General features: G+C 40.4%; 2 protein-coding genes and 1 long non-coding RNA gene across 4 annotated transcripts; 2 read left to right on the plus strand and 1 right to left on the minus strand.

The window, feature by feature from the left end:
* The first annotated feature begins 3,179 nt into the window (after positions 1-3,179).
* On the plus strand, positions 3,180-8,273 carry LOC134290308 (uncharacterized). The gene has a single exon (XM_062857416.1). It carries the CDS (start codon positions 3,180-3,182, stop codon positions 8,271-8,273), a length of 5,094 nt encoding a protein of 1,697 aa, XP_062713400.1.
* A 5,189-nt stretch (positions 8,274-13,462) lies between these two features.
* LOC115261346 (uncharacterized) lies at positions 13,463-33,079 on the plus strand. 2 transcript variants are annotated; one of them, XM_062856878.1, is made up of 4 exons: positions 13,463-13,813; positions 14,088-14,286; positions 26,628-30,675; positions 30,808-33,079. In XM_062856878.1, exons 1-4 carry the CDS (start codon positions 13,760-13,762, stop codon positions 31,415-31,417), a joined length of 4,911 nt encoding a protein of 1,636 aa, XP_062712862.1. In that variant the 5' UTR covers positions 13,463-13,759; the 3' UTR covers positions 31,418-33,079. The 2 variants fall into 2 exon arrangements, with proteins under 2 accessions (XP_062712862.1, XP_062712861.1); XM_062856877.1 differs by having other exon boundaries at positions 13,464-13,813; positions 26,586-30,675; positions 30,808-33,075.
* Positions 19,922-25,490, minus strand: LOC134289985 (uncharacterized). The gene is made up of 2 exons (XR_009998780.1): positions 20,395-25,490; positions 19,922-20,055 (listed from the first exon to the last, which is right to left on the minus strand). It is a non-coding gene; the product is annotated as an uncharacterized LOC134289985 (long non-coding RNA).
* Positions 33,080-72,089: the final 39,010 nt, after the last annotated feature.

Raw genomic sequence — 72,089 nt, forward strand, 5'->3', positions numbered from 1 at the left:
ACTGGGTTACGTACAAATCCACAGATACAATCACTAGCATAGTTTTTATTTAATCCAAGGCCTTCGTTCTTCCAACAAATGAGGAACCGCATCCCTGTCCGTGTCCCTTTTTATCAGATCAGTTTGAAATCCGCATCCTCGTCGCCAAATGTAGTTGGCGCTGTCCATAAACTACGTCGACTCAATTTTGGCAATCTCAGAACCCCCCTCCCCCCTCGTAGACTTTCGTCCATACAAAATTTTCGAAATTTGTAAGGACAGTAGACTTTGACCAGACCCCCCCGTCCACCCTCAGAGTCTACGTAGTTTATGGACAGGCCCTTATGGAACTGCATTGGTAGGTGGTTGGATTAAGAATGATTTATTTATCTCGTGTTGTCAGTACATTTACTATTACATGGTTGCTTAGATGATACACTAACTACTCTAAAAAAATCAGCTGGATTGGATGCAAAACAGCTGAGAAATTGCGGTGGGCGTAAAGTGAGCGACAGCGTTTGATAAGAGACTCGACTGTATGTTAAATATATTTTTCTCATCCCAATTATGAAGCTGCAATTCAAAAGACTTTTTGAATGGAATTGGTTTTTCTCAAGGCTTCAAATCTTTCGTCGTACTTATAATTTGGTTCACTACCTATTATGTTCTCTGCCTGGTTCTCAAAGTCACAGTTGGTTGCCCGATTTTCAAACGTACGACGAAAGCGTCCAGTTTCTCTTGCGATGTAGGCGCCATTTACCCGAACTTTTGACGTTCGAAGGTCTTAGAAACTCATGGTACAAAATACTCGTCCAGCAGATTCACGTTTATACGATAACGATTGTCAATTGTTCCACTTTAGACTTCAGCCACGTTTGAAACGATTCTCCGTCCATCAGAATCTCCGAACATCATCAGCGTTTAAAACTTGTTTTCGTGACCAACGATGTCCTTCCAAGACATGTAGGCGTCGAACTGCTCTTTCCAATTCTCGCATCGCAGGCCCACAGGGCCTTTCTCATTTTCAACGAATGGAGATATGAGTTGATTGACCTCGATTATATGAGAGAATATTTAATACAAAATCCAATCATTTCAAAACATTTGTAATCTGAAAATCTTTTCCAGATTTTTCTTCAGTTATGTTGCTGGCTTTTGTAAACCTTCTGGGAAAATAAAAACAACTATATGTTTTCTTGGTCCGACGTTTCAGTCTTGAAAGACTACTCTTTCGAATCCTTGAAAAAGGTCCAATAAAGGCCGAAACGCCGGATCAAGAAAACGTAAAATTGTTTTGATTCTCCCATAAGACTGAAAAGTCGGCACATAACTGAAGATATCCTACATACAGTCGATCACCTAAGAAACATCCAAATTTTTCGATAACCCGAGGACTGTTTCTAGATTTCATTTAGCAACTTTTGATCTGGGCATCGCCTCCAGATTTAATTTTATACCCTGAAGATCACTTCCAGGTTTTTCTTTACAAACTGAGGATCGCTGTTCCGAACGACGAGGAATCAGCACTCCGGTGCGAAAGGGTCACCCGATCCACACGCAGCAGAAAACCATAGTGTGTAAGATTGAATAGATATGTCATGCACAGTTGAATTGAATAGAATTTGTTGCTACCTATATACATGCAATACGAAACAAAAACAAACAGAAATGTGCTTATAACTAGAAGGTTGAATTATTAAAACTTATCCTAAAATCAGCTTAAATCTAGTTAAAATAAATACGAATTGTTGGACAGTGGACAAGCTTACAACCGAGGACTAGAAATGTAAGTCATATCTATTTCATGTATTTAATTCGATAATTATTGAGCGAAATATATTGCAGCTAAAAAGCTGACTCACGTACCAGATATAACGAGTCGTGCTACAAGATCGTCCGAAGGATTTTTCCATTGCTGTCCCAACAAAATTTTTTAGATTTCTATCGAGAAATCTTACAAAGATGTCGACTTCCGCGAATATTCCTGGTGCCACGGGACCAAGTACAGAACCGATGGGGCAAAGCTGCCTACAAAGTGCAGAATCGCAGAAGCAAGGCGATCCTAACCTCAATTCGGGCGTACATCGGGAAGGTTTCGGTGCTGTAGCGTCAATCATCGCCAGTTCCAGGAAGAGTCGATCATCTAGAGCGAGTTCCCGAGCATTACGGGCTTCCCTGGAGCTTCAGCGCCTCGAGGAAGAAAAGCGTCTGGAGAAGGAGTTCATCGCCAAGAAATACGCGGTCCTGCAGGCTCAGCTCGACCAAGACGAAGAAGGTAGCAGCAGTAGCGGTAATACACGTAAATCCTCCAGTGCCCGCTCACGAAGAACGCACGATTGGGTACAGAGCCAGTTTGTCCCGACTACGAGTAACACCACCGGACCACAAACGATCCCCGTGGGTTCTCAGTCCCGGACCGGCACCATCCCCAAGGTTGTTCCAGTGACTAGCCGCTTGGACGAGTCGATAGTGTCCCAAATGCGATCGTTATCCATCAATAAGGATCCGGCGCCAGTGGACAAAGTTGCACCGAGCGTACAGCAAACTGCCATATCATCGTTTATTACGACGCGCCGTCGGTTAGCTCACCTGCAAGCTCAAAATGACGTGCACGATACCGTGCAGACCATCGAGACGGACTGCGACGACGGTGCTGTAGGTGGCTTCAAGACGTTTTCGACGGATCATCAGGTGCTGCCGACTGCGGTGAATTTCTCCATTTCTCCTACCACACCGGAGGCGTTGATGGAGCAGCTGAGCGAGGTCCAAAGGTGTGCGGACAGCCTCCAGCAGCAGTTGATGGCCAAGACACCCGGTCATACTCAAGATCCAGAGCGAAACCCGGACGAAGCCCAGCAATTCCTGCCAACGCAATCATCGACGGTGAATGTGCCACGGCCGGCGCGCAAAGTTGCATACGAATTTCCGCCCATCGACGGTAGTATCAGAGCCACCAGCTCGGTAAGTCATACGTGCTCCAATACTATTACAACACTTGCTCCGCAACTGAATATTAAAGCTCGCTCGATTCGTCACCACCGGCACGAGCTGTCGAACAAATAAATAAAACACCCCCTCCGGCCACCGGACCATGCTTACTTCCCCCCATTCTACCATTCGTTCCTGCACATATGAGTACGCCCCAAGCCCACTCTACTCCCCCCTCCGTGCACACAGTTTCCTCTCGATTGACTCCAATCATGTCGCCGATGGTTCCCACATCTTCCCCCATCGCCTCTGCCGTCTCCACCGCCAACGATGTTGCCCGGCGACAGCTATTCAGTGGTCCAAACTCACAACAACTCGCCGCCAGACACGTCGTGCCCAGAGAGCTTCCTGCTTTCACCGGTGATCCAGTCGAGTGGCCGTTGTTCCTGAGCTGCTACCAGAATACGACCGATATGTGTGGCTATTCCGATGGAGAAAACCTGATGCGGCTGCAGCGGTGCCTGAAGGGAAACGCACTGGAAGCGGTTCGAAGCCATCTGATGCATCCTTCATCTGTGCCGCTGATCATCGACACGTTGAAAACGCTGTATGGACGTCCAGAGCAGATCATCAGCTCGCTACTCTCCAAGCTTCGTGCAACGCCAACCCCCAAGTCGGAACACCTGGAGAGTTTGATCGGTTTCGGTTTGGCATGCAAAAACCTTTGTAGCCACCTCCAAGCAGCGGGTCTACATGATCACCTTTCTAATCCATTGTTGCTTCAGGAGTTGGTGAGTAAGTTGCCAGCCACTCTTAAGCTGAACTGGTCACTCTTCAAGCGTCAACATGTGCACGCCGATCTTACTACGTTTGGCAACTACATGGACCAGATTGTGACAGCCGCCAGCGAGGTGACGTTCTTCAGTGAAGCAGATGGACATCGTGGCAAGCAAGAGAAACCGAAGACGAAGGAGAAAATGTTCGTGCACGCCTCTGAGGAGAAGATAGTGGAAAGCGTTGCTGTCAATCGTCAGGAGAACAAGCCGAAACCCTGTGTATCCTGCAAGAAGGACGGACACAGAATCAAGGATTGCCACACCTTCCGCAAGATGCAACTGGCAGACCGCTGGAAGTTAGTGCAAGAGCGATTCCTATGCCGTCGCTGTTTGGGTTCTCACGGAAAGTTCCCATGCAAGGCAAGCAACTGTGGGGAGAATGGTTGTGAGGATCGTCACCACAAACTCCTTCATCCGGGAAATCCCCAATCATCCCGAGCAACCGAACCACCGACAACTACAAGCACAGTTACCGTTCACCGTCAGCTCAAGCAAACCGTACTGTTCCGGATTCTTCCAGTTTCACTACACGGGAATGGTAAGACAATTAGGACCTATGCCTTCCTCGACGACGGCTCATCTAGAACTCTGGTGGAAGCGAAGGTAGCTGCTGAACTCGGAGTGACCGGCAACGTACATCCACTCTGCTTGCAGTGGACCAGTGGAGTTGAGCGGGTGGAAGACGAATCACAGCTGATAAAGTTGCAGATTTCGGGTGCGACAAACACCACAATGCTGGACTTGAAGGAAGTGCATACCGTCAAGAATCTCAACCTTCCGGTTCAGTCGTTGAACTTCAGCGAACTTTCCAAGCAGTTCGCACATCTGCAAGGACTACCCGTCCAAAGCTACGCGGATGCCATTCCTACAATCTTGATTGGTTTGGATAATTCATTCGTGATGGCAACACGTAAAAGCAGAGAAGGACCAAGAGGTAGCCCAATCGCAGCTAAAACTCGGCTTGGCTGGGCAGTCTACGGAAGCACATCCAACGAAGCTGATCGATCAGTTCATCAGCTGTTCCACATTTCTATCCGCTCACCCGATCAGGAGCTTCACGACCTCGTTAAGGAGTTTTTTGCTATGGAAAGTGCGGGTGCAGCAACCTGTACGATGGAAAGCGACGATGATCGACGTGCACGACAAATTCTGGAAGAAACTACAGTGCGAACGGAGTCAGGAAGGTTCCAGACAGGCTTGTTGTGGAAGGACAACCACGTGGAGTTCCCGAACAGCCGGCCCATGGCGGAAAAGCGATTCCGCTGTCTTGAGCGCCGCCTAGCATCAAAGCCCGACCTGTACGACAACGTGAAGACCCAGATCAGTCAATATCAAGCCAAGGGATACGCACATAAGGCGAGTCCGGAGGAATTAGCCAGTTTCGATCCAAAGCGGACTTGGTTTCTTCCACTGAACGTCGTTACGAACCCGAGGAAACCGAACAAGGTGCGATTAGTGTGGGATGCGGCCGCTAAAGTCCAAGGCCAGTCGTTCAATTCTGCTCTCCTTGCTGGACCGGACTTTCTCACCCCGCTTCCTTCGGGTTTGTCATCGTTTCGCCAGTTCGAGGTGGCCATTAGCGCTGATATCTGCGAGATGTTTCATCAGATCTTGATTCGACCTGAGGACCGGTCGGCACAGCTATTCTTGTGGCGGGATGATCCATCTGAGCCCTTCGAGGTCTTTGTCATGGACGTCGCGACGTTTGGCTCCACCTGCTCACCATCTGCAGCCCAGTTTGTAAAGAATCGGAATGCCGAGGAGTTTGCTGAAGAGTTTCCGCAGGCAGTGGAGGCAATTACGAAGCACCATTATGTGGATGATTTTTTGTGCAGCGTGGACACCGAGCAAGAAGCAGTCGAACTGGCAGAGCAGGTGAAATTGGTGCACTCGAAGGCCGGTTTCGTCATTAGAAATTGGCTGTCGAACTCGAGTTACGTTCTAACACGGGTCGGGGAGCAGCCAACAGATTCGGCAAAGAAAATTTGGATCGACAAATCGGCCGCTTACGAACGGGTTCTCGGCATGATCTGGAAGCCTGAACCAGATGTCTTCGTCTTCCAAGGCGTGTTCCGAGAAGAAATTCTGGCTCTCCTCTCGGATAACGTTGTTCCGACCAAAAGAGAAGTTCTGCGGACGGTTATGAGCATCTTCGACCCCCTCGGACTGGTAGCCATTTTCGTCATCCACGGGAAGGTGCTCGTTCAACATATTTGGCGCTCTGGACTCGGTTGGGACGAACGTTTGTCGGCCACTCTGCTAGACCAGTGGAAACGATGGATCAAGTTACTGCAGCAGCTAGACGAAGTTGCAATCCCACGCTGCTACTTTCCTGGCTACTCTTCCGAAGACTACACGTCCGTCGAGCTCCACATCTTTGTGGATGCATCCGAGGAAGCCTTTGCAGCAGTGGCCTATTTCCGAATCGTTGAAGGAACAAGGGTTCGATGTTCATTGGTATCGGCGAAAACGAAGGTAGCCCCTCTGAAGCTTTTGTCGATTCCCAGGCTGGAATTGTCAGCTGCCATTCTCGGGGCTCGGCTTTCAAAGTCCGTTATGGAGAACCACACGATCCCAATCAAGCGGAAAACGTTCTGGAGTGATTCCTGCACCTTTCTCTCCTGGTTGCGGGCAGATCCCAGAAAATATCGGCAGTTCGTTGCATTTAGGCTGACAGAAATCCACGATCTGACGCAGGTCGATGAATGGCAGTGGGTGCCATCACGCATGAATGTCGCTGACGATGCTACAAAGTGGGGCAAAGGACCCGATATCAGCTCAGGCAGTCGTTGGTTCCAAGCGCCTTCATTTCTGTACGAGCATCCAGATTCGTGGCCACAGCAGACGACGAAAGCAGAGGAACTCTTGGAAGAACTTCGACCGGTTCACCTTCACCATGGCGTCGACAGGGAGCAGTTGCTGCATTTTGAACGGTTCTCGAAATGGGAACGCCTAGTTCGTGCTATGGCCTACGTGCGGCGGTTCATAGACAATCTCCGATTCAAGGCAAAGAAGCAGTCACCAAATAACACGAAATGGTTAAGTCGTGATGAACTGCAGCGAGCGGAGACAACCGTTTACCAGCAGATCCAGCACGAGGCCTTCGAAGACGAGCTAGTTATTCTGAAGAGAAACCGAGAACTTCCCATCGCTGAACAACAGAAGTTTGAGAAAACCAGCAAAATCCTCAAACTATCGCCTTTTTTGGACGAGAAAGGTGTCATCCGGATGGACGGTAGGATTGCAGCTGCGCAGCAGGTCTCCTTCGACTTCAAGTTCCCGGTCATCCTTCCCAAGAGACACAGCGGCACGAAACTTCTTGTCGATTGGTACCATCGGCAGCACAAACACTGCAATGCTGAAACGGCTGTGAACGAGATGCGCCAAAAATTCCACGTGTCGGAGATAAGGGTGGCCTTCAAGCAAGCTGGGAAGCAGTGCCAGTGGTGTAAAGTGTACAAGGCGGCTCCAGAGATCCCAAGGATGGCTCCACTTCCACAAGCGAGGACTGCGTCACATGTTCGGCCATTCACCTACGTCGGCGTGGACTATTTCGGGCCGATGTTGGTTAAGCAAGGACGCAGCGAGGTGAAACGTTGGGTCGCGTTATTCACCTGCTTGACCATACGCGCAGTACATCTGGAGGTGGTGCATAACCTGACAACGGAGTCCTGCAAGATGGCGATCAGGCGGTTCATCGCACGGAGGGGGGCCCCGAGGGAAATATTCAGCGATCGGGGAACAAACTTCGTGGGTGCTAGCCGCGACCTCAAAATAGAGTTGCAGCGCATCAACAGCAACCTGGCTGGCACGTTCACCAATACGGACACGCAGTGGCGTTTCAACCCTCCCTGCACACCGCACATGGGGGGATCTTGGGAACGCATGGTCCGGTCGGTTAAAAGCGCGCTGGCATCATTGTCTACCGGTGGCAAGCCGGATGATGAGACTCTCCGTACGGAACTGGTTGAGGCAGAATCCATCGTTAACTCGAGGCCACTCACGTACCTACCAATCTACTCCGAGGAGCAAGAAGCGCTTACCCCGAACTGCTTTTTAATGCTCAGCACCAGTGGTGTCAACCAGCCGGCTAGGGAACCGGTCGAAGCAATAGCGATGGCACGTTGTAATTGGGACCTCTGCAAGCAGCTGTTGGACAGGTTCTGGGCTCGGTGGGTGAAAGAATATCTGCCAACGATCACCAAGCGCACCAAGTGGTTCAAGGACTACAAGTCTGTTCAAGTAGGAGATTTGGTGGTAGTAGTGGAGGACCGGATTCGGAATGGATGGTTGAGAGGACGAGTGCTCCGCGTGTTCCCAGGACGAGACGGCCGTATACGGAATGCGGAAGTAGCGACTGCCAGTGCAGGAGTGCTGGTTCGGTCGGTAGCGAAGCTGGCGGTTCTGGAAGTCGGAGGTACCGCTGAAGTAGACTTCAAGCAATACGGGTCGGGGGATGTTCCGAACGACGAGGAATCAGCACTCCGGTGCGAAAGGGTCACCCGATCCACACGCAGCAGAAAACCATAGTGTGTAAGATTGAATAGATATGTCATGCACAGTTGAATTGAATAGAATTTGTTGCTACCTATATACATGCAATACGAAACAAAAACAAACAGAAATGTGCTTATAACTAGAAGGTTGAATTATTAAAACTTATCCTAAAATCAGCTTAAATCTAGTTAAAATAAATACGAATTGTTGGACAGTGGACAAGCTTACAACCGAGGACTAGAAATGTAAGTCATATCTATTTCATGTATTTAATTCGATAATTATTGAGCGAAATATATTGCAGCTAAAAAGCTGACTCACGTACCAGATATAACGAGTCGTGCTACAAGATCGTCCGAAGGATTTTTCCATTGCTGTCCCAACAATCGCCTTTAGATTTAATTCTATACCCTGAGGATCGCCTCTAGGTTTTTTTTTCTCAAGGCGAAACTGGAAGCATTTCCTCACTTTTTGGATTTTGATTTTTTATTAAATAACAAAGCAATATTTTCAAAATCGGTTTTCGTACACATGTAGAGTATGGATCAAGGTACCTTCTGATTTTTTTTGTGGTGGAAAATGTTTTTCGTTTTTGCAGAAACCATTTTTGAACGAAATTTCACAAAAAAATGGTTTCTGCAAAAACGGAAAACATTTTTCACCTCAAAAAATTCAGAAGATACCTTGATCCATACTCTACATATGTACGAAAACCGATTTTGAAAATATTGCTTTGTTATTTAATAAAAAATCAAAAACCAAAAAAATGAGAAAATGCTTCCAGTTTCGCCTTAAGCTGGGGGTTGCCTCCAGGTTTTATTTACACCCGAGGGATTATTTACACTCCTAGGGATCACCCTATTCAAGAAGCAATCTTGGTTCTATTTGGTTTTATTTATTTTTACGATAATTTTCTCAAAGCATTGTATAATCAAATTGATCTTATAATGGTTTCTGCTGAGCACAACTATTCTTCATCAATCTATGGTTTTAAGAACATCTCCAAGAATACTTGGGATGGCAAACACACTAAGAGCTTTAAAACTTAATGTCAGTTTTAAAACGCTCTCGTAGTTATCTTCCATATTAACAATTCTTGAGCAAAAGCCACTGTTCCCGAGTGAGAAATGTTTGATAAACGAACCAGCCAAGGGCTGAAAGTCTCTATAATATAGCTAAACCAATCAAATCAATCAATGTTTGGTAAAAGAAAAATAAAAAAAAAATCTCAACCATCAAAATTATTACATACCGTCGACTAAGCCATATTCGGTTTTCTCCAACCAGGTATCCACTTCAGATCGGTTCCAGTTGCCGATTCAGGCTTCCACCCCATGCCGCTTTCTTGTTCTGATACAGATTTTTGCTTCCGCTTCTCTCTTCAAACTGCTTGCAGTACTTTCGATTCCTTTCTCCTTTTCAGTTTGATCCGATCAATCTCTTCTTTCCATAGTTGCTGTAATATCGGAATTAATTAACTACGATAAACCTTGTAGCGTAGGCGGCAGGACAAAATGCGTAAATGTTTTCACCTCAAACCTCACTTTCGTCCATTTGAGGTTAATTAATCTATGTTTTATCGTTTCATGATATATATCAGGGTAGTTTTGTGATAAGTTATTTAAAGTTTTATCCATTTTGGCAACTAACTTCCACAAGACGGTAGATAATACTGAAGAGTGAAGAATATCAGTATTTTCGAACCGCTGAAAAGTAAACAGCTCGCCGAATTTCATATCTGATAAAAAGAACAATTTAATTGTCTCTACATTTTCATCATAGTAGGTATGTACTGATTTCATCTGGCGTGTGAAAAAACATGGCTCTGGATTAGTATGGCCTAGTTTTTCATCGCATTATAGTTAAAATATTTACTATATTAATTATTTTGTCTTATGACCATTGGGCGTGCAGTTTATTGATACTCACTTTTCAGACTTACATTATCACATGTTAGAAATAGAACATGTTCATTTTTATTTTGTAGTACTAGAATAAAGACATTGACTAGTACATAAAGTTTGCATTAAAAAATGGAATTTTTTCAGCCATTTTTCATGAAGTTCTTTTCCACTGGAGTGTCATTTTTTTTAATTATCCCCGACTTCAAAACTTGTTTACTACTTCCACTCCAGTTTTCATAACGATATATGCATTAATTGTGAAGTTATTCTAGTAAATGTGAAACAGTGTTGAAAAATTCCGTGTTTTTTTCCAATGATTTTCTACTAAGCACATACAATGCATTGCAGTGCATCTCTGTGCTCCATTGAGAAAAAATCGTTAAAAAAAATGCGAAAATACCTATGCATGGTTGATAAAAATACCTGGAAAGCTTAGATGACTGTGATCATTTCACATAATAATGGCGCTTTGAAGTAGGGCAGCACTGTTAAGAAAATACGGTTAAATCATAACTTTCTTTCGGTATTTCTGTGTGCATTGGAAACGCAAATATCAAATGCGGGAGCACCAAATGCAGTAAGATTTTCTAACAAGTAACCCGATGATATCAGTGGGAGCTTTTGAATCCTAGGTTGGCGGTGATATTAACTATGGTTGCTAAGTTGCCTTTGGTAACATTGGGTTACCGCGGATGAAGCACATTTGGGCACCGTTGCATCGCACACAGCAATAACAAAATTTCCTTCAAAAACTTCATAAACTTTTGTATCAATTGTTGTTCGGAAGGCAGAAGAACCTTTAGAGCGTTTTGATCGTCGAAGCTTAAAGCTAAAAAAGTACCATTTATTAGAAATGTATAATTCATCATATGTGAATAAACTTACGATAGTCTTCTCGTGTGTACAATTTAAACTGTAGTTCCAGAACAATCTTCAGAAATGTTGACAATCTCTTATAACAAACAAAATTAATTTTACTATATTGGTGGCAAATTTAGGTTAAGGTTACCTGTTCTCAGACCCTTTTTACCTACAGATGACTACAGGATAACTCTTATAGAATATGCTGTAAAGTTTTGTGTAAATATATCTGTTAAGCTGAATTCAGTGATATAAATTATAGCGGAACTTACATTCAGCGGCTAACAATCCAAACTAAGAAATACAATAAGGGATCAAATATTAATTATAACGCACTACCGATGTTTTGCATTCGTATCGATATCGCTAGTCATCCACTTGACATGAGCTGCCAATCGGACCTGCCACAATCGCATTGACATCTTGTTTGACATCAACGGCGTGTATACACTCCTGCATTGGAGCAGTGCTGCCGGAACAATTGTACCAAAAGTTCACGGAAGATATCTTAGTTCATTCACAAATATCATGGGGATGATGAGATTCTGCTTTGACATGGGTCTCCAGTTAGCCTAGTGGTTAAGGCTATGGATCGCCAATCCGAAGACGGCGGGTTCGATTCCCGTTCCGGTCGGGAAAATTTTCTCGGCTCCCTGGACATAGTGTATCATTGTGCTTGCCTCACAATATACAAAATTCATGCAATGGCTGGCAAAGAAAGCCCTCCAATTAATAACTGTGCAAGTGCTCAAAAGAACACTAAGTTGGAGAGAGGCAGGCCAAGTCCCAGTTGTAACGTAGAGCCATAAAGAAGAAGAAGAAGAATGATCTACAACGACGATTAGCATGACATAATTATAAGTCGAAATTTGCTGGTTTTTTACACTTCGGGTAACATGGAATCTTTATTTCTTACAAGTTTCTCAATGATTTCGAAGGGTTGGTTAGTAAGGAGAAGTGAAATAAGGAGTATATACAACTTAATATGTACACTGAAAGGAGCCTTGCAGTAATGACAAGCATAAAAATGTTTTTAAATTTACCATGGCAAAACATGATCATCGACCCATTAACGCTTTTTGTGTGCGTTTTGTTTCTTCTCACATCAACTGGTTCGATAGCCGAGTGGTAGCGTGCGAGCCTGGTGATGTCAAGGTTCTTGGTTCGAATCCGGTTGGCAACAGAAACTTTTTTTAATTGAAAATCGAGTCCATGGTAAAATTGAAAACATAATTCTGTTGAATTAAAACGAAACTCAGTCTGCACAAATTTAGCGGTGTTGTGCATTTAAATTGACCCTCAGAATAGTAATTTTCACCGCAAGCCGCCGTTCAGTGTAACAGTTTCCATGTCCGCACGTTCGTTATCAGCTACTGTAACCAACGTACTCACTAGTTTCAATAAAACTGACTTGTGGCTTCGTGGTCGTGCGGCTAGTGTCACCAAGCATTTAGTCGCATCGTGCTAGAAGCGCGGGTTCGATTCCCGCCGCAGCTGTCAGGAAAAGTGTTCGGCTGTGCCACTGGGCGTTGCATGCTAGTCCGTTGTCTAGTGTCGTGCTTCCTTCAAAGAGCGAATAGCTCACTGGAAGTACTAAACGTGTCCGTGGCTTTTAAGTGCCTGTACCAATTTTTCTAGCATTACCAATATAATGCCGTTTGGGAACAAAAATAACTTGTTTATATTTGGCGTATTCATTTTCTAACACATTTTGAAAAAAGTCCATTTTTTTGTAATGCAAACGTTATACTATCATGATGAAATTATCATATAAATCCCATATTTAGCCAGTGATAACGCCCTGAAAATTTAGCATTTTTTCCTGCCGCACCGTGTAAGATCCGCAATTACCTAAATGTATAGATTCTAGGAGAAAACCCCTGGACATCAACAAATGGAACATTAAGAATTATTTGGAGATTATTATAATGTTCAGCAAAGTTATGGAGCAATAAAAATGATACGCAAAATTTAAAATCTGTAATCAACCTGTTCAAAAAAGTTGTGTGTTTAAGTATCAGGAACATTTGCAAAATGCAAGATATAATCGTATAACATCAGTGATTGGCCAATAACTTGAGCAAAAACCAAAACTCCGATGTAAACAAGCCAAACCCCAGAATTGTTTTGCAAGTATTTATAAGTACTTTCAGAAACTGAAGTCCAAATTGAATATACTTTTTATATGTTGCATATGATGTTTGTCAATTGTTGTTTATATTGCCAACTGAGTTTTGTTCAGCCGTTTCACAACCGTCATAACTTATTGATTTCTATCAATTCAATGTGCTATTCATTATCATACCAATAAATTTGCCAAATCCTTACACTGGGGTGCCGTTCCGTTGAAACACCCACAAACGGCCGCGCAAGTTCAATGTTACTGTTTTTGGCCGTCAGGTTTTGCGTTTGTTTTGCACACACCACACCAGATAGTTTTCCTCTAAATTTTCATTTCATTATCACTTTTCCACCCAGAGCACGCACACAACCACCCACTCGGCCGATTCCTTTCCACAGGGCGTCAATAGTTTCAGCTAGTTAGTTAGTTAGTGGCAGCTCTGAGTAGGTACTTACGGGGCCCGCATCATATGGCCACACTTGAGTGAATCCGTGCACACACGGACCCCAGGCCCGATCAAGTCTATATATAAAAGCTAGTGGCCTTGGTCGGTATCCTACCAGTCCGTTTCGATCCGGTCGGTAATCCGGTTGGGCGTTGTTACACAGCAGCAGCCCCTCGATAGTACCAAAATGACGATGAATTACGGTTCCGCCGTACGCGTGGTGCTATTGATAGGCCTAATTGTGAGTGATTGTTTTGGGGGATTTTCTGTGTGCTGGTTTGGTGAACTGAGACAAAAAGTCCTGAAGATCCATTATGGACTGTTGAAGCTGAAGGGTAGATGTTGGTGATTTTGTGATGATGAAACAGTAGAACCCCAAAGGACTTCAAGGACGTGGTGACTGAAAAGTGATCTAAACGAGTATAGCCAAACCAATCAGTGCTTCTTCATCAGTGTTCCAAATAGCCATAGCTCTAACAGTGTGATCATTTCTCCAATTTTTTCATTCTCGAAAGTCCTTGGTGTGTGGAGCAAAACCCGAAAGCAGTAAAAGTAGCAACAGTGGTGGCAGTAGCAGCAGCAGCCACCATAAGCATAGACCCAAAAGGTATGATGAGGACGGGCCTTCAGAACAGGTTTACTATGTTGACCAAATAGCATCTGATTCTGAGATATCTCCCTGGACGTCGAATCGCATAATCGCCAAAACCACCGGTAAGTTCGGAAATTGTGATCTGAAGAAGTATCAGTGATTCCTGGCTTATGATTCAAGGACTGTTGAAGGATTGGACGCCATTCTTTGTTGCAACTGCTTTCAAAGCTTTCGGAAAATCCTTATGCAAGTTTTCAATAGTGCAATTCAAATTATGATAGAGCAGCCGAATGAAGCCATAAGGATTTGCACACTTCATTTAAGAAGAAACTACGATTGAGAGATAATACTCAAGAAGAACAGTGTTTTTAGCTTACACAAAGTGCGGTGAGTTCATTCACCTAACATCGAGAATGCATGCGCCACGTCAATAATCGATGGTATGCTTGGTTGCCATTAGTGAAGTGATACATAGATACTTCTGTGCTAGGTCATATAAAAGCACAGACTCTAAATCAAAGATAGTTGTCACTTATCTACTTTAAATTGTATACGGGGTTTCATTGTTGGAAGTGCCTTGGCAGGTGAGTTAGCTCAGTTTGGAGCATCACATGATTTTCTTCACCCTGAGCCAGCTCTTCCAGTGACAATGTGATGGAATAAGCTACAAATTTACTCTGATGGGAACCGTCACTCAATACAAACCATATTGGAAAAGAATTAGTTTGATATCATGGTGAGAATAAAATTGTGCTGTACTGAGTCATCTCCTGTAGTGGATTATAGAATAAAAAAAATCTTAAGCAGAATAGTTGATTACAAAGTGCAAATTCTATTAAACTTATCCTCGAAAATGTGCAGATGGACTTAAGGATTGTTATATCTAGAAACAATCACAATATACAGCATTTCGTTGATAATTGCTTACGCATTTTTATAGCAATTCCTTTGCAAATAGTTAGACATTTAATTCGGAAATTTATCAGGCAACTTCTTGGGGAGATCCATCGTCAATTCTTTTGTAAATTTAATCTACAATGACTTTCGGAATTCCTTAAAAAATTTCTTTAGAATTCCATCAGCTGGTTTTACGAAAATTTCTTTAGTTTTTTTTTAATCTCTTAATCTTTCCATTGGAAACTCCCACAACAATTGAGAAATCCTCCGGCACTTCCTTTGAAAAGTTCTTTAGCACTGCGTTCGTAAACTTCCTTCATAAGAATTTTAAAGATATTTTTTTGAATTTTTCAACATTGTTTTAAGGAGTTCTGTCAGTAATTTCATCTGAACTTACTGGGAAACGTGTAATTAGAAGGTACAGAAATGTTATTATTTGACAAATTGACAGATGAATTTGTGAAAAAATACGTTGAGGTGGGACTCGAACCCACGACTCCATATTCACTAGACCGACGCTTTAACCAACTAAGCCAGATAATGCTTCTGCGGAATAGAAAGCCAATCTGAGTCCGAACCCACACCATGAATGCTCCCTTGCTCTCTTGCATCTCTCGTTGGGCTTAGATGCCAATCCACAACACACCCACGTATGTGCCTACTAGTGAGAGCAAATTGTTTTTTAACCTTCACGTACCCAACCCCCGACAACTCATTTTCAAAATGCTGGCATTTCGTCAATTTTCATCCGATTTTTTTTGAAATCGCCCTCAATCGATCATAATTTGGGCCAGTTTATTACACTCAAGTGGCCATGTAGTATCAGGAATCATTCCGGAGATATTTCGGATTGTACTTTGGTCAGGGGGTAGAGGAGGGGTCTGTTTCGCTAAATGGCTGGAAGTGATTATTTCGTGTGTCATTGTATTTGAGAGGCCCTCGCGGAACCTATTCCAGGTGTTCCGGAGCGGCTATATCAGTTGATACATACTTAAGTCATTTTTTTCTTCCCCATTATTTCGGAATCACGAAGATTGATACGGCGCTCAGCATGTTTTGACTGCAAACCATAAATGTCCCCGATGACACCCCCATGGAACCTATGGTACATGTTCCGGGGTAGCCATATTAGTTGATACATACTTCAGTCCATCGATTCTGACTCAGTCATTCGAAATCATGAAGATTGATGTGTCGCACGGCATGTTTAGGTTGAAAACCAAAAGTGTCCCCAATGAGACCCCGCGGAACCTGTCACGCGGATCCGGATGGGCCAACTTATTCAAATATGGTTATCGATGTTGTGTTTCACTGTTTTGTTGCAACAAAAATTTTGCTGAAAATCGATGGTTCAAACACAATAACACACGAAATAACTTTTAGGCATTTTGGCATCCCCCTGACCCCAACACAATCCGGAATATCGCCGGAATGGTTGGAATTGAGTTGGATTTAAATATTTCTCAAGAAATGGTTTTTCGAATTATTTTACAAGATTTATTGTTGTGTCATCTGTCCCATTTCAGCTTGCGAATATAGTATCAAGTTAAATTCACATTTGCAGTGCTCTGGCGTAATAGAGCATATCAGTCTCATTTTGATGACCGACATTTGGGTCATTTTGTCATTTTCGGCAATGATAAGATAATCTAGAAGGCATGTGTAGACCCCTACCTAACAGGGACAGCGACGTGTAGACGTCTCATATTAAAACGAGATTCAGAATGCCCCTTTAGGATTAAAAAATCCTAGACAAAACTTAAGCTATGAAAGCAACTAATGCTACGAACAAAAGGCAACCTGCCAGAGAACATTTATGAACCCTCGCCATCCTGTCATCGGAAATTGTTATCCACTAGTATAACAGGGTAAAATGTATGTTCTGTGCAGGGATGCCATATATACAGATTTGCAAGCAGATTTGTCTGTATTATACATATTTTTGAGCATCCGTACAGGTTTCGTTTTATATGAAATACAGATTTTTGAGCTTGAGGACCTTTTTATTTTTGTATGGGATACAGATTTTTCACCCAAATTTTGCATAGGATAGAGATTTTTGGAAATAACCATACAGATTTTTCAAAAAATCATCTGGCATCCCTGGTTCAGTGTTGAATATGTCCGTCCTTATGTGATGGCCTAGATTATTACACATTTGTAGTGTTTCGCTACAAGATGTTATTTTAATATGCATTTGTAGTGCTTTACTATGTATTCATAATGATTCTTTCCGCTGTTCTTTCAGTATATACTTCGGGAATTCTTTCGAAAAAGGTTCACTTATCATGCCAATTCACAAACTGATCAATTTCACCTCGAATGCAGAATTATTGATCTTTCATTTCAAATAGTATTTGTTACATTAAAATTATGAGCAGTAAAAATTTAAACATTTTTGTTTCTTGATACAGTGTTGCCACAGATGATTTTTTTTTTATTAATTTCAAAATTTCATATCAATTTTTCGTCGAATGCAGAAAAGCATCACTCTCCAAGGTGGTTTGGGCCGCTGTAACAGTGTTGCCAGTTCAATAATAACACAGCGTAACAAAAATTAACTTTTGGTCTGTCTCAAGAGCAAACTTATGTGTCTCTGATAAATTTTGGGCCGCTGAATCCGAATCCGGACTCAGATTTGCTCCAACACGTCTCAATTTTGAGCTATACCTCAATATATAGGGCAAAATATGAGATTTTGGGCTTTTTTGACTGCAAGCCATTAAGCATGGACATATTTGTTTAAGCAATCAAAAGGTTAATTGGTTAATTAACATCTAAATAACGAAATTGATAGTTTTAAGCGATTTATGTTAGGTACTATATTTCCCATACAAGTCACCTTCCAAAAGTTGCATGCAAGTTTTCATACTAACATGAAATGATTAAATCTTTCAAATTTGATTAGGTAAAACAAAATATTTTGCATGAGTCGTTAATTTAGATGTTAATTGACCAATTAACCCTTTGATTGCTTAAAAAAATATTTCCATGCTTAATGGCTTGCAGTCATAAAAGCCCAGAAACGCATATTTTGTCCTATACATTGAGGTATAGCTCAAAATTGTGACGTGTTGGAGCAAATCTGAGCCCGAATTCGGATTCAGCGGCTCAAAATCCTTCGGAGATACATAAGTTTGCTCTTGAGACAAAAAAAATGTTGCGCTGTGTAATAGATACATTGAAATAGACAAGAATGAATTATTAAATTGTAAATGTAATAGAATGTATCTATTAGCCTCATTTCCTTTGATGCTCAATACACGGTGCTTCATTTACCGTTATTATCAAAAAAAATATACCATCAAAACCTGAAACGCCATTCTCCTTCTTCATCATTCCTACACCTCTGGACAAATTTATAAAAAAATCGTTAGACGAAATTTTGAGTTACGCCCTTTTAAAGGGCCTAACCCCTAAAAAATCAGGGTTTCTATAGAAAAACATCATATTTCATAACAGAAGCATGTTTCTGCCATCAAAATTTAAAACGCCATTCTCTTTCTTTATCATTTCTACACCTCTGTACAAATTTTGAAAATAATAGTTAGACGAATTTTTGAGTTACGCCCTTTTAAAAGGCCTAACCCCTAAAAAATGAGGGTTTCTATAGAAAAACATCATATTTCATAACAGAAGCATGCTTCTGCCAACAAAATTTGAAACGCCATTCTCTTTCTTTATCATTTCTACACCTCTGGATAAATTTTAAAAATAATCGTTAGGCGAAATTTTGAGTTATGCCCTTTTAAAGGGCCTTACCCCTAAAAAAAAATTGGGGTTTCTATAGGATACCAGCATATTTCATTACAGAAGCTAGTCCCAAATAATGAAAAGTATCATTAATAACAACAAATGATACAATTTGATACTATGCACTAATATTGAATGCATTGTGTATAAAAATTAGCCATAACGCCAGCATAAGGAAAGTATTCTTTAACCTGTAGGATACGGACGTTTTTGGCTTCATTTACTATTATAGCCAGAACAATATACAATGAAAAACATAAACGACAGTTCATTTACTTTCTCATTTAGGCCGGAACAAATCTCATTTTCTTCTTTTGTCACAATACTCGTTGGCTCGCTAAGGGGGAGGACAATAAATAATAAATGTATTTGATGAATAAATACCCAAACAATTCGGCAAAATCTATAAACTCATCGGATTTGTAAAGGAATTTTCTGTGCAACTCAAATTTCACCCTAAAATTTTAAAATTTCTTGAATAATTTGTTGGTGTCCCCCCTCAAAATGTTGAATTTCGACCAAAATTTTCCAGGGGGGCGGTGACATAAGAGAAAATCGAAATTTGTGTCAGCCTTATATAGTTAATTCACACCCATAAACTGAATTTCAAAAATAATGTTGGTAAAATTCTCCAGTTACGCCCATTTGAAGGTCATAAGTACTTATAGTAGAATTATTATAAAACATAGTTTCATTTAATCACGTTTATTCTTCGGGAACGTAGTTTAGCAGTTAAAAATAGAACTATCATTACAATTGATAATCTCAATCCTTAGTTTTGTATGTTTATTAATTGAAAAGAGCATTCACCAATAAATCTAACGAATGAGATAGGCGTATGTCATCGCTTGTTTTGTCTATAAAAAAGCAATACAAAAAACTTACGTCCCACGCTATGAATGGCAATTGATACAAACATGATTGCTTCCTAGATGTTTGAAAATACTTCCCTTATATTAGCGTAATGGCCAATTTGTATACACATATCAATACAAATAGCCAATATTAAAGACAGACACGGACACGTTCTATGCTTCCAGTGAGCTTTTCGCTCTTTGAAGGAAGCACGACACTAGACAACGGATTTTTAGGGTTAGGCCCCTTAAAAGGGCGTAACTCAAAATTTCGTCTAACGATTATTTTTAAAATTTATCCAGAGGTGTAGGAATGATAAAGAAAGAGAATGGCGTTTCAAATTTTGTTGGCAGAAGCATGCTTCTGTTATGAAATATGATGTTTTTCTATAGAAACCCTGATTTTTTAGGGGTTAGGCCCTTTGAAAGGGCGTAACTCAGAATTTCGTCTAACGATTATTTTAAAAATTTGTTCAGAAGTGCAGGAAAGATAAAGAAGGAGCATGGCGTTTCAGGTTTTTATGGCAGAAACATGCTTCTGTTATGAAATATAATGGTATTCTATAGAAACCCCTATTTTTTAGGGGTAAGGCCCTTTAAAAGGGCGTAACTCAAAATTTCGTCTAACGATTATTTTAAAAATTTATCCAGAGGTGTAGGAATGATAAAGAAAGAGAATGGCGTTTCAAAATTTGTTGGCTGAAGCATGCTTCTGTTATGAAATACGTATAGAAACCCTCATTTTTTAGCCTAACCCCTTTAAAGGGCGTAACTCGAAAATTCGTCTAACGATTATTTTCAAAATTTGTCCAGAGGTGTAGAAATGATAAAGGAAGAGAATGGCGTTTCAAATTTTGATGGCAGAAACATGCTTCTGTTATGAAATATGATGTTTTTCTATAGAAACCCTGGTTTTTTAGGGGTTAGGCCCTTTAAAAGGGCGTAACTCAAAATTTCGTCTAACGATTTTTTTTTTAATTTGTCCAAAGGTGTAGGAATGATGAAGAAAGAGAATGGCGTTTCAGATTTTGATGGTATTTTTTTTTATAATAACGGTAAATGAACTACCGTGAATATATTTCTATATTATTATTCATGTAAGTGTTGCCAAATATTTTCATTTTATTGTAAAAATCTAAAGCACATGGAAACACGGAAATTTTTGTAAAAAATACCAAATAATAAGAGAATGAAGTTTTTCTATAATATCAGATGTAGTATATAATTTTTAGAAGTAAACACTCTTCAACGTAATTTAAAAACGTTTTGGTCAGATTTAAGGCATGATAATTTAGGAAAACGTGGGAAAATGTGAGAGTACTACCAATTCATGAATTATGGGTATTGTTGCGAGAAAGTAGAGTAGGAAAGTCGATCAAAATTCGATAATTTACTCCAGTGTGAATATAATTATTAAATTCCTACAAAAAATACAATTCAGGTTACTTATTACTAAATACAAACAATCAATTATATATTCCTACTTCTAGTGATCGATCTTCAATTTTCCACGCAACTATTTCACCGTTGTTTGTTTTGGCACTGTCGAATTACATCCAATTGTACTGCGTGTGCGTAGAAACTTCGTTGTCAGATGCGTTCAACTGATAGCCTTTTATTCGCTAGAGCATCATACAGTGGCGTATAAAGGGGTTCAGATACCGCTGCTTGGGTTATCGTTGTGGCGCACTTAACAGGTATAATTCTCATAAAATAAAGTTAACTACTGCTTTTATTCTAGTTTTCCCCCAGACAATAAGTTTTACACCAAACGAAAACTAACAAGACTCAGAGTTGTCAAATGTGATAGAGTTATCACAAAAACAGAAAATAATAAATTTGGAATGATGACTTGATTAAATATTCATTATTTATTTATACAGATTTATTTATTTATTTATATGATCACAATAAAATCAACATATTTGGCAGTCTTTCGTCGGAAATATTGATGAAGAAAATAAGATATATTTCATACATTTGTAATTAATTCATATCCATAATTTACAAACTGGCAACACTATCACTTTTTTCAAATTTTTTTGTTTATTTTGGTCTGAATCAGCTCAAGTCATTAAAAAATCAAAGAATGTTTGGAAGGAATTTTAAAAATTGCACATCCATTGTCTTGAAAAACGGCCAAAAACACCTCGGGAAATTGGGATTTTCTGAGTGAAAACGTCAGATGAAAAAATACAGAAAAAAATGAGCCTATTCGAGATATTTTAAGATTCCAAGGAACCCTATGTATTGTTCCCAATTACTTTCAAACGAGAGGATAAATATATCACAATACTAATCGCATTTAAAGTTATAGAACAATCATTTCTAGCAACTTGCCAAAAATTTAGAAATATTTTTGAAATGAATTTCTAGTGAAAGTTCAAAATAAATAGAAATTCAATAGCGCTATTTTTAGCTGAAAATTATTGAAGAAATTTTTGTGGGCACCCATGTTTAGGTTCTATTGAAAATTGTGACTGAATGTCTGACTAAATTTTCCCGAGAAAATTCTACACATTTTTTGACAGAATTGGACGAGTACATTTTTACAAGACTTTTTTCAAAACTTTATAGATACTCTCAATAACCAATGCACAATTGGTCCAGAGCCGTATTTACGAAGACAAAAATGTTTGGGTCGAAACCTTAAGTTTTAGATACATAGTGTCTTTGGGAAAGTTTCTTCTTATTTTTCGACTTTTTTTCTCATTATTGTGAAATTAGGGTGGTCCCTCTAGTTTAGCTGATCCAAACATCTGCTTTTTAATAGTTTTATGTACGTATACAAAATGTTCTACAAAGTTGTAGAAGAACTTATTTGGAGAAAGTTTGCCTAAGAAACCATTATTCTATCTCTTATGGTTCCTAACTTATAATTTTTTAAAAGATTCATGTTAGGGTGATCCATGAAATTCAGTTTTATTGAAATAACTTTTAATTCGTTCGTTTCTCGTAAATACTTTGTTCCGAGCACTTTTAGAACTATCAATGACGCATATTTTTTCCAAGAGCTCGATGCTCTAACTCTCATGGTTAAAAAGATATTGACATTTTCCTTCGAAAAATCACAGTTATTCAAAAAGTCATATATCAAAAAGGAGCAAATGGATTTTCAATCTCTCGGTTGCATTGGAAAGATCGTATTCTGTTCTATTTTTGGTGAAAAAACTGCAGGTACCTTTTTTTGTTTGAAGCTTTTTTTTGAATTTTGAAAGTACGATTTTTTTCATGGAAAAGCAGTTGTAACGTTGAAAATCGATGAGATACGAACTCGGCGTCTTCGACAAAATTGTGAGTTTTGGCTGCTCTAAAATATTTTATCAACAGTGTGCCTTAATGGCGATGACAGTACAGTGGCGTTTCGGTTTTATCACTAGTCGTTTTAATCACTACTCGCCCGAATTCACGGTTTTCTATTCGATTTTATCTCGATTTTCGTTTCGTTTTTATCACACTTGTTCTAAAACATTCCGAAATCAATAGAAAACCAATACAGCCTTGCCCAGTCCACCAAAACTGTTCAAAAATGTGAACTACAGCTCATACATTGTGCAGCTGAATGATTTTGAATAAAAAATTTACATATTTTTCTCGTTTCACTAAATTTACGGTTTCGTTTATATCACGGTAAAATTTTTTTTGATCGTGATAAAACCGAAAAACCACTGTATAAATAAACGTTGGTTCTAGAATGAAATGGATGACCATTTACTAAGCTACTTTGATCTATCTAACAAAGACGAGTTGAATTTGCTCGGAGTGTGTCGTTTTTCATATGAAAATCGGTTTTTACTCAATATAATTTTATGTGTTGATTTTTTCACAATACTTTGTTCTGGGCACTTTTAGAACAGTCAAAAACTCACAATTTTGTCGAAGACGCCAAGTTCGTATCACATCAATTTTCAACGTTACAACTGCTTTCAAAATTCAATAAAAGATTTCAAACCAAAAAGGTACCTGCAGTTTTTTCACCATAAATAGAACAAAGCACGATCTTTCCAATGCAATCGAGAGATTGAAAATCCATTTACTCCTTTTTGAGATATGACTTTTTGAATAAAAGTGATTTTTCGAAGAAAAATGCCAATATCCTTCTAACCATGAGAGTTAGAACATTGAGCTCTTTGGAAAAAATATGCGTCGTTGATAGTTCTAAAACTTCTCGGAACAAAGTATTTACGAGAAACGAACGAATTAAAAGTTATTTCAAGAAAACTGAATTTCATGGAAGAATTCTTTAAAAATCATAGGTTAAGAACCATAAGAGATAGAATAATGGTTTCTTTGGCAAACTTTCTCCAAATAAGTTCTTTTACAACTTTGTAGAACATTTTGTGAACATACATAAAACTATTAAAAAGCAGATGCTTAGATCAGCTAAACTAGAGGGACCACCCTAACTCCACAATAATAAGAAAAAAGGACGAAAAATAAGATGAAACTTTCCCAAAGACACGATGTATCTAAAACTTATGGTTTCGGCACAAACATTTTTGTCTTCGTAAATACGGCTCTGGACCCATTCTGAACAATATTTCCAATTTCCTCAACAAATCCATGGATTTTCCGGGAATTTTGTCATTAATTTCGTAAAATCTTTCAAGAACACAATCACATTTCTCTTAGGACATTTAAAATAAATTCTGAAAAAATACTCCTAAAAGTTTCAATAGTTTCTCTATAAAATTCTCGAATAATCCTGAAATTGAGCAGGTCCAATCATACCTCAGAATTTCAGAGTTCAATTTCACTAAATGTGCATTACAATTAAACGACTGATTTGGAGCCGGACAATTTTATTCAGGATATTCTTTTCAAAAAGAAAAGTCATTATCCAAAAACTTTTTCAACATTTCTACGCTACTGTAAATAACCACGTCTACGATTATACACTGGGACCTCTTTTACGCTGTGGGCTGGCGGTGCATAAATAAAAATCGCTAAAAAAAATCAAATAAGACAAAAAAGAGGGGCTTTTGTGCAGAATTAAGTCAGGATTTCAATGGGGAAATTCAGTTCCCGAGAACAGGCCTTGCTGCTGGGCATTTGAGATGGGGATAAGATGCCGCAGGAAGCTCCCGGAGAGTCAAAAAAGGGAATTCCAAGGGACTTCAGGGGCGTTTAAGAGGATTTCAATAGCCTTTTAGAGGCGCTCCGACAGGTTTTGTGCGCTTTTCAAAGAAAACAAGGAGATTTCATTGTCGTTTCAATAGTATTACGGCAGAATCAGAGACGTTGCAAGGGACCTTAAGGTCACAGAAGCCTTTAATGGACGTTTCAAGGCATTTCATAGAGTGTCAGAGGGTTTCAGGATCGTTCTAAGTGTATTCTGAAAAATTTAGAGGCATTTAATAGCATTTCAGGGACGTTTTCTGTGATTTTCAGAATCGTTTCATTAGAAGGGGAGTCAAGAACGTTTTAAGGGTATTCCAAGAGCTTCAGAGCCATTACAAATGAAACGGAGATTTCAAGGGTGTTTCAATGAGGTAATAGAAGTTAAGGGGCATTTCAGGAACGTTACACGGGCTTTGAGTGTTTTTTTTTTCTGGAGGGGTCTTGGGTGTTTAAGGGTGTTCAAAGGTATTTCAAATGAAACACGGGGATTTCAGGAGCGTTCCAATAGAATGAAATGCTTCTGAGTCCTCCCGATACCCTTTGAGACACCCTGAAACGCTCATGAGACCACTAAGTGCCCCCTGAAATCCCCTGGGATCCCTGAAATGCCCTTGAATCCCCCCGGAAAGCCTCTGAGACTCCATAGAACGCTCATGAGACCCCCTAGAACAATCCTGAGACCTTCAGGAACACTCCTGAAATATCCAGACGTTCAGGTACCCCCATTAAATTCCTTGTGGTCCTCTAAAGTTCCCTGAAATGCCACTGAGATCTCCTGAAGCGCCTGTAACCCCTAGAGCCTCCTGAGACTCCCTTAAACTCGCCTGAGACTTCTCGGTATTCTCTGAAATTCCCTGGGATCCTCTTGAAACGCCCCTGAGATCTCCTAGTACCTCCTGAAACCCTATAAAACACCCAAAAACGTCCCCGCAAGCCCTCTGAAACGCCCTGAGACCTTCTGGAATTCCTCTGGAACTCCCCCTGAAACCTTTTTGAGCAATGTATGAACTGATTTGATTCATATCAACAATAATCACCAAATCTTTTCAGTCTCAATGAACAGTCTCTCAACAAACCTCTTGACCCACACCTTATAACTGTTGGGCCGGTATGTGTTGGGTGACCAAAATAATGACAGGCCAACGATATTTTTAGGTCGAGTTATGACGAAGAAAGCTTCAAATCTTTGACCTCATAAATTACTCTTGCTTGCTATGCTGGGGCTCATTTGGGTGAATGTTGTTGGAGAGGGATTATACGCAAATTGTCACGCAAAAATCGACCTCTTCCAAACCCCCAATGTCTCACAATGTCACAGAGACAAACCAGCCAAGGGCTGAAAGTCTCTTTAATAAAGATAAATCAATCAATCACCCCTTCCCCTTGAAAAGTATCGTTGTTATTATTGTTTTAATTGCCGCGATTTCATGAAAAGTATCGTGCACACGGCGCCCTGATTGATGAGGTTGGTGTCAATTAAATGATCAGATGCCATTCAATTGATATCCCGGTAGAAAATGAGTGGTTGCCTGTCTCAATTTAAGCTTGAAATATCGGCCTCAGTCTGCTAAACTACCTGAAGCTTAGTCATATAATTTTGCTTAGTTGGGAAAGATTATTGGATAACTTTGAGTTCCACAGATTTCAAAAAAATCCACATGATGAATAGAACAAAATCGCCGAAAATACATAAGTAGCCCTGTATTTAAAATCTGACCCTTGAATCATAAGTCGAAGAATCCACAAACTGGCACAATGGTTACTGTTTGCACCCATTATATGTTCTTCACTCCTAGAAAATGGTAAACAATCCCAGTACATTATCAACATCTCACCAGAAGATGAAGTTATCATCCACGAAGGGGGCGCATCTGATCGTAACTCCGTCCAGGAGCCGGATCAGGAACAATCCCCGCAGGACTTCGTCCAACAAGCGCTGCGTATGCGCGAGCAGTACAAGAAGGGATCGGGTGCGAGAGCTTCCACCCCGCTTCCGGCCAGCTCATTTGTCGAGTACACGACGGTTAAAAACGATCACTATGGACCAAGTAAGTCGCCTCCAGCAGCTGCACCAGCTTACCATAGCAAACCTGTTCCGCCGAAGCCTCATCATCCCGCACCACCACAGTCGGCAGCACTATCGGGTCACCAAGCACCACAGGTCATCTACCGACCGAAACACATCAAGCCGAAACCCACCAAGATTCCAGTGAACACGGTAACGCCATTCAGTGACATTGAGCTACCAGAGGCCGAAGCCACCAGTCCCTACCGGAAGGACAAACTCAAGGACCAACCCAAATCTACAAAACACAACCCAATCAAACAACAGGACACGGAAGCATCTACGCTCTACATCCAGAAAGTGAAACCAATAGATTCTGTATACACCAGTTATAACACACACCACGATACTGGCAGCAGCTTCAAAGAGTTCCAGCAGTTGCCCCTCACCGATTCCCACGGCTCAAGTTCTATTTTAAGCGTACAGAAGGTCAAGCCTCCAGGCAACCATAGATCCCCTTTCCATCACGAAGAAACCAACGTTTACCACGAGAAAAAGCACAAACACAAGCACATATCATCCGAAGAAATTCGCTACAAACCAAAACATAAGACGCACACTCATCATCATCATCAGATTGAACAGGCAGCTGAATTCTATCCGGAGAAGATTCGGCACACTGTCGAACGACAGCCAGCCAAGCTGCATCAGGAATCGTCTGCAGATCCATTCGATAAATACTATCTACCGAAAGCAACGGTCAAAGAAATAAAACTCGAACCTGAACCAGCTCCATCCGTTGAGTCATACAGATATCAACCACCAAAGAGCTATCCTCCGGAGGAAGCCAGCAAGTTCAAGTTCACAAGTCCCAGCACTCCTGAGCCATACAAACCATATCATCACATCAAAACATTCACAGAAGAAAAACGCGTTATCAAGGAAGAACCTTTCCGACATCAACCATCACCAAGACCACACCACTTTGATTTTCCAAGTCCTTCGCAAAAACCTCACCATGCTGAAAGGCCGAGTTCAAAGCCAAAATACAGTGAGTATGTTTCGAAAGATGACAACTATCCTCAATCGTTCCTAAACGCTCACCAAGCAGAGGTCCATGAGCCTTATAAACCAACTTGGCCTAAGCCAGAAGAGTTGCCGGATAAACATCCAGAAGTTGTTAAAATTGGACCTACACTACCGCCGAAATATTATGAAGAACCTTCTCCAGCACCAAGCTACGCTAAGGTCACGACCTATCCCACCCAATCTTCATCTAATTCACAACAAGTCTACCACCGTGTCAAAGCCCCACAGCCGGGCGATCCTTACAAATTCAAACCTAGTCCTACCCCAGAAATATCCACTGCCAGCCATGGCTTCCAGAAGCCCAGTTCTTCAACCTTCCCCAAGTACATCCCAACCAAAATGCCAGAGCTAGAAGACCCCAAAACCAGCATCAAACACTCCTACCCATCGCCAGAACCCCTGCCGAACTACATCCCATCATCGACTCCAGGATCTTTCAGTGCTTCACCCGAATACCCGAAGGTATTCTCACTAGCTCCCACCACCTACACACCGAAATACGTCATGTCCTCCACTCCCGAAACCTTCGATTTCCCACACATGAGTGAAGCGCCCAAATCCTTTTCCAAATACAGTGAACCAACCCCATCCACGAAGGTCTACGGCACCATCGTCCCCTCCGAGCAACCTTTCAAAACCCTTAGCACCAAAATCATCATGAAACCAGCACCAACAGAGTTCTCATTCCCTGAACAACTAGAAACTTCTATGAAACCCCTGCAGAACCGTACCACCTCCGTCGAGTTCTCGCCTTCTCCCACCGAAGACCCACAAACCGAGTACTACACAAACCCGGAACACACCACGTACTACGTATTCGCGAACGGAACCGAAATTAAACTAGGCAGTGATCCGTCCAAAATTCCTCCAGAACTCCGTGTGTCCCCGGGAGATGCGTCGTTCTTTAGTTCCAACTACTCCACCAAGTTGGCCGAAGACTACGCCATGAAGTTCAACTGGGACTCCATACCGTCAGCCTCGAAGGATTCCGATTTCTTTGTCAGTCCGGAAACAGCCGTCAGAGAAGGCAAAATGAAGCTCCACAAACCGAAGTCACCCTTGAAGTTCTCCAAGCAGTTGAAACCAATCAAGACGATAACGGTCTACAGGAACACTCATCGGTCAGCAGACGATACTGAAATGGAAGGCGGTTTCGAACCCTCGGATCACTACTTCAAACAAGGGGCAGACGTTCCGCAAATCAGCGACAAGCGTGGCGAGGTGGCAGACGATGACGAAGATTTTTTCTTTGCCAACGGAGAAGTGATTCTCGAAGATGATCCCAGCAAGGCCTCGAAGAAGAATTCATTCTTCCTTCCGCCAGGGCTAAATCAAGCTCAAATGATGCTGAAGATTGCACAACAAACGCACCAGCAGCAGCAACAGCAGCTACAACAACAACAGCAACAGGTCTTGCTTCAACAACAACTTCAGCAGCAACAGTTGCAACAGCAACAACTCCACCCGCAACAGTTGCAACAGCAACAACTTCACCCGCAGCAACATCAAAAGCAGCCTCAACAACAACCGCTGCAACAACCCCATCCGCCGACACAAAATTCAATTCAAGATCAACAAGTGCCAGACATGGACATGAGTGCTGAACCATCGAAGAAGCATCAGTACTTTGTGCTGTATCACATTGAGGACAATAAAAAGAAACCGCGACCAACGCCACCAACGACCACCCAAGCGCCAACTCCTCCACCAATCAAACAGGAGATTCACTACCACTACAGTGAAAAGGAAAATGAAGATCCGGAGGTAACCCATGAACATTTCAACTACCATCACGAGGAAACTATTGAAGACTTGGATGACGATGTTCAGCACCACTACATCAACCCGAATGCTGGAAAGTTCAACTACCGGCCGAACATAGCGCATCCGTCTTACAAATACAGAGACAATGCCATAGCAGGAAGTGAGACCTCCGTAAGAGTGGTGGATCCTGACTTTAAGCACAATCGCCCTATGGAGATCACAAGGCAGGAATACATGCGACACGTACAGAATGCCGTGATGAAGTACATGAAGCAGTTGCAGGATGAGGGACGCTTGCCGGTGGTTGGTCAAGATGCTGATGATACTCAAAAGACTTTCGAAGAAATAGATATCGAAGCGCTGTTACATGGAAACAATCCAAAGCACAAGTTCCAGCTGAATCAGAATCCAGTGAAACCCTCCAATCTCCCGATGAACCCAAGCCAGTACAAACCGATGAAAACGGTCCCAAGTTCAAGCTCGTACAAGACTCTGGCCAACTTGAAGATCCCAAAGAACACGTATCCAGCGGGGAAGCCACTGAAATCGGCAATCGAGACTATTCAGGAGCAACTTGGCAACAGTGTGGATTTGACGGTGAAAGGAACGAAAGCCCCCTTCAAACCGGATCTTTCCGCGATCGATGTCGGTCAGTCGTATCTGCACGGACCGAGCTACGACCCGCCAATCCCAGTCAAAACCGTTCCGTCAAATTTCGACAGCCCGGCCGTGGTGAAGATTCCGGCTCAGAAGACCAAGTTGCACTTCAACCAACAGACGTACCACGACATCAACTCGCTGACAAATTTGAAAGAAACCCAAAACCTGAAGGCCTCCTCGCCGTACTCGTCGATCAAGGGTGGTTCCGCCAACGTGGGTGCCTCGATCAGTTTCGGTGGTGCCAACAAGGTAAGCACAACACACGCCGAAGACATCAAGCTCGGACCGGAAGCCCTGGACGCGCCCATCCAGATCATCAACGGCATCCCGGTGACGAACCCCTACAACATCGATATGAATACGCTGAGGTGAGTACAGGAAGCTATTGAAGCTTCGAGGAATAGTTTGTTTATTTGTTTTCGTTCTGTGTTAGTACACTATACAATTCAAGACCTTCGATGTGCTCACCGGTTACAAAAACTCCTTCAACTATTCCTCAGGTACATGCTGGGAGGATTGGCCCAAGCTCAAGCCGAACAGAACCAGCAATCGATCAAGCAGCAAGAGCCAACCCTCAAGCTGAAAGGATCCAACTGGATGTCCCTTCCGACGATGGCCAGTCCGGCACAGATCTTCAACCCCAACATGCAGACCTTCCATCACGGACCATCCGAAGCAACTAACTTCAAGTACAACTCAAACTTCGACAGCAACAACTTCAAGATCAAGATGCCTCAGAAGGTGAAGGACTTCTCCAAAGCCAAGCCAGTGGGCATCGACTCGATCGGTAGCACCTCCATGAACTACGCCTCTTGGGGTGAAGCTCCGCGTCAGAATCGCCAGCTTGCCCATCTCCAACAGCAACAGCAGCAGCAACAACATCATCATCATCACCCGCAGCAGCATCAGCAACAACTGGGACGACCCAACCGGGAGTTCAACCCGGAAGTGTTCCTGAATCCCCACGGTCAGTACATGGGTCCCGTTATGAAGAAGAAGAATGGACCGGTCGATCGCCAAAGCGCACCCAGCAAAGCCCCAGTGCCACCAGCGACCAAAGCTAAGAAGACCAGTTTGGACACGAACCTGAGGCCTCCACCGCCCAGATAGGGCAACAGGTCGATCCACTTGGGAGGGAGGTTGTAGAAATTTCAACGGCAGTTCTGAAGGTGAGCGGAACTGATGGGTGTGCGATAGTGCGTAGCGTTGGATCGCATTCGTAGGTGATCCTTAACTTGTAGATAGGATAGCTAGGATTATGAATTTAGAGTGGTGGCTAGTTAATTGAAGATGTCACATCAAGAAGATGAGCAAATATTCGTTCACGCTTTGTTGTAGTCAGGTTTTTACGCTGGTCTACTTGATATGAGGTTTTCAGTGTTGAGCTGCCTTCGTTAAATCAAAGCTCAAAAACCACCGGTTTAGAGATTATCTAAAACCTTAATTGTAAACGTAAGACTTATTCGAGCCTTCTATCTCGTTCTGGAAAAACAAATTTTAGCTGTTATTTATTGAACCATAACTAATAATTTATTGAAGATCTTTTAATCAACTGTAGTATAGTGATAGGAACAAACACACACATAAATACGCCGCTTTGGACTACACGAACAGATTCTAGCGAAAATAAACAGACTTCCCAAGTATTACGAAAGCGACATCTACCCGTCTTTTTTGGGCCAGCTAATGCGTACCGAAGAAATCCGTGCACTGGTAAGTACCTAACCTTCTATGACCTATGTATAATATATATATATAATATATATGTATAATATATTGTATATCGAACACACAGAAAAATGACGCCTTTTTAAAGCAATAAAACGTATGGTTGATTTTCAAACAGAGAATTTACTCACTTCTTTGTTCTTACTTTGAGTTTATAGATAAAAACAACCAATTACCATCATTCCATATAACGTTAGAAATTTTATTTGTTTTTGGCCCGGAAGCACTCAAAATTCTTTTAAAAAAAACTTATTCTAACTTTGCCACAACGAGGAAATCCAGCAAATCCATCACCGCAACTTCCAAGTGCAGTTTTGGCCGTGATGGATAACGCACAGGTACTCAAGACAGCATCCACAAAACGTTGATCAGTTTCGCCTTTTTGACTATTTTTTTTTTTATTTCTTCTACTTTCCATCCGCTTGCCGACCCAGGTAACCAATAAGCAGTTAAAATAGCATTAATTCGGCACTATATGCGCCTTTACAGCAGGTCTTCAAATGCTAATCTGCCGTATATGCGCCATTAGTGCTAATTAAATGCAGGTTTTGGCCCAATATACGGCTGATTAAATGCTTATCCCTCCTATCCCCCAGATTGTCAAAAATAAAAACAAATATTTTCCCCTGCCCATTTCCCGGCATCTTTTTCTTTTCTTTTTTCTCACTCTCCTATGGAACTTTTGAGGCTTGGGGCACGTTCTGAACTGCTGTTGCTGTTTTTTTTTTGCTGCTTTTGGACAATTTGAGATTTGATCCCTCGATCCTCGGGTTGACGATGGTGCTGAACCGCGCTACAGGGTAAGCTATACATGATTAGATAAAGCGCGTTGGATTTTGGATCTATTTAAGGCAAGAGTACTACACCGGTGGCAGTTACTTCGTTGTGTTATGAGCTCGGCATGTGCTGATAATGAAATCGATCATAGGAAACCAATCATGGAATTAATTTGTCAAAGCATGTTTTCCCATCGTTTTTCTTCGTTGTTACTTATGATTGACTGGACATGAGAATAATGATGGCTTCTACAGCCGTGGCACGTAAATTAGGAAGTGGAAATGTGTTATGGTTCACCCATCTCTCTCAGCAGTTTCATGGCAATAAAGTAGCAGTTATGATGCCTGTTGACCAAAACATACAGTGCATTTGAAATGCTACGAAACTGCTGCCAGATTATGAGTAGCATTTGAATTGTTAATATGGGACAGTTTAGCAGTCGGACTGCTATGATACGGCAGTAAGCAGGTCGAATGCAGATATGAAACAGAAATACGGCTTATTCAAATGCTTATTGTTTACCTGGGGAGTGTCTAAAAATAGATGTCCGAGCTATCACAGGAGCTGCCGTTACCAATACAATCACATTCCAGCTTTGTTTGCAGCAAAAGTGCAGTCATTTAAAACAATCCATTATTTCATGTTGAAACTACAAATTCTCAGTTGTCTCTGGTCTAACAAACTGTCAAAAATTTCGATAGTTGACTTTGACTGTGAAAATATTTGTATTATCAATCAATGCACAATGGTCCACGAGACAGATTTACGAGGAAAAATGCAGCGCCTTCAAATGATTTTCTAGATTAATATGGTCTTCTACAAAGTTGTTCCTAAAAATAAGGCCCTCTTTTCAATATACATGAAAATTGGGGTGATCCATATTTTCGAAGAAATTGGGAATTAAACTTTTTTATTTGCAAGAATAACTATATACATTCTTCGGGAAAGTTGTAGATCTATCAATTTTGAGCAAGTTTGCTGAAAACACTTTTTATGTAGCTTTAAAATTGACCTAGATTTATCTAGAGGTAATTTTCTGAATGAGCTTAGGGTGGTTCAAGAAAAACCGGTTTTCTGGCTTTCAGTTTCGATTTTTCATCTTTTGCCCGCATTCAAAAAAAAGAAAATGTTGTTATAAAACATATCAAAAAATTAGAGGGGTGTTATTTTTGTAACTCAAGTGAGGGGGTTAGAAGGAAAAGGGTGTAAGTGACAAAAACCCACTTTCGAGTAAATGAGGTTTGAAGTTTTCGACCAATTTTTCATCCCATACAAAATGTATGGAGCTTCAAAATCAACCCAATTTTCTCTGATTTATTGTAATTTTTTCAATCATCGTAGAAACAATCTTAAAAAAGTTCCTGAAAGCTTGAAACCTGAAGAATTTTATGATATGCTCAACTCAAAATCGACAAAATGGTCACTCCCAACAAACATTTTTGTTGCATAAGAACAAACCACTCTTAAGCAAACTTTAGCTTAAGAAACTGCTATTCAGCTAGTTCTGTTTCTTGGGCTTACACCCCTTTGATTCTGGGCCCCTCAAGTGAAAAATACTTAAAAAGTGACAAGTGACTATTTTTTTCTAAAAAATCATCAATATCTTTTGAACGGAATGACGTAGCAACATTCTCAGCGCACGAAAATGCGCATTTTTGGAAGCTCTAAAAATGGTTCTTAGACAACTTTGATGAGAAATTTGAAACAAAAAAGATAAAGCGTTTAAACTGTTTTGACCAAATTTGGAGCATTTTCCCATAGTTTTCATAAGGTGACGCTAGAACAAATGTTTTTATTGCTTTATGTTTTTTGTTTCAAATTTCTCGTCAAAGTCGCCTAAGAACCACTTTTAGAGCTTTCAAAAACGCGCATTTTCGTGCGCTGAGAATGTTGCTACGTCATTCCGATCAAAAGATATTGATGATTTTCTAGAAAAAATAGACACTTTTCAAGTATTTTTCACTTGAGTTACAACCCTCTAATATTTTGATATGTTTTAAAACAACATTTCATCTTTTGCATGCGGGAAAAAAGATATTTTTTATGTTTGCCCCAACCCATCATAAACCCTTTTTAATAAAACTATGATTTTTTTAAGAAAAACGCCTGTAACTTTTGAACCAAAAGAGATAACGACCATCTCAGCGCACGAAACGACGCGTCTTCAAATGCTCTACAAGTGTTTCTTGGGCGACTTTGGTGAATAATCGAAACTGAAAAAGTTAACGCCAGAAAACCGTTTTTTCTTGAACCACCCTAAGATTATTCAGAAAAATACCTCTAGATCCGTCAATTTTAAAGCTACAAAGAAAATGTCTTCAGCAAACTTGCTCAAAATTGATAGATCTACAACTTTCCCGAAGAATGTATACAGCTATTCTTGCAAATAAAAAAGTTTGGTTGCCAATTTCTTTGAAAATATGAACCACCCTAATTTTCATGCATTATTATTATTATTATGGCCTTATTATTAGGGACAACTTTGTAGAAGACCATATTTGCCAAAAAAAACTCATTTGAAGGCGTTGAATGCATCTTTCCTCGTAAATCTGATTCGTGGACCACTGTTCAATGGAACAGTTTAGATTAAACTAGAAATCAGTTTGTCGCTATAGCAAACTGAAAAATTGTTTGTTTTGAACTAGAATTTTTTTTTCTGTTCGGGTGAGCCACTGCGACCAGTATTTAGATCTTTTGTGGCATTACCCGTATCCTTAGTATTTAGTGCATGTCGTAGTACTCCATTGTTATTGAGAGGCAATGAAGCATCGATTTCTGTACAGTTCCTGTTTTGTTATCCCAGAGGTGCAAGAAATAGATTGCGATTAAAAGGTCCCGTTATCATAGAGATTTAAATCCCAGTGAAAGAGCGCCCCTAATCAAACACAATCTATTTGAATTTTGAGAAAAACAAAACGGTGGTACTGATATTTATCCATGCATCGGAACTCTAGCCCCATCCATGTCTTGCTTCTAGTTTAGTCCCACGACAACAAAGAAAAGCCCGGGACTTTAGGCTAGTTGCAAAACTATGTCAAATTAGAGAATGTGTTCTGCAATAAGAATGCACGTGAGTCCTTGAATTACCAGAACTTAACAGTCCTTGATAGGTAAGTACGCAATTAGATACGTAAAGCATGTTTGTTTTCCTAACATCAAGTGTAGTCTCGGGTGGGCAAAGTCCGATTCTTTAACTATCAGCAAGGCAGAATAAATGCAATTTTAGAAACTGTCACCAGTAACAAGGACTTTGTACCATGAATCGTACTTATTACCAAAACACATTACCCCGACTTCACAAACCGGATGTCACTAGGGTTCGGTTTGGTAGATCTTGAACCGTAACGCAACACATAAAGGTGATCTACCTACGTTACGGGCTCCGTTAAAGATCGAGAATATTTTAAACCCCTTCAATCATTCATCCATCAGCACGGGTCGCCTGACACCTTGGATTGGGGTTCCCTGTTTAGTGGACTTTTACCCCCGGAACAGGTGGTCCGTAGTGTTATTCTTAGCCAATTGAGCCAACCGCTACCGACACTAAACAAACACAGCTATTTAGGCTGATCGGGAAAAGAAGTTAATATTGATGATCAACTTCATACGGACCCGAACAGCCGACAACTAGAATTTAATTGTTTTTACTATTTATTGTTCTGCGTGAAGCATTGTTTTGACTGACAATCACTCGATCCGTGTTTAAGATCCGCTGCACACAATAATTGTAAGCGTAAATTGTCAGTAACATAAACACATAAGATGTCAGTAAAGTAGAGTTATACTATTTTGGCTCACAGTATCAAATTGATAACAACATCTGTCATCAAATAGCTAGCATATTTTATTTTGGAAAGGAAACAGTGCATCAAACAGTGTAGAACATAAACGGGCTTGGTGAATCGTCTTTGACTTGTGAGTAGAAGAGTCTTGGCTTAATTCCTGGCTTATCTCTTCAATTCCACTTTGGTTTTAAAGCCCAAATTTCATAATACAGCAGAAATCTTGACTTTAAATTGCCATCTTGGACTTTGGCCACTATCTTAGACATTCTAGTCACTATTTAGTCTCAAGACCCCTTATCTATGCCATATTGCATGATTTTAGAATCTAAACCCCATTAAAACAGCCACCATGCTGATTGTTGGTTCGCCATCGTGGAGTTTATGCCGCCATCTTGATTATTCTGGTCACCATTTTTGGACTCCGGACATCTTCTCCAAATAAATATCCATATTGCATGGATTTTGGGCTCAAATCACCTTAAAACAACTACCTTGAGTTATAGGTAGCTATTTTGAATTTTAGGCCACCATTTTTAATTTTGAACAGACACCGTGGATTTTCGGATCTCCGCATTGTTGAACTCCGCACGCAGTCACCAACCATGCTAAAGGTTTCTAAAATCGGTATGGGAGCATCCATTTAGTACGTCACGCTAAAATTGGGAATTTTCAACCCCCCCTCCCCCCTTCGTACGGGTTTTTCTTATACTTAATACATTGCTTGTCACACTTTCTCAAACCCCCCCTCCCCCCTAGGACCGTGACGTACTTAATGGATGACCCCTATAATTTGATGTGACGTATGATGGTTCTTGCCTAATTTTATAAATGGCGAGTTTGACCGGCGCTGATCCAGATCACTATAATGGCCATAACACCGGAACGGCTCGACCGATCCGGGCCATTTTCAATTGAAATTCCGGTTCGATTCGTTAAAATCAATCCCTTAAAAATGAGTGACCTTTTTTATGCACAGATATACATACACACATACATACACACATAGAGACATAATCTCAATTAGTCGAAGTGAGTTGATTGGTCATATACCTCGACTCGACTCTACAAGCCTTCTATCGAAAAATTGGTTATTGAATATATATCCATATAGCCGTTCAGTGCACTTTGGTGTGCGAAATAGGCAAAAATTAAATAAGGGTATATGTATTCATAAATTATTTCACAAAAAATAAATAAATTATGTAGTACAAATACGCAGAGCCGTAGCGTGCGGTTGACCATGTTGGCTCACGCCAAGGGCGCCAACCTCAGAGAAGCGCCGAAGAAGCTCAAGGCTAGGAGGAAACAGGATAATGCTATTGTTTCTTGAAAGTTATTAAGATTTCATTACTTATAGTATGAAAGATTGATCATGTGCTTTTACGTTCTTCTAAATTCCCAAAAAAATCAGATTTCTCTAGATTATTTTGAATATATACCGTGATGTTAGCTGGGATTTTATCTACTATTTTATTTTGAGAAACTATTTTTTAATGAACAAAGCGAAATCTATGTGCTTTTGAAATTTTAGTGCAAGTCTCTTTCTGAAAATTCCTAAACATTCCCACTGGCGAATGTCTTGAGGTTACTTCCGATGATTTTCTTTGCATTCAATGAATATTTTACAATATTGATAAAAAGTATTTCAAATGGAAAGTATTCAGATGATGCTCTTTCAGTTCTTACCATTGTTATTTCCTGTAATTGTTTATTTGTATTTTAACTCTTGAAAATCTAGCAGAAACCATTCAAGTCGTATAGTTTCTTTTATTTCCTCAAAACAGATTGACTATTCCAGAAATTACTTCATAAATTTCGCCAAGTATTTCTTCGGTATTTCTTACTGGTTTTTTTATTCAGAAAATGTTTCAAAAACCCTTTTAGAAATACTACTAGGGATTTCTTTGAAAAATTCTCTCATACATCTCTCATTACAATCTGATTGAACAATAAATTTCTGCTTGAATTGCTCTGGAAAACCTAATGAATTCCTCAAAAAAATCATAAATTGAGAATTGCCTCATAAAAACCGTTAGAGCATCTGCCATTCATTTCATCCAGAATATATCCCAAAGTTTCTTTTGAAAGCGTTTCATGGATTAGAAATTCCTCCCGGGATTTCTTCATAAAACCTTTTAGGTTTTTTTTTTCAAATCCTTCAGAGATTCCTCATGAAACTTTTACAAAAAATCCTTCAAAAATTCTTCCAAGTATTCTTTTAGAAATTCTTCCAGTGTTTCTCTACAAATTCTTACAGGAATTCCTTCAGGCATTCCATCATGAACTGCTCCATGTTTTCCTCCAAGAATAACTAAATTAGTTCCATTGGAAATTTATGCTGAAATGTTTCCCGAATTCTCATCAGGTATTACTTCGGATATTCCTGCAGGAATTTCTCCAGAGGTTCCAACAAAAACTCATATATAGATTTCTTAAGGAAACCCTTATGGTATTATTCCTTGCCGGTGGTTCATCTAATGATTACCGATTTTTTTTGTCTGTATTAACGAGATTTTTAGCCCTAGGCTAGTTTATCTCGGGACCCAAGCTTTACTTTCCTTCCGAAGGAAGAACTCACATTTTTGTGATAGTCAAGTGTTCTAACCATCCCACCGGGTCCGCTCCCATTACTGAAAATATTTTTACTGATCTTCTGGGAAATATGTTGATTAAACTTCAGAAGAAACCTTTGGAAAAGTAATTGGAAAATTCTGGTAAAACCAACTTATCTCTGAAAATTCGTTAAACAGATCGGTTGTGGATTCCTAAAAACTCCTGAAACTTAATTAAGAACTTTTGAAAACTAAATTAAGTTGAACGTTTAATACGAAAAGAAAAAAAAAATTGAAATACTGAAAAGTTGATAAAATAATAATAATTTTAAACTTTTAAAAATTAACAATGTTCAATTGTCATGGGACGCCAATTTGGATACTTACCAAGGGCGCCATGGGACCCAGCTACGGCTCTGTAAACACGCCAAAATAGTTCTAAAAATCATTGAGGAGTGTTTCAGCAATTTCATTTGTAATAATTCCCAAGTGTCTTTAAAAGGAAAATTAATTTTGGCATTTCTTAGAGGATGTTACTGAAATACTCCTGAATAAACTATCTATTTTTTATGGAAATTACTTAAGACAATACATAAATTCATCTTGCGAGGCATCTTCCACCAGGATTTCTTCTAGCTTATCTTCTAGGGATTTGTCCAGAGATTTCTCAAGAGACATCTTCAGTGATATCTGCTACGATTTATCCAGGAATTTAAGTAGAGATTTTTTCAGCGTTTCATTAAGGAGAAACATCAGAGAATACAAATATGGCAGCCACAATGGCCGACTTTGACCCCTACTCACGGTTTCAAGAGCACCAATGTTAAAAATTCGTAAATAAAGGCGCTCGATTCGTAAACTTCTCTTTGCAAGTGAGCAAAGCCAGGATAAACAAGTGCGGCTTGATTCGATGTTTCGTTCGTCAGATTTGTGCCTCTAAAGTTTGTATACAAAATTGCAATGGGATTTCTTGATGTTTCACCTTAAAACATTTCTCCAGGGATTCTCCTATTTTTTCTCCAGAGATTTCTCTGAGAATTCTTCAGAAATTCCTCAAGTTATTCCACAAGCAATCTATTCCGGGATTCGTCAACGCATTTCACTGAAGATTCGATCAGGATTTGCTTAAGAGATATTTAAGGAGATTTGTCCAGGAATTCCTCCTGGGATTCCTACAGAAATTTATCCTGTGATTTCCCTAGGAAATTCTCCAGTTATTCAAAGAGGCATTTTATCCGGGAATTCTTTAAAGCATTTCACCAGAAATTTATTCAGTTATTCTTCTGGATTTACCTCCGGGAATTTCTTTAAAAATAATCACCAATTTGGAAAGTACAGGGGATAGCCAAAATGTTTGGGATAGGCAACTTTTTTTCTCTCACAAAAAAGTTCAACATGCTATAACTTTTCATGGAGTGCATAAACAAATCTCAAATTTTGACTGTTTGTCAACCTATTATATGTGCATCATTGGTACAAATTTGAGCTCGATAGATTAATCTTTCGCAAAGTCAGAACCGTTTGGGTAAAACACTATTTTTAAGACAACTCATTTTTGAGCTGTCATATCTCGGAAACCAGTGAACCGAATTGAATGAAATGTTGAACGTACACTAACAATATACAAATGCTTCACAAACTATTAAAATATAGATACTTTTTGAACGTTGAAAAAAGTTATCATGGATTGACACTTTTTGGATTTTTCTCGCAAAAATGTAATTTTTTTACGTCAATGTCAATAAATTTTAGTGTTGATGTCCAAAGAGTTTCCACTTCTGTTCTCAAGTTATCGTTAATCAGATATATTAGAGCCTACTAAGATGAAAGGAAGAACACATTTAGTTATTTTTGTGTCGTATTGTAAATTTGACTTATTTTCCTCTATATGGGAAAAATGTTCAACCCGGTATAACATAATTCGCCGTGAGAAAATATTACATTTTATAACGTTGTATTAAGTATCAATATATTGTTGATAAACGATAAAAAAATCATTCAATTCAGTTCTCTGGTTTCTGAGATATGACAGCTCAAAAATGAGTTGTCTAAAAATAGTGTTTAGCCTAGTGTTTAGCTAACTTCTTCAATATGGCGACAACTAAAGTGTCAAGAGTATACCAAAGTGGAGAATCCTTGTCGTTTTGCCAGGTCTCCTGCTCGATTGGAACTATGGGGATGACACTAGATCGACTGTTCCAATTTTGACGTTTCTCCTCTTTGTTTTATCCAGACTCGTTGACGACAACCATAATCAGCGAAAATAAAACGAAAGCAAGTTTACTTTTGTGATGACCGCAATAAACCTAGAAATGTCGTAGTTCTGCTTTTCCACCAGTTTTAACAGTTTTATTGTGGTAATAATGATTGCCAGAAGGTTTACAAATCGGAAAGTTTTGTTTACTCTTAAAATCTGTCTTTATGGATATCTTCAAGTATACTATAAAATATTTTATCAATGGTTTTCATTAAAGCAGTCATAAAACTGCGAGTTTTAATTATTGCTGTATTAAAACCCTAATAAAAATCAAACAAAACCAATCAGCAATGATATTGTTACTTGGGCTTCTCAGTTCTCACTAGAGTACCTAGGTAAACAAATTCGTCCCCAATATCAAACTTTTCACCACATAGCTTTACTTTTCAGATGATGGCTCTGCAAGTTGTACTCCCGAAAATTATCGAGAATCTGCCGCAGGGTGAACGAACATCGTGGATCGGCCTTCACGAAAAATTGCCTGATATTCGCCGACAAAGAACTCCTCCTTCGGCCTCAAAATGTTGTACGCTGAATTAGGAAGTGTTATTCCTCTGTAATTCGCACACTCCAGTCGATGCCCTTTCTGGTATAGAGGCCAAATAAGACCACTCAACCATCTTGCATGCACTTCTTCCTTTCTCATATCTTCAATATGATTCGGTGCAAGAGCTGCTCCTTACCGTGCTTGAGAAGCACGGCCGGGAGTTTGTTCTTCCCATCAGCCTTGTTGTTCCTCAGCCCACTACTCTAGTGGCAGTCTTGATCTCGACTAGCGTTGGAGGTTCAACAGCCTTGACTGGTGTCGTCGATTCGAATTCTGTCTGTCGCTATTCTATTCCCACAATTCCGCACGCCAATAACAGTTTCGAAAAACATCCGCATATCATTTTGATTCACACTCTGTTGAACCTCAGCAATCACATTTTCGTGTCGTGGTATTTATTGCTTCAATATATCGCTCCATTCGTCCATTACCCTCTGGCACTCCTCGTCGATCCACCAGTTCCTAGCTTGTCTTTGAGCAGTACCTTACCTTCCGCGCTGTCGTACTCATCGTTTCGTGGATGGACTCCCAGTCGAGATTCTCGTTGATCTCACTTATCCGCTCTCGTCCAGCTTCTGGTGATAGCCAGCTATCGTACAGTCTTCTAGTAAGACGCTGGATGTTGAAACGCATCGATCGTCGGTTTTTAGAGTCTTACTGAACCCGAATCTTACTAGCTACTAAGATAGTGATCTGAGTCGATGTTGGGACCCCTAAAAGTTCTAACATCAATGATGTCCGAGAAGTTTCGCCGTTTGGGTGCCTCCATGTACATATGCTTGCTAGGTACTACTAATAGCTATTCCCCTGGCAGCAACAAGGTTGACTAAGCTCGAGCTGATGCCATTAATGATGGACTGAAGACTCTCCGTACCGATGATCAAACGGAAAAAGATCGCTTTTCCGGCCTGCGCGTTGGCATCACCGATAATAATCTTAACGTCGTGTTTTGAGCACTATCCTTAGATCTTGTCAAGCAAGGCATTTGTATAAAACGCATCCTTCATCCTCCAGATTACATGTTTTGCCGTTGATCGACGCTTAGACATTGATAAGGATGAACTGTCTAGATCGAAGTTTCATTTTTTAAGGAAGCCGTTTTCGTATCATCATGAAGGTGGCTACAGAAGTTTCCAAGAGTTCTTTTGTACGTAATTCCAGGACGCTTCCATACACACAGCTTCATACTAAAACTTGAAAGAAACCTTAAAATTCACTACGAGACAGTTACTATTTCGCCAAAGAAAATGCATCAACAGTATGATACACTTATACCCTTCGCGTAAGATTTTCGACTGGAAGTTTAATGTTTGGGAGATTTTGGCTTTCTCAGTCTAGGGAATCCAAACGATTAAATTGGCATTGCCCGACGTTTCGGCCTAATTTATTTGGCCTTTTTCAAGGGTAAAGCTGTCTATCGTTTTTTGTTATAATTTATAACTAGTGCCACAGTTTCTTTTGGAGCTTCTTGTAGCATTTCTACACATATAGATTTTAGGCGAATTTTACAATAATTTTGAAAAAGACCAAATAAATTAGGCCGAAACGTCGGGCAATGCCAATTTAATCGTTTGGATTCCCTAGACTGAGAAAGCCAAAATCTCCCAAACTTATACCCTTCGTAACAATAATGACTTGCAGGAAATCTGCAATTATACCTCCCAACGCAACCGAACGCGCATCTCATATCCGGGGATTGATTTGAATCACAAATATGCGGTGATTACGTTTTGGCACACGCGATCCAACAACAACGCTTGGCGTCTTTTTTCCTATTAGGAATTCAGCCGTTTTTCCCGGAACATGGTGCCGCCGTTTGCCAACCTACGCAACGACCACCGGTATGGCACGGCACGAGCCGCCGAGAAAGAAAGTGAAATGGTCAAGCCCGGCTGAACATCAATTATTCTACTCGACTTCGTATCAACAGAAAAAAATCAAAACTCCCTTACAGATGGAATTCATACACACCCCCGCCTACGGACACCAGCAATGGCAGTGGTTCGCGTGTTGAAGTGATTTCTATTTCATTGAAAAAAAAAATGCATTGAATCCCAAAGCTCAATCGTCCACATTTCAAGCCGCCAAGCGTTGTGATTTTTATTTAAACAATGTTTCCGTTGTGAACAACAACCATTTTCTCTGCACTCGACAACAGTCGGACGGAGCCCATTCGTTTGAAGAAAAAAAGACGGCCTTTCGTTATCCTTTGCAAACTCCCTGCAAGGTGGCCAGTGGCAATTTGCACAGGTGCAAATGGCCTTGAAACAATTTTGCCTCCCATCCGACGGCGATGGAAATGGTAAATAGACGAAAGAGAAATTAATTGACTGGCACATGTTAACATGTGATAAGCGATTCAAAACTTCAAAGAGCTCGATGCACCCTTTATATGCTTGTTAATCTAAACCAAAACTGAGGAGTGATGTTGCCCCAAGACAGATCGGACAGGCGCGTCTGCCTGCCTGGCTGACATGGTGGTAAGGGCTGAACAACGCTTTGTTAAGAGATTTGTTAGCATAGTGTAGTTGCTGTCGTATTCGAAAGTGGCTGTCTGGCTCGGAGGGAATTCTACGACTAATGAACTTGTTAAACTTGCAGATTTGTGTTACGTTTTTTAATGATTTTAAGTGAATTTATGAATAGAAACGCTACAGTTTCATTTCTTAAAATCAGACTTTCCGTTGCATCTTTAACTATTTCAATGTCCTAACAAAGGAGCTATGTTGAGGATCAAAAGTCGGTTCCTCAACTACAGCATAATAAACGCACACAGCCCACACTCCGGAAGCACTAATGATGACAAGGACGGATTCTACGCGCAGCTCGAATGCAAGTACGATAGCTGCACAAACCATGATGTCAAGATCATCATGGGGGACTTGAACGCTCAGGTTGGAAAGTAGAATTTTGACCAGCAATTGGAAAGTGCAGCGCCCTTCAGCTGACGAACGAGAACGGTCTAAGACTGATAGATTAGTCGCCTCTAAGAACATGGCCACACGTAGCACCTACTTTCATTCTCTCTTATCCTCTAGACCACAACAGCAGACGGAATCCCAAATCGACCACGTCCTCACGTCCTGGACGGCACTTCTCCAACATTATCGACGTTAAGATCTATCGTGGCGCTAACACTGACTACGACCACTACCTGGTATGGTAAAAAAAAACTCTTAACAATGTACGATACCGACGCGTTGCGACGGTTGCCTCGGTATAATCTGAAGCGACTGAAGCAACTGAATATCACCACCGTGGAACGGAGCCGAAGGAACGATTGGTTCGACGATGACTGTATAGATATTTTGGAAGATAAGATCACAGCGAGGACAGTCATGCTGCAGCACTGGACTCGGTAGAACTTGGAACGATATGAAAGAACGTGGAAATAGCAGACCCATCTCTTCCGGAAGAAAAAGCGTCACCTGGAAGAAGCAGTATGTAAACAAATAGATCTGCTGTGCCATCTACAAGAAACACGGAAGTTTTACCAGAAGATCGACATATCTCGCAAAGCATTCGTGCCGCGAGCCGATATTTAACGGCATAAAGGACGAGAGCATCTTGACGGACGGATTTGAAATGATTGAAAGGTGGAAGCAGCACAGCGACGAACATTTGAATGGTGCGAGGAGCGCAGACATGGTGGACCAAGGCAGTGGAAGACTATGACATTTGGTCGTAGGACATTTGGTTGAATGACGTTTGGTCGAATGACATTTGGTCGAAAGTACGTTTGGTCGAAAGGACATTTGGTCGAATGGACATTTGGTCGAAACCCATTTTGTGGAAGAAGAAGCATATGACATTTAGTCGAATGGACATCTATCCGAAAAGCACTAACTGATAAAAAGAGATTTGAGTGGAAAATAATAAGTATAATATATGTGGAGATGAACCAGCCTCGGGCTGAAAATCTCCCTAATAAAGCTAATAATAAAGTATAATATATTTCGGTAACTTATTTTATTGTCATTTTTTGGGTGACTGTTCTTTGAGCGGTAGGCTCAGTGTACCAGTTATGGCTATAGTACCTCAAATTCGCCATAGTTGATTTTCAACCTTCAAAGATACAAATCAACAAGAAAAAATCGTGAACAACATATCACGATCACAAAAGATGATTGCAATCATTCAAACTTTACAATTTGCTCAAATTATGGTTGTAAGAAGTGCGAACCGAATTCGGCAAAAACATAACTAGTGTTCAAGAAGTCGATTCCAACGTAAATAGTTTTTCGGACGGATTATGCTTCCACAAAGCCTTTCAAAACGAAAGCGATTAACACTTCTAATTCCCTGAAGAAGATGTAATACACATCAAAACGTCGGATGAAGGAGAATATCTGATCGTTTGATTGCAATTGCGACTGCCACGCCGAAAATCTTCCCAGGTGTCCAGATACCTCAGTCGAAAGCTGCCTCAAAAAAAAAGGTAGAATTAAATCATTTTCCACAACTTTTCGGCCTCCTTGCACCCTATTTCGCCATAGTGTACCAGTTATGGCAACTCCCATAACACAGCGTAACAAAAAATAACTTTTGGTCTGTCTCAAGAGCAAACTTATGTGTCTCCGAAGGATTTTGGGCCGCTGAATCCGAATCCGGGCTCAGATTTGCTCTAACACGTCACAATTTTGAGCTATACCTCAATTTATAGGGCAAAATATGCGATTTTGGGCTTTTTTGACTGCAAGCCGTTAAGCAAGGAAATATTTTTTAAGCAATCAAAAGGTTAAATGGTCAATTATTATCTAAATTAACGACTCATGCAAAATATTTCGTTTTACCAAATCGAATTTGATATTTTTAAGCGAATTTTGCTAGGTGCGATCTTTCCCATACAAGTCACCCTCCAAAAGTTGCATGCAAGTTTACATACTAACATAAAATGCTTAAATTTCTCAAATTTGATTTGGTAAAACGAAATATTTTGCATGAGTCGTTAATTTAGATGTTAATTGACCAATTAACCTTTTGATTGCTTAAAAAATATATTTCCTTGCTTAATGGCTTGCAGACAAAAAAAGCCCAAAATCACATATTTTGCCCTATAAATTGAGGTATAGCTCAAAATTGTGACGTGTTAGAGCAAATCTGAGCTCGGATTCGGATTCAGCGGCCCAAAATCCTTCGGAGACACATAAGTTTGCTCTTGAGACAAAAGAATGTTGCGCTGTGTAAGGAATGCATGTAAATAGTGCGAAGTGGAACCCAAATTACCAAATGTGTCCATAACTGCTACAGGGTTCCTATCATTGGCACACGCCGTAATAACGCAGATTTATGATGTTTACTGAAAGATGTTGAACGTTCACAATCAAATGAGCATGTCGAATAACATTTGTAGAGATTGTACTGTTATAAAGGAAATTTGAACACCCCTAAAATAATGTCTATTAAACTATCTGAAACTAGAGATTAGTAAAATAGTTTTGAAAATCGATTGAGTCATCGCTGAGATACAGCCAATTGAACATTTAATTGCAACTAATCACTGTTCCGGGAGCGATAGGGATGTTCATTTTTTTTTTCTTTGGGTTTACGATGTGCATTCAGTTATCTTATACTACATACATATGAATCACTAAGATTTATGATGTTTACTGAAATAGTTTGAACGTTTACAACCAAATGAGCTCGTCGAAAAAATATTTGTATCGGTTGCACTTTTCTATAGGAAATTTGAACAATCTTAGAATGATTTCTGTTCAATTATCTGAAACTTTAGGATTAAGACAAGAGATCCATAAAAAAATTGAAAATCGGTTGAGCCAACGCTGAGATATAGTCATTTGAAGATTTAGTTACAACTAATTTTCGATCACGGGGCTCCGCGTTACTTTTTTGATCTCGGGGCTCCTAGTGTTAAGAAGCTCATTCAGATTACCTAAAATAAATTCGAGTGAACCGGTCCGTTCACTGTGGGTTTAAGAAAATCCAGATTTCCAGGAACATGTTTGGCATCTCAGCTCCAACAACTTTCAAAAAAAATTGCCTCACCCTATAGTCTGACCACTGACCAGTTTTGCCATCAGTCTTTTAGTTGGTCATTTCAGAAAAGGATTCTCAAGCAGCAATCACTAACCAAAACACTTTCTCACACCTAAACCTAACAATGCATATAAGTATGTTAATTTTTCAGGAGCTCTGGGTGATCGGACCGATTATTTGCATGACATATCAGAAAAAGCACATAAGAGTTCAGAGTCGAATTGGGATCTGAAGAGCCTTCTTGATCAGCAAGAAACACTGACATTCAAGTTCAACGACTACTCCCAAGTAACATTTTAAGTTTTGTTCGACTCTATAAGAGATCTTCATGATCAATTTTATAAAACTCGCAATAAAACTGATTTATACATCAAAACCTCTTGATAACCTCTCGGAGAGGTTGTGCAAACCGCATTAAGAGTAGCAATAAAACCGTTTTAAAACCTAGTTGAACTATTTTTGCAATCTCGATTGTTGTTGTTTTTTTTTTTTACAAAAACTATGACAGCTCAAGATGCAGAGAAGCTTCTTCGATGGCACGTAAAGTTCAGGAGGATACATTATTCGTAAGTAGAAAGCGATTATTTCAAAGTAATATTTTAGTGTTGGCAGGCTTATGCGCGTTCAATTTAAAACCAATCTCAAATCACAAGAAAACACACCTGAGAGAGTTTATTTATGTGAGCATGTTATGGAAATGGCAGAAAACTATCAATTCATTGGTAATTTGAGCAAAATTAACTATTTTCCATTCACGTCATCTAATTCTTCAATATGACGACGACCATAATTAGCGAAAATAAAAAGAAAGCAAGTTTACTTTTATGATGACCGCAATAAACCTTGCAGCGTCGTAGTTTCTGCTTTTCCACCAACAGATGTCGTTACTAATCGAACGGATCGCCATCTGTTGAGAGTTTGAACTGTTTTATTGTGGTAATAATGAGTACCAGAAGGTTTACATATCGAAGAGTTTTGTGTACTCTAAAAATCTAGCTTTATGGATATCTTCCCAATTGTTCTCATAAAAGCAGTTATAAAACTGTGAGTTTTAATTATTGCTGCAATAAAGCCCTAATAAAAATCAAACAAAACCAATCAGAGTTTTGGACAAAGTGTCCAAACACCTAATCCACTTATGGCACAAATTTCCCAAATGGAGGAGAACGTGCCTCTGGAGCCGACCTACTGATTGAGTCGCTTTTTCTTCTTGATCAATATTATGTCAGACAGCACTACCAGCATCGTGCCACGCCGTGCTATACTTGCATTTACAATCAGTCTCTGGCATCGATTGTGACAATATGTTCCCATTACTTTTTTCTCGAAATAAGTTACAGAATTTATTAAATGTTTGCATTGCATGCAGAATCTACCACCTAATCTGTTTTTACTTACAAATCGATTAAAGTTTGATGGTCGAACTTCTTAATTTTTCCTTCATCTTCTTATTATGGCTCGACGTCCCCACTGAGACTTGGCCTACCTCGCTTCAACTTAGTGTTCTTTGAGCACTTCCACCCACAGATATTAATTGAAGGACTTTCTTTGCCTGCCATTGCATGAATTTGTATATATTGTGAGGCAAGAGCAATGATACACTATGCCCAGGGAGTCGAGAAAATTTTCTCGACCAGAACGGAAATCGAACCCACCGCGTCAGGATTGGTGATCCATAGCCTTAACCACTAGGCTAACTGGAGACCCTTCAACTTTTTGGCATTTCTTTTTTTTTTCATATACAAACTTGAGCCATTCAACACCAACTATTATCGTACATGCATATCAAAGAAAAATTAAAGACAATTATGCAGATACTGGTCAAATATTCAGGATACAAACTTATTCAATAATATCACAGCCTTATGCAGGTATTATCTGTTTTTTTTTTACAGGGGTCAGGGATGGGAACACGCACTTGCAAAAAGTTACACTCACTTGTTATTATCTCAGCTCAGAAGCGTACAATCAATTGACGATGTATGGATGACTCTTGCCTTGTGGTTTTGTCCAAAAGTAAGCCGAGTAGTGTAAGCATACCAAAGTAGTGACAGAGCTGATAAAGCGACTCTCCACGAGGTGAGTGTAATTTACATTCACCTCGTGGAGAGTTGACTTCGCAGCTCCCTCACGACTTTGGTATGCGTGTGCGACCTTTACTCTATTCGGCAAACTTTTAGACAAAAGCACAAGGCAAAAGTCGTCCATACATCGTTTCGGGATTGCATGCTTCTGAGCTGAGAAAATATCAAGTGAGTGTAACTCTATGCAAGTGAGCGTTCCCATCCTTGACAGGGGCATTTTCGAAAGGGCTAATATCTCGGTCAACAGCACTTCACGCTTAACCTTCCCAATGCCTCACGTTGGGAACTGCTCGCTGGAGTAGTGCACGGTTTGGGTCAAAAATGAACCTAATGCTCAAGGAGGTTCAAAAACCACGTTTGTGAATTATTATCCATTTTGACATGGTATTTTTACGCATTATTAACTTGTGCAACCTGCATAAAATGAGGGAGAGCTAATAATGACGGTAAGGCCTGAAGTGCACAGGGTCAAATATTTGACAAGGCATGACCTAAAGAAACAACACCTGTTTGGCAGTTGGCACAAATGAAAATTCAATCGAGTCAAACAAGCATTGGTTTCTGTTTTGGACAAATATTTGATTGACCCTGTGTACTGAGATCTCAACTAAGGCAACGGCAACCAAGGAGCGTTAATAGGGGAGAGCAATAGGGCATCTCGAGGGGTTCCATGCGGTTTCAACGGGATACCAGGAGAGCTCAGGGGCGTTTCTAGGGTGTCTCAGGGGGTTTCAGGGGCTACCAGAGGTCTCAGGGAAATTTAAGGCGGTTTCAGGGTCCACTCAGAGGACTTCAGGGATTCAGGGGAATATCAGAAGGTCTCATGGAGATCCAGGAGGTATCAGTGGTGCTTCAAAGGGTTTCAGGGTGATCCAGGTTAGTACATGCGGGTGTCAGGTGCGTTTCAGGAGGTTTCTGAGGGGCTTCAGAGGATCTCAGGAGCGCTTTAAAGAGTTTTATGTGTGTTTCGGCGGGTTTCAGAGGCGTTACGCATGCATTTTCGGGGTTTTGGAGAGTCTCAGGTGCATTCCATGGGTCCCGAGGGGATTTTAAGAGTATATCGGAAGCATTTCTTTTAAGGGAGTCCAAGCGATTTCAGCGGGATACCAGGAGATCTCAGTGGCGTTTCTAGGGCGTCTCAGGGGGTTTCCGGGGATACCAAGAGGTCTCAGGGGAATTGAAAGGGGTTTCAGGGTTCACTCAGAAGACTTCAGGGGGTCAGGGGAATATCAGAGGGTCTCATGGAGTTCCAGGAGGTTTTAGTGGTGCTTCAAGGGGTCTCAGGGTGATCCAGGGTAGTATCTGCGTGTGGCAGGTGCTTTTCAGGAGGTTTCTGAAGGGGCTTCAGAGGACCTCAGGAGCGTTTTAAAGAGTTTTATGTGCGTTTCGACGGGTTTCAGAGGCGTTACGCAGGCATTTTCGGGGTTTTGGAGAGTCTCAGGTGCATTACATGGGTTCCGAGATGGTTTTATGGGTATATCGGAGGCATTTCAGGAAATTTCAGATGAGACACCTAAGTGTTCCTGATACCCCACCTAATACGACTCTGACATGAAATACCTCCAAACGCCACTGAAACCTCCGTAATCCCATTGAAGAACCCTTGAAATCATGATAATTTGAATTGCCCCCTGAAATCCCTTAGAACGCCTTTAGAAGGTCTCAGAAACCCCTGAAACTCGCCTGAAAACCTCTAAAACTTCCGTGAAAAGCTATCAAACGCTCTTAAAACGTTCCTGAAACCCCTTAAAACTCTTAAATGTCAAGAAGCGCCCATGAAACTCCTTTGTATACCCTTTAAAGGCTATTGAGATCCCCCTGAATCGCCCAAACCCTCGTCGTGCATTATGGTCATTATGGTCCCAAAACGTGCACTACGTCGGCGAGGTGAGCGTAATCTAATGCACGAAAAAGTTTAATGCTCCATGCAATGTCCCCATAACCCCATTAAAAAACAACGAAATCTGACTGAACGCCCTTAACCGTAGTGTGGCCAGCAAAAAAAACACCCGTAGAAGGCCGGCAGGGTACCCGGGTACCCACGAAATGGAAATGATCATATCTCAGCGATTTTTCCACCGATTTTAAAAGTTTTTGCCTCATTCAACTCAGAAGCTCATTATCTATCGAGATCGTATTTGGTTGGACCGGTCCGATCACCATAGGTACTGGAAAATCCGGATTTCCGGATCCATGTTTTTATACAATACAATATACGGGATTTTCGGTAGGTTAGTAGCAATTTCGGTACCAAGCATCGTAAAATAGGTTTGGCATATTGTATCTGACCGGCCTGGAATCATAAAACGTGTTAACTTTGAAACTGTGATTTCGGAACACGCTTTCCGTGGGGCCATGGTTGACCATAATCACTTTAAGGTATCCTAGCCTTAACAATGTGGGTTTCAATATGGTATAAGGACATGCTCCCAATAATATGGATTTTCCGAAACCAACGGTGATTAGATCGGTCTAACCAAATATTTTCCCGATAGATGATGAGTTTCTGAGTTGAATGAGCTAAAAATTTCCAAAATCGATGAAAAATTGACGGAGATATGATCATTTCAATTCCGTGGGTACCCGGGTACCCTGCCGGCCTTCCACGTAATAAAAAAATGCAGGAGCCCCTCCCCCTGCCCCTCCTCACTTTAAAGTTCGGTCAACCCCATTAATAGATGTATATTCACGAGTTCTAAGATCTAACAGAGTTTCAACATCCTAGTCTCAATAACCATTAAAATATCGAGATTTGAAATTGAAAAAGGTACCCGGGTACCCTGCCGGCCACATAAGTGTTAAAATGCTCATGAAATCTCCCGAAACAACCCCGTGAAATACCCCCGAAGCCTCTTGGAACCCGCTTTTTATTTTGGACTCTTTGGGAACTTCCTGTAAACTCCCTTGGCCCCATCTGAAATGCCCAGGAGCACTTACTTAAATTATGCACAAAATTCCCCCTTTTCATGCCTTTTATGCATAAAAACCCCCTGATAATGGATCCTCCTCTCCTCTTCTTGGCGTAACGTCCTCACTGGGACAAAGCCTGCTTCTCAGCTTAGTGTTCAATGAGCACTTCCACAGTTTTTTACTGAGAGCTTCCTCTGCCAATGACCATTTTGCATGTGTATATCGTGTGGCACACAGCAAATAATTTTGTAATATCCAGGCGCGTATTTTCTGGTGATGTACCTATCCATTTTTGAACGTAATTTCATTCGGTTACATCGTATTCCAACATTTATCAATCTTTCCGGTTCTAGCGATTGCTAGACCCACTTTCAAGCTGCGGCGGCTGATTTGCTGCGTAGAACGGATGTAATTTTTACATCAATTTTACGACGCGACTGATGTGCATCGAAAATGATGTGATATTACAAAATTTTTTTTGCTGTGCAGGCACGAAGATACTCTATGCCCAAAGAAGTCAAGAGATAATGGATCATTGAAGCCGACTTTTCCGCTACTCACCGCATCAAAACAAAAACGCCACCGTATATGGACGGTAACACAGTGACAGCAGTCGAGTTACGTCAAACACACAAGGCTACGGTGGCGCTATCTGTTCATTTCATAGCGGCCGTTTCAGTAATTTTAGTGATCCATTAAAAATGAACGTAAACTATCACGTGTGGTCACTAGCACGGTATACTTCGATTAAATTCTTTGATGTTTATAAAATAGTTCAACAAAATATTATCTTGTTTCTCTTTTCCTTTTCTTTTGAAACCTTTGGCTAAAGCGTTATACATTTATGCACTTTGTTTCAATTTATTGCTCTATGATGATCAAAATCGGTCAAAGCAATTAAAAGTAATTATCTTCTATTGTAAATTTAAATTTTCGAAAGCAATTGTATACGATTTCTTAAATTTTAATAAATTTTCTGTTATAATGTATGCTGTTTTATGTATAGACATTTTTAAATGTATTTGCACTGAAAATATTTAAATATTAAGAAGTTCATAAAAACAGCATGCTCAAAACATTGTTCTCAAATAATTTCAATAGAAAACTTTGAATTACAAGTTCAAGTTATTACTTCAAGCTACTACGCCTACATATAATAACAACCACAGTGATGCAAAAGCTTTCCTTCGGAATCAGCACTGAAGACTTTTTAGCTAAGCGCTCAAAAGCTCCAGCACTGAGTCGACGTAAAAGCACTTCAATCTACTAGCCTGGTGGAAGCTTTCCTACTGAAGCAATTCAAGCAGCGTTTCAAGCTGCTCGACAATAAAACTACTGCTTGTGTGGGGGCTTTTTCAATGGGGGAAATGTAGTAGTTTGGCGGGTAATTTTATTATTAACATTTTTAAACTTGTGACTCCAGAATGAAAATTCATTATAATTACTTGAGCCTGATAACTATGCCTTTGGAACTCATGAACTCAAATGAATATGACACAAAATCGCATAAATTTGCTGTTATATCTCATATAAAAATTCATAAGCAATGTTCATTGTGTAGAAATAATTCCAATCAGTTATTACTTCAAGTCTTTGGATTGTTTGAAATTCAAACTTTAAACTTTTTTATTGGAGAATAAAATACAGAGATCACATTTTCATTACAAACTTTTGGTTTTCTTTTTAAATTTCATTGATGACGATGATATCAATGATGATTTCTTCAACCTTGACTACACAACTCATCCAAAGTAAATCATTGTGGAAAGAAATGTGGCTAGTCAAGAATAAAATTAAACTAAAGTAACAAACAAGAAGAACATTAATTATTGATGTTAAATATGCGAATTTCGAATTACAGTTGACCATATCGAAATAGTCATATCATCAAAGCTCTGAATACGTTTTGTTAGTTAGTTTTTATTTGAAACAAAAGTTTAGAAAGATGGAAAAGCTCCTTTCACAGCAAAAAAATTCTTGTGATATCACATCATTTTCACTGCACATCAGTCGCGTCGTAAAAATGATGTACAAATTACATCCTTTCCACGCAGCAAATCAGCCGCCGCAGCTTGACAGAAGGTCTAGCAACCGGAACGTGAAACCTCGGAACATCTGCTTTGCAGTTGTGGTGCTTTATACACGCGCAGGCAAAGATTTCTAAATAGTGGTTGCTTGCAACCCAGTGAGATCTGGTCTGCAAAACCTGGGAAGGTCTTGGAGGTTATTAATTCCATTGCACCTGACTGGGAGACGACGCGTCGTGGCAGTAGCTGATTACTTGACACATGGTAATTAGCTGGCTAGATGCGAATATCAAAACGGGGCATGCCACAAAAGTTCAGCGTATTGGACGCAGTGGCTTAATTTCCCCAACAGGGGAGGAAAAAAAAAATCGCTAGAATCGGAACGATGGATGACTCATATATAAGTAAAATATTGGCATGGATTCGTACACGGATCCGTTGATTGGGAGGCATATCCCTTACCTCTCGGCTATTTCACCGAGATAAAAGGTAGATGATAAATATGATACTGCTTCTAGGTATCTGCTGGAATGGGTTTGTTGGCACTTTCCGGTGCCAACCAGGGTGTACATAGTGAATGTGATAATTGTTGGAAAATGATGTATCCGAAAGAAATTACGTTCGAAAATGGATACATCGCCAGAAATTACGTGCCTGGATATTACAAAATTATTTGCTGTGTGAGTGATTTTCTTTTATTTTTTGTGAAATCGTTCTCAAAAAGGCACAAACTTTCTTTATAGTTATTTCTTCAACTATTCGAAAAACATTTACAAAGGTATACATTAACTCATAACAAAGGCTCAAACGGCATTCGTCCATAGCAAAGCCAAATCTTGAATAAGGTCCAAAACCCCTAGAAGTCTTGAACGAACCACACATTTTACCTATCGCTGAGATATCTTGCTCAATTCTGAAATGAAAATTTTGAAAAAATAGAGTATCATCTCTGACGTTTCCACACAGAATTTCAACTAATCCCATTAAGCTATGTTGATACATTACACGATTTCTGTACATCTGAGATATAGTAAGATAACACAAACTATACTGTTTTCGTATCCTAGTCATGCTTCAGAGTTCGAGTTCGGTTTTCAGTACGGCTGAGAATTTTTTTTTCGTGTTTATCCCATAATACGTAAATAATAAATTGGGCAGAGAACGACATTCCAATACAATGAGGATAAAATATTCAAAAGAAAAAGAAAAGGTATTCACAGAAACGATCCAGCCAACATGCAATGCACAAAGAACAAACCGCATTGAACTTGACATTACGATCCTACGTGCGTGCAGCATATCAGTTTTTTGATGACACAACATTCTCCGCCGCACTAAACTGCATTATTGACTACGCCAACCACAAGCCCTCAAGAGCCACCACATTATAGATACCTATAGAGGCAACTTCATTCAAGCATAGCAAATTGGCACTCAGGCTCGTCCAGCGCACGTGCCCATCGATATGTCGATATTGACCGCGCACACGAGTGATCGCAGACAAACATTGAACGCCGGTCCGTAGCGCGCCAGCCAAGCCAAACCAAGCCTATCCATCAAAACACACGCATTTCCACTTCAATCCAGTTCAACCAGCCCACCTAATAAGGAGGTACCATCTAGGCACTGAAGAGGAAAAGCCACTACTAACTACTAACTAAAGTAAGTGCACTCGACGAAATAGGTGCTAAGTTAATTTCCTTTTTCCTCGTTTTCACACTCACCGGAACGAGTGTCGATGGGTGAGATGAAGAGATTAGGGTACTTTGAAAAAATATTGATGTATTCTAAACTAGGTTCATACCTTTCAAATTTAAAATGTGTGCCTACCCAAAAATGTGTGCAATGTTCTGTTGTATTTGTTATTCTTTAGTAGTTTTAGTGGTTCGCCTTAATGCTTCATATACTTTATAACATGTTTCCGTTTTTGTCTTCCTAAAGAGCATTTCCAGCGCAAATTTCCAGAGAAAATATGCCACTCGACTCGAGATTTTTTTTTTTTTATTTAATGAGATTTTGTTTATAAACTGGATTTGGTCTTCGACAATTCCTTCTATTTTTCTTTTTTTTTTCTAAAAGCTTTCCTTTGAGACGGGCTTGGTGGTCTAGTGGCTACCGCTTCTGATTTATATGCAGAAGGTCCTGGGTTCAATCCCTGGCCCGTCCCTTTTCACCTACTTTGTATCTTTCTATATACTTTCTCTCTGCTCTCTACATATACAACTCATGTATATTAACATGTTCATAGCCATCGCTAGAACAGAAACGGGTTGAAAAAGCCGTTTCTCTTCCTTCCAAACTTTCACAGCACAGTATTCTCAATCCTATAAAAAAACGCCTACAAGTTATGCAATCAAGCGAATAGTGCCGCACATCTTCAAAATAATATTGCGCATTGCGCGGTTATAGGTGCGACGATGAAGTGCGGAATCTCAAATAAAAGTGCGATTTTGCGTCAGATCGTTCCGGTGTCTTCACCGCACTTATTCATTAGCTCGTGATGAATAAGTGCGGTGAAGACACCGGAACGATTTGATGCAATATCGCACTTTTATTTGAGATTCCGCACTTTGTCGCAGTCCAGTTAGCAATGCAATCTATATATATAAAAATGCAGTAGCATACGTGGGACCGCGCATAACTTGCGAACGGAAGGTCCGATTTTGGTCGTCTTAGTTTTGTTCTGTTAGTTTTCACCCAAGGAAGGTTTATGAGGCCTAAAACATGGACAAATTGAGAGTTTTTGAAAATCGATTTTCTATACCTCTTCCACCGGGGACTTGGGCTTGGCTAGAAACTTGAAACGTCAAAAAACGCAGTAGGCAAGACAAAGTTTGCCGGGTACAGCTATAAACTATGAAAACACTAGAGGTTCCAACCCGGGATATCCCGGGACAAAAAATCCCGGGATCTTGAAAAATTCGGGATTTCCCGGGATCTTGAAAAATTCGGGATTCCCCAATCCCGGGATAAAATTTTTCACCGTCTCGAAAATCCCGGGATTCCCGGGACACACATTTCCTACTTTTTTTTCGCTTTGATTTGGATTTTGAGAGTCTTTGAAAAGTATTCGAAGAGTCGTGAATTTTTTTCCAAAATTGCTTCAAGAAAAAGTCACGAAAATGTTACATAAACCACTTCAACTGTGGGTAGACGTCAAAACTTGTTGTAATTCGACTGAAACGATGCTGGAGCACTTCATTCGCTGTTTTGATTGCATCAAAGAGACGCTTTCCAAAATAGGCCTTTCAGGTCTTATGTTGGACAATGATTTCGAGGTTGCAATAAACCTTCAGGAAGCTCTTCAGCCAATCAGACTTGCTTAGGAAGCATTGGGAAGACGAGATGCTACATTACTGACTGCGGAAGGTTGCTTGATTTTCTTGAATTCGAAGCTTAAGAGAAGTAACTCCGAAATTGGAAACGACCTTTCCGACGCAATCACGAAGAGAATCAACGAACGGCGACAAAAAGAGATAATAACAGCGCTGAAGCTCCTTCAAGGTCTTCCATTGTCAACTCAAGTGCCAGCAGAACTCGAAAGCTTATCGAAAATGCAAATGATTAAGTTCATCAAGGAACTAGGAGTACGGTTGTTGCAAGACTGCTAAAGACAGACCGATAATAATGCTGCCGAGTTGAATGCTGGATTATTCTGTATGGACGACACCATCGAACATGCGTGAATAACTGGAATCGGCTATAAAAGAATACGCCAACCCTTTCCCGACTGATACGGCAATGATTGATTTTTCAAAAGTTATTGCGAAAGAGCTGTCACTTTTTGAGTTACATGGTAAATTAAACCGACAATTGAACTGACGGCATTGCGAACTGACGTGCGCATCTTTTCGAACTCCCGATATATATATTCTAAAAATCAAACCTCACTGTCCGATGAAATCAATCATTATTAACATTTACTTCTTGAAGTCGTATCTTGAGAGAATGAATTCAAATTAATAAGAACAGTTACTTGATTTTTTTTTAATTGATGAATACTATATAAATGTATCTTTATGTTTTTTTCTAACCACAAAATTGCGTTTCTAAGAGCATTGAAAAATTTCCCGGGATCCCGGGATTTCCCGGGACAAACAACAGATTTTATCCCGAATCCCGGGACATGCAAATTGGTCGGGAAATGGAACCTCTAGAAAACACACAATTCTATCACCCCTTACCCTGGTATCCATACACCAATGTGTGAACTTTCTGCCAATCAATTCCCACCAACACTCCAACATCCGCATGAATTTGTGCTGGCGCAGAGGTATATTCGGCCAGATGAGGATACAAACGATTGCAATCATCACTTCTTTACCCTTCCCCACATTGACCTGCAACCTGACGTGGCAGGCGCCATTGTCGCCTAAAAATGGAAGATCACCAACGCTCACACACTGAAGATGCCTGCTAGTCCCCGACAGATATCTCATTGGTTCCTTGTGTGAGTGTAGCTGGTCTGGCGATACTGGAGTAGCATCTACGGGAGGTCAATCAAGCTCAAGCTGGATTTGGTCTTCGACAATTCCTTGTATTTTTCTTTTTTTTTTTTATTTTCTAAAAGCTTTCTTTCGGGCATTGCTACAAGAGTTACTTGAAAATTCCTTCGCATTCTTCCCGATTTTTTTTTATTTTGAATTTCATAGAGAATGTCTTTGGCAGGATCGGTTGGAAAATCGGTCAGTAATTCTCTAAGCAAAATACCTCAAGTAATTCATTTGGAATTTCCTTTCGAAACTCCTTCAGTATATAATTTGAGTTTTTTTTTTTTTGAAAATTTCTTTGAGAATACTTGGAAGTTTGTATGAAAATTTCTTCGATAACTCCTTTGGAAATTTTTTTGGTAATTTATTTTTGTATCGGATTTGGTCAATTGCTTTGAAAAGGTTCATAATTTTTCCGGTAATTTCTATGTCTACGTCTAATTTTAACCACTTTTGAAGAAACCCATGCTGAAATTTCTGAAGTAATTTTAGGTATACTGAAGAAGTCTCTAAAGATATTTTCGAAAGTATTGCTAAATTTCAGAAGGAAATATAAAAAAAAAACTTAAAAAAAATCTAAATGAATTCCCGAAAGAATTTCTGAAAAAAAAAACAGAAATATTTTCAAAATCCAAAGATGGATTATCTGAAGCAATTTCAGTAGGAATAGCTGAAAAAGAACCTGGAAACCCCTGTTGGAATACCTAACAAAACCGCTTCCGATTATTTTTGGGAAAAAATCCTCAACAGGTTTTTAATGAATTCGTGGAGAAATACATAGAGAAATTCCTAGACGTACGCTTGAGGGAAATCCTGGAGGAATTACTGAGAAAATACATGGAGGAATACCTGGCGGAGTTTCTGATGAAATCTCTGTATGACTTTCTCCCGAAATCTCTACGAGAATGTCTTCTAGCCTTTCCGTAAGAATCCTTATAAAAACCTCTGAAAGAATCTGTTGAAAAAATTCTGAACAAATCCTTGGAGCATTTTCTAGAAAAGAAATATCTTGAAGGACTATCTAAAGGAATGCAACATATTTGGAAGCTATCCGCACAAGACTTACTTAAGGAGTTCCTGGAGAAATTTATGGAGAATTTCCAAAGCCAGAAGTAATCTCTAGAAGATTTTGTGAAAGAATTTCTGACTGTTTTTTTTTTTTTTATTATTTTCCGGATGAGTTTCAGAAAGAATTCCTAAAAGATTTTTTTTTTAAATCCCTGAGAGATTTTTTTAGGAACTCGTGAAAGGTTGTTTAAATGAACTATAGGATGGATTACACCAAGGGCCCATTAAAGAATTGTCGAAAAATCGGTGGAAGATTTTTCAAAGTAATCCTTGGTGAAATTCGTAAAGAAATCTCTGAAGGAAAATCTGGAGATATTTCTGAAGAAATTGAGAGGAGAAGGGTGACTGTACCAGTTATCGCACTACCTAAGGAAAACTATTTCTACAAAAATAAGAAAAAGACCGACGAATGTCGTCGATAAGTCAAATGATATCAGTTCTGTCGCAGAAGCCGTCGAGTATAGACGAACAAATGTGTTCGATCTGCAGGTAGTTTTTTTTTTGCTATCGATTTGCTTTGTCGCGCGCGGCTTTGTTCCCCGGTCGTTTACGTTCGCTTGTTGGTGCTGAATCTCATTCAATTACCACATCATGGATGGGATGTTTATTAACACGGTGCAATTCCGTTTCCCGGCGGGCAGTCCAAATCCCACATGGGAAGAAATCGCCAGATTTCTGAAGGAATTGGACACGGATTTATTAACGATGGAATCATCGTATAAAACGGCGCAGGATCGATCGCTGTATATTAAATTTGTGTCCAGTGATGCCATGAAGGAATCCCTGCAGAAAAACATGGAACAAAGAAAGTTTGTTTATAACAGTGGGAAACTAGTAAACGTCCGCATGTCGATCGCTGGTGCAAATATGCAGTATGTTCGAGTTTTCGACCTGCCACCAGAGCTGGGGGATGACCAGCTCTCACTGGTGCTTGGAGAATATGGGAAGATCGACCGTGTGATCCGTGAGAAATTCCCAGCGGACCTAGGCCTCGACCATTTGCACAATGGTATACGCGGTGTGTATATGGAGGTCAAAAGAAGTATTCCGCCGGCAATTGACGTTGCTGGCCTGAGAGGTAGAGTGTTCTATGACGGGCTCAAGGACACGTGTTTTTGGTGTTATGCGGAAGGCCACCGAAAGGATTCTTGTCCTCAGCGTCAAGCAAAGAGGAGCAAGAAGAAGGTACAGCAGGAAAAACCCGGAGAACGTTCTTATGCAAATATTGTGGCAGGAAAACCCATTGCACCCGCTATGCAGATACCCTCGGACCTAATTGAGGACGACATCATTGAAGTTATTGAGGAGGAAATCGATGATCAGGATACGAACGAAACAGAGCCGGAACAGGAACAACCAGGACCAAAACAAGGTGGTAGTGAAGGAAGCACGACTTGGACGCTTACGGCAGACAAAGTTGAACGGGCGGTTCAAGTAATCAAGGACGTGATTGGAAACTCGACGGCTGACCAGAGACGAGCTCAGTTTGCGGCTTCGCAATCCAGTTCCGGATCAAATTCTCGTCCGAGGAAAAAGTGCGCGCGAAAAATGTTTTATTAGATAATTAATTGAAGTTCTAGAATACTTATCAAATTATTCATATGGGAATCGGCTCCGTAAAGTTTTTGATTAAACGAATGAGCCTCAAATAAACTCATGGAAAAAAAAAAAAAAAAAAAAAAAAAGTCAAATGATAGATTTGTTTTCATACTTTACAGGAGAAATATAGAAACGAAGCCAAATCCACTTTTAGTATTTATTGCGGCGTTTGCCAATGATAGGAACCCTGTACCAGTTATGGACACATTTTGTAATTTCGGATCCACTTCGCACTATTTACATGCATTTCTTATGGGATTAGCCATAACTGGTACACTATGGTGAAATAGGGTGCAAGGAAGTAAAAATTTTAAGGAAAATGATTAATTTCTATCATAATTTGAGAAAATTGTGAAGTTTGAATGAGTGCAATCATCTTTAGTGAACGTGATCTGTTGTTCACATATTTTTTTCTTGTTGATTTGTATCGTTAAAGGTTGAAAATCAACTATGGCGAATTTGAGGTACTATGGCCATAACTGGTACACTGAGCCTAGATGCAAAGAGGTGTAAGCGACAATTTTGTCGATATTGAGCTGAACATATCAAAAAATTCTTCAAGTTTTTAGCATCCAGGAACTTTTTAAAATTATTTTTAGGATAATTAGAAAAATTACAATATATCGGAGAAAATTGAGTCAGTTTTGAAACTCCATACATTTTTCATGGAATGAAGCATAGGTGAAAAATTAACTTCAGAAAAAATTACAAGAGATAATTCAAAAAATAATCCAGGAATTCCGTTAGAAATTCCTTATAAATGTTATACAAAAATATATTTAGGAGGCCATCAAAGGATTATCTTAATAAATTTCTTCAGAAATTACTGCAAACTTGGATTCCTTCAGGTTTTTGCAGGGGTTCCTACAGAAGTTCTTTCAGAAATTCATTAAGAAAACTCTCCTGGGATTTCCCAAAGAAATCCTCATGGGAATTCTTCCGTGATTCCTCTTAGGTTTTTTTCAGATCTTTTTTTTCAGATTATCAGAGTTTTTACAGCAATTCTTCCTGGGATTCTCCCAGGAATTCCTCGGTGGATTCCTAAAGATTCTTTTCCGAGGATTTGCTCTAATTCAGAGATTATTCTAGAGTCCTCCAGAATCCTACACGCATATCCCCAGAGATTTCTCCCAAAATTCCTCCAGACATTCCTCCCGAAAGTGTTTCAGTGATCCTTACAGAAATTAATCCAGAATTCCCCCAGGGCATCTACATAGAATTCCTCTAGAGACTCCTCCAGGAATTCCTCCAAGCATTCCTCCCGGGGTGACTTCATACATTCCTCCAAGTATTCCTCCAGGCATTCCTCCAGAACTTGCTCCAGGAGTTTCTATAGGAATTCTGTAAGGATTCCACTCCTGGCATTCCCATAAGGAATTCCTTCAGGATTTCATCCAGGGATTCCTCCAGAGAATCCTCTAGGAATTCATTTAAAAATTCCCCCCAGGAAGCACCCCAAGAATACCTTCAGAAATTCCTTCAGGAATTGATCCCGAAATTCTTCCACGAGTTTTTCCAGAAACTTGCTCTAGGAAACCAACCAGAGATTTCTTCAGATTTTCCCAGGAATTCCTCCAGAGGAATTCCTACTAGAATACCTACATGAATTCCTGCAGGAATTCCTACTAGAATACCTACAGGAATTCCTGCAGGAATTCCTCCAGGGATTCCTCCAGGCATGCCTCCAGCAATTTCTTAAGGGATTTATTTATGGATTCCTCCAGGAATTCCTCTAAGCTTTCCTTATGGTATTGCCCCGGACATTCCTGCAGACATTCCTCCAAGCATTCCTCCAGAGATTCCTCTAGGAATTGCTTCAGGGATTCCACCAGGAATTCCTCCAGTGATTCCTTCAGGAATTCCTCGAAGGATTTCTCCAAGGATATCTCTTGTGATTCCTCCAGGCATTCCTCCAGCATGTCATCCGGGAATTTCTACAAGGACTCCTCCAGGAATTCCTTCTAGAATTCCTCCAGAAATTACCCCACAAATTAATTCACGGATTCCTTCAGGACTTCCTTCAGAAAGTCATACAGCAATTCCCCCAGAAATTTCTCCAGCAAATCCTTCAGAGATTCCTTCAGAAATTCTTCCAGGAATTTCTCCTAGAACTCCTCCAGGAATTTTTCCAGGGATTCCTCAAGGAATTTCTCCAGAAACTCCATCTCCATGGATCCCCCAGGGGTTCTGCCTTGAATTCTTGCACGGATTCCTCTAGAAGTACCACCAGGTATTCCTCCAGGAAATGCTCGGTTCATTTCTTCAGGAATTCATAAAGGCATTTCTCCAGAAATTTCTTCTGAGATTCTTCCAGGAATTGCTTCAGGCATTCCTCCAGGAGTTCCTACAGGGATTCCTCTACGGATTTCACCTGGGATTCCCACAAGGTTTTCTACAAAAAAAAAATCTCCAAAGATTCGTCAGCAGTTCCTCCAGAAATGCTTCCAGTGATATCGCCAAGAATTTGTGTAGGAGGTCCTCCAGGCATTCCACTAGAGATTCATCCCGGAATTGCTTCAGTGAATCCTCCAGGAATTCCTCCAGATTCCTCCAGAAATTTCTCTAGGGATTTCTTTCTGGATTCCTCCAGGTATACTTTCAGAAATTCTTCCAGGAATTCCTCCGGGAATTCGTTAACCCTCGAGCAGTCGTGTCTTTGACTACCTGCAGCGACGCCGCGCTTACGCTGTGTACCACAAGCGTGCATTTTTCATGGTGAGTGTACTCAGTACACGACGCGACCGCTCCCGGGTTAAGGATTCCTCCAAGCATTCCTGCAGAAATTCATCCAGGAACTCTTATAAGAACTCCTTCAGGGATTCAACCAGGAATTCCTCTAGGGATTCAGTCAGGAACTCCTTCAGGGATATCTCCAGGAATTCCACCAGGGCATGTTCTGGGATTTTTTCCAGGGATTCCTTACAGAATTCCTTCACGGATTCCTCAAGGAATACCTCCAGGAATTCATCCAAGGATTCCTCTAGGAACTCTTTCAGGGATTGCTCCAGGATTTCATCCAGAGATTTCTCCAAGGATTCCACTTAGAATTCATCCAGGAATGTTTCCAGGGTCTCCTCCAGGAATTTCTTCAGCCGTTTCGCCAGGAATTTGTTCATAAGCTCCTTCAGGCATTTCTCAAGGATTTTCTCTAGAAATTCCTCCAGGAAATGCTTCAAAAATTCCCGCGGATAATTCTCCAAGCATTCCTCCAAGGATTCCTCCAGAAATTTCTCTAGGAACACCTCCAAGAACTCTTGGAAAGATTTCCTCAGAAATTTCTCCTGAGATTCCTCCCAGAATACCTCTAGAGATTCCTCCAGGAATTCATCCAGGGATTGTTCCAGGAACTCATCCAGGAATTTCTCCAGGGATTTCTCTAGGAAATCCTCCAGGTAATCCTCCAAAAATTCCTCTAGGGGCTCCTCCAAGGGTTTCTCTAGGGGACTCCCCACAAATTTCTCCAGGGTCTCCTCCAGGAACTCCTTCAGCGATTCTGCCAGGAATTTTTCCAGAAGTTCCTCCAGGCATTCCTTCAGAGATTCTTCCTGAAATTGCTGCAGTGAATCCTCCAAGTGTTCCTCCAGAAATTGATGAGCATGAGCATGATTGACCGCCCGCGGTTGCTCCTCTGTTATTGCAAGGACAACTGCATTTACACAAAGAACCAACTGATGATGCTTGGGATTAGCTTTCTCTTCATTGTGTAAATGCTGGAATCCCAATACTTTTCAATAAGCAATACCAGCGCCGGCCGCGTCCGAATGCAGGCCAATTGAGGATAGGGAAGGAAGTGATGACGTGATTCTCGCTTAGGCCAATAACCGAGGAATTCTCTGCGTTACTACGAGAAATCACTAGGAGTTTGGACAGGGGAAATGGAGATGTGTTGAGGATTTTGTCGTGGTAAACGAGTGTAATGTTTTGAATCGCGATTAATAATGCGCTCGCGAAGAAATACCCTTCTAAACCTTGGACGACGAACGCGATCTTTTGTGCCTCAAAACTCACCCTGCATAAGTTATTCATTCGCAACTAAAGAGAACACAATGCTAAACACCGACGCATCTGTAGTTTGCGTTTCCGCGCGAGACAAAGCTGAACGCGATCAATTCACAAGTATTAACCAAATAACACGTGATAAATAAATCAGAAAGATCTTACCGCAAGGTTCGCCGTCTATCTTTTACCGACCCTCTCTTTTTTCAGAAATTCATGCAACCTTTATTTGAGTCAAACCATTTATTCATTTGGACTAAAATATTACAAATGTCGACACCGAAGAACCATTCAAATTTTTGTGTTCATGCAAAAAATTAAAGGAAATTATTTATTATCAACTAAATGTGCATTTGGAACTAGCGCCGACACATGACGTGACGAACTTTTCAATATTTGTTAGAGAAATACACAAAAACCAGAGCTGCAGCATCTTCCACTAACTGGCCTCGAAAATACACTGAACTGCTACAACAACACACGGGTACGACGATGTGCACATTCAAATTTTCGACGACAACGCGCCCGATCCGAATGAAAAAAGCGGCACTTCCTTTGCCTCCAAAAACACACTAAACCGCCTCGTACGAAGATGAGTACGCACACAGGACGACGACGATGCAACGACGAACCAAGGCGGGCTGAAATGTAATCCGCTGCTGACATCACACGACCGACTCGCACAAAAACTAGTTTTTTTTTTCTCTAAAAGCACGCACACAGAACGACGACGCGATGCAACGACGAACCAAGACGGACTCTCATGCAACCTTTACTATTGAGTCAAAACATTTATTCATTTTGACTAAAATATTACAAATGTCGACACCGAAGATGACAAACCATTCAAATTTTTGTGTAAATGCAAAAAAATGAAAGAAACATATTTATTATCAACTGATTGTGCATTGGGTACTAACGCCGACACGTGACGTGACGAACTTTTCAATATTTGTTAGATAAATACACAAAAACCAGAGCAGAATTGTATAAATCCTTTAGCATTAATTTTTATTATTATTATTATTATTATTATGATAAAATGGAAAGAGCTCACCAATAAACATTCTTCGAAGTGTCCAGTGCGTATGTGCTACAGCATCTTCCACTAACTGGCCTCTTCTCCGAAATCACACTGAACCGCTACAACTACACACGGGTACGACGATGTGGACATTCAAATTGACGACGACGACGGCGCAGCCGGTCCGAATAAAAAAGCGTCTTTTTCACTTTGCCTCAAAAATCACACTAAACCGCCCCGTACGAAGATGAGCAAAGCCAAATCTGCGACGACGACGACGCGGCAGGCCCAAATGAAAAAAATGGCCTCTTCACTTTGCCTCCAATATCACGAAGATGAGCACAGTCAAATAGACGACGACGACGACCGAATTAAAACGCGGCCTGTACACTTTGCCACCAAAAACTCACTAAATCGCCCCGTACGAAGATGAGCAGTCAAATAGACGACGACGACGACGACCGAATGAAAACGCGGCCTGTACTCTTTGCCGCCAAAAACTCACTAAATCTCCCCGTACGAAGATGAGCAGTCAAATAGACGACGACGACCGAATGAAAACGCGGCCTGTACACTTTGCCACCAAAAACTCACTAAATCTCCCCGTACGAAGATGAGCAGTCAAATAGACGACGACGACGACGACGACCGAATGAAAACGCGGCCTGTACACTTTGCCACCAAAAACTCACTAAATCTCCCCGTACGAAGATGAGCAGTCAAATAGACGACGACGACGACGACGACCGAATCCCAAGTGTTCCTCCAGAAATTCCTCCAAAAATTCTTCCAAGAATTCTTCCAAGGATTTATCCAACTGTTTCTCCTGGATTTTTTTAAGGATTCCTCCAGGGTCTCCTCCAGCAGAAATTCTCCTAGGAATTCTTTCAGGAACTCCTCCAACGGTTCAGCCATGAATTCCTCCAGGGATTTCTCCAGGAATTCTTCCAGGGATTGCCCCAGGATTCCAAGGATTTATCCAAGTGTTTCTCCGGGAATTTTTTAAGGATTCCTCCAGGGTGTCCTCCAGGCATGCTTGCAGAAATTCTCCTAGAAATTCTTTCAGGAACTCCTCCAGCGGTTCAGCCATGAATTCCTCCTGGGATTTCTCCAGGATTTTCTTCAGGAAATTCTTCAGGTATTCCAACAAAAATTCCACTTGGGATTTCTCCAGGATTTTTCCAGGGTCTACTCTATAAATTTCTTTAAGGATTTCGCCAGGAATTTGTTCCGAAGTTCCTCCAGGAATTTCTCAAGGATTGTCCCTAGAAATTCCTTAAGGAATTGCTTCAGAAATTCCTCCAGGTGTTTCTTTTGGGATTCTTCCAGGAATTTCTCTGGGGATTCTTCCAGGAATTCTTCCACGGATTACTCTAGGAATTCATCCAGCAATTTCTCCGGGGATTCCTCCAGGAATTCTTCTTGGTAAACTTTGATAAATTCATTCAGAAACTCCTCCAGGGATTTCTCCAGGAATTCCTTCATGTTTCCGGGAATGATCCCAGGGATTACTCCAAGAATTCCTCTAGTGATGCTGTCAGAAATTCCTCTCCGGATCTCTTCGGAAATTGATTCAGGGGCTTCTTTAGATATTTAAGAAATCCTTTCATCATCTTTTCCAGAGATACACCCAAGAATTTCTCCAGGGTTTCCTGAAGATTTTTTTTTTTATTATTCATAGAATTTCTAGCGATTTGTATTGGAATCCACAAAAATAGTTTCAAAGGGATGCATACAGGAAGATGGAAATCCTTCAAGAGGTCATCCTGGAATTCTTTCGCAATTATCTCCAAGATTTTTTTTAGCATGAATTCCTTCAATATTTCTACAGAAATTTCTCCTGGAATTCCTCCAAGAAGTTGTCTTAAAATTTTCCAGGAATTTCCAAAGGAATTTCTTCAGGAATCTCTGCAGCAGTTTCTTCAGGAGTTTACTCAGTGAATCGATTAGTAATTCTACCAAGTAACACACATGGCACAGAACAGCCACGGCAGCCAGGAATTCCTTCATGTGAATTCCAGGATTTTTCCAAGAATTCCACTATTAGAGATTTCTTCGGAAATACGTCCAGGAAATTCTTCAAGAATTTCTCCAGAGATTCTCTTCAGGAATTCTTGCAGAAATACCTTGTGGATTTTCTCCAGTAATCATTTCAAAGCTTTTACGACAGTGGTGCTCAGGCTGGAGGATACCGCGGGCCAAATTTGCAATTCGAGATCGACCTGCGGGCCGCATAAAACATCGATGCACAAAAACAACAAAAAGAACAATTAGCATTTTATAATCTATTGCTCTTCGTGGAGTTCAATTAGGATCCATAAGTTTGGTTGAGAAAAACGTTTGAGCTCCAAATTGAAATTCAAACAAACAATTTAGAAGTTGCCCCTAGAATTGCCTTAAAATTACTTCAAGAACTTGTCAAGCAGCTTTTACAAGAATTTCTTTTGAATCGCTCCTAAAAGGTTTGCTGGATTTTGTCCTGAAATTTCTTGTTGCTCCAGAAGGTTTTCGAGAAATTTCTTGAAGTTTCTTTTAGTTTTTCTAGAATTCTCGTGGAACACCTTCAAGAACTCCTCTTAGATTTGCCTTTGGAACTGCCCTGAAGTTACTTCAGGAATTCCTCATTAGTCGTTTCCAAGAATTTCTGCTAGAATAACTTCCGGATTTTTCCGGAAATTTTTCAGGAGTTTCTTGAAGATTTTAGTAAATTCTTTCCATAAGTCTCTTCTAAAGTTGATGAAATACTTCATAATTAAATTTCTTTAAAAATTAGATTTTTAACAATTGTTTCCGGAAGTTTCTTCAACATTATCTTCTAAAGTTGCTGCATAAGTTGCTTAAAATTTATTGTTCATAATTTCCTCAGGCGTCTTTTGTGTATTGATGAAGTTCGTCCTGGAATCTTGTTTGTAATTACTCCTGAAAATTCTCTTTTTGTTGCTCGAGGAATTTCTTCTATAGTTGTTAAAGAAATTTCTGGTAGAGTGGAACAAGAACATTTTTCTAGGAGATGCTCCTATAATTTCCATGCAGTATCGCCACAACTTTCTCATTTAGTTTCTTGAGGTTTATTTTCTCCAGGATGATTTGAGTTTCTCCATGTATGTATTTCGTTTAGAGTTGCTTAAAATTTTTCTCCAATAATGTTTCCTGGAGTTTCTCCAAAAATGTATCCAAAAGTTTCTCCAAAAGGGCACAGGAGACGCTTTATGAATCTCGCCTGAGATTTTTTTCAGGAGTTTCGCTTGGACAATTCAAGTTGGATTCATAAGTTTTGTTTCGAAAAATGTGTGTGTCTTACAATAGAAATTTAAACTAACAGTGAAAATTAAACAATATTGGCAACCAAGTTGAGATTTGTTGAGAATTTTGTCAAAAACTTCGTGCTTCGTGTTTTTATGTTTGTATGTTTTTCGGAAAGGCGAAATGTGAAATATTTGCTCAGCGTTGCATTAAAAACTGCAACAAATTTTTAAATGATGCAGGATTACATTTTTAACAAACTTTCATTTGATTCGTACCACTTATAAATAACTATAAGCTAGCTTCATGACTTTGTTGAAATGCCGAAAATTTTCGGACTTGCGATTTTGAATCCGTTCTGATTGTTCTTTTTGTTTATCTATATATCTATATATATATATAAAAATGCAGTGGCATACGTGGGACCGCGCATAACTTGCGAAGGGAGGGTCCGATTTGGGTCGTTTTAGTTTTGTTCTGTTAGTTTTCACCCAAGGAAGGTTTATGAGGCAAAAAACCATGGAAAAATTGAGTTTTTGAAAATCGATTTTTATACGTTTTGACCGGGGACTTGTTCTTGGCTAGAAACTTGAAACGTCAAAAAACGAAGCAGGCAAGACAAAGTTTACCGGGTACGGCTAGTTTATCATATAATTTGTGTTCAAGACTGTGAAAATTGATAATTTTTTCGAGTTATTTCAAATAATCGTTCAAAAATTTCGATTCGTCTTAAAGTACTCCGCGGGCCGCATCTTAAGGTTTGGAGGGCCGCATGCGGCCCGCGGGCCGCAGGATGAGCACCACTGTTTTACGAGAATACCTTCAAGAATTCGTCCAAGAATCCTTCCGGAAATATGTCAATTGATATTTCTATAGAATATGCTCTTACATAAACATGTGCAGTATATGAGTATGTAAAACTGCCTTTTGGCAAATTCCGGCAACTTCCATAAACAGAGAGTTTCTAGTCCATATAGTACGAAAGCACGATTCAAACATACTGATTGTACTGTTTTTCTATTTTTACTTATTGTTTTGTCCAGTTTTTACGGTTTATATTTTTCTACTGTTTGCACTGTTTTCGACGAAGCGAAAGCCGCTTTGAAGAAGAAAATGGAACTGGAGCGCGAATATAAGAAGCAGCAGATGGCATTCCGAAGACAGTCTGAGGAGGAGAAGGTGAAGTTGATCCGTCAGGCTTCCGAGTACGGTAGCAGCCGCGGCAGTTCGATCGGCACGGATATCGCCTCGAAGGACATTCTGGAGGACTGGCTAACTAAGACGGCGCAGCAGACAGCGGGACTAAAGAGGGAGTCTACGTCAGCAGTCGACCCTGTCAGTGGTCAAAAGCAGGTATTCCCCGAAGAGAAAACTAACCCTCAAGCAGTAGCTAATATTAGGGCCGATAGGAGTTTAGATCACCCCCTCTAACAACGCCAAATAAAGTTGTCTCCTCTACAATCCACCCTACACATACTCTGATCAGCCAGGCAATTAAAGATCAGCAAGCTCACACAAACATGTTCTCTAAACGACATTTTGTTGATGAGTTCGAACAACTGAAAGTGGGGGGAACTTCCGGAACCCAAGCCACTGCTGGTAATCAAAATCCGAAGCTGTTGTTTACTGGAATCGACTGCGCTGAACGTTTTGAAAACCGTGATCGTTCTAGTGCTCACAAAAGAGGGGAAAGTGAAC

The sequence above is a fragment of the Aedes albopictus genome, chromosome 3 (assembly GCF_035046485.1).
Source record: "Aedes albopictus strain Foshan chromosome 3, AalbF5, whole genome shotgun sequence".
Lineage (NCBI taxonomy): Eukaryota > Metazoa > Arthropoda > Insecta > Diptera > Culicidae > Aedes > Aedes albopictus.

Excerpts from the sequence above, each read along its gene's own strand:
- LOC134290308 (XM_062857416.1), top strand. The coding sequence starts at position 3,180 with ATGTCGCCGATGGTTCCCACATCTTCCCCCATCGCCTCTGCCGTCTCC.
- LOC115261346 (XM_062856877.1), top strand. The coding sequence starts at position 13,760 with ATGACGATGAATTACGGTTCCGCCGTACGCGTGGTGCTATTGATAGGC. Across the intron at positions 13,814-14,087 it reads TGCTATTGATAGGCCTAATT|TCCTTGGTGTGTGGAGCAAA; the intron begins GTGAGTGATTGT and ends CATTCTCGAAAG. Across the intron at positions 30,676-30,807 it reads ATCGATATGAATACGCTGAG|GTACATGCTGGGAGGATTGG; the intron begins GTGAGTACAGGA and ends ACTATTCCTCAG.